Source organism: Carassius gibelio, chromosome A5 (genome assembly GCF_023724105.1).
Source record: "Carassius gibelio isolate Cgi1373 ecotype wild population from Czech Republic chromosome A5, carGib1.2-hapl.c, whole genome shotgun sequence".
Classification (NCBI taxonomy): domain Eukaryota; kingdom Metazoa; phylum Chordata; class Actinopteri; order Cypriniformes; family Cyprinidae; genus Carassius; species Carassius gibelio.
The window spans coordinates 24,185,506-24,257,594 of record NC_068375.1 but is presented as its reverse complement, the minus strand read 5'-3'; the positions used below and the strand labels follow the sequence as shown (position 1 = coordinate 24,257,594).

The 72,089-nt window shown below is 36.1% G+C and overlaps 4 protein-coding genes across 7 annotated transcripts; 3 read left to right on the top strand and 1 right to left on the bottom strand.

The window, feature by feature from the left end:
• Window positions 1-22,298: 22,298 nt before the first annotated feature.
• LOC128005543 (prostaglandin E2 receptor EP4 subtype-like) lies at window positions 22,299-27,292 on the top strand. Its single transcript, XM_052592682.1, has 2 exons — window positions 22,299-23,394; window positions 25,013-27,292. The coding sequence occupies exons 1-2, from the start codon at window positions 22,609-22,611 to the stop codon at window positions 25,592-25,594; spliced, it is 1,368 nt and encodes a 455-aa protein (XP_052448642.1). The 5' UTR covers window positions 22,299-22,608; the 3' UTR covers window positions 25,595-27,292.
• A 981-nt stretch (window positions 27,293-28,273) lies between these two features.
• On the bottom strand, window positions 28,274-47,461 carry LOC128005559 (tetratricopeptide repeat protein 33). 2 transcript variants are annotated; one of them, XM_052592683.1, is made up of 5 exons: window positions 47,423-47,461; window positions 46,377-46,610; window positions 38,693-38,774; window positions 35,187-35,318; window positions 28,274-31,787 (listed from the first exon to the last, which is right to left on the bottom strand). In XM_052592683.1, the coding sequence occupies exons 2-5, from the start codon at window positions 46,598-46,600 to the stop codon at window positions 31,476-31,478; spliced, it is 750 nt and encodes a 249-aa protein (XP_052448643.1). In that variant the 5' UTR covers window positions 46,601-46,610; window positions 47,423-47,461; the 3' UTR covers window positions 28,274-31,475. The 2 variants fall into 2 exon arrangements, with proteins under 2 accessions (XP_052448643.1, XP_052448644.1); XM_052592684.1 differs by having other exon boundaries at window positions 46,377-46,601; window positions 47,423-47,447.
• Window positions 47,462-49,074: 1,613 nt separating this feature from the next.
• LOC128005527 (fructose-1,6-bisphosphatase 1-like) lies at window positions 49,075-52,218 on the top strand. The gene is made up of 7 exons (XM_052592681.1): window positions 49,075-49,316; window positions 49,812-49,974; window positions 50,288-50,380; window positions 50,489-50,629; window positions 50,728-50,865; window positions 51,358-51,477; window positions 51,621-52,218. Exons 1-7 carry the CDS (start codon window positions 49,147-49,149, stop codon window positions 51,807-51,809), a joined length of 1,014 nt encoding a protein of 337 aa, XP_052448641.1. The 5' UTR covers window positions 49,075-49,146; the 3' UTR covers window positions 51,810-52,218.
• A 1,185-nt stretch (window positions 52,219-53,403) lies between these two features.
• On the top strand, window positions 53,404-66,684 carry LOC128005475 (erlin-2). Of its 3 annotated transcripts, XM_052592678.1 has the most exons (13): window positions 53,731-54,134; window positions 54,792-54,896; window positions 54,994-55,075; window positions 55,159-55,205; window positions 56,027-56,088; window positions 56,334-56,459; window positions 56,863-56,936; window positions 57,698-57,756; window positions 58,427-58,518; window positions 58,648-58,737; window positions 61,380-61,459; window positions 61,544-61,763; window positions 65,213-66,684. In XM_052592678.1, the coding sequence occupies exons 1-12, from the start codon at window positions 54,097-54,099 to the stop codon at window positions 61,721-61,723; spliced, it is 1,035 nt and encodes a 344-aa protein (XP_052448638.1). In that variant the 5' UTR covers window positions 53,731-54,096; the 3' UTR covers window positions 61,724-61,763; window positions 65,213-66,684. The 3 variants fall into 3 exon arrangements, with proteins under 3 accessions (XP_052448639.1, XP_052448638.1, XP_052448637.1); XM_052592679.1 differs by lacking the exon at window positions 53,731-54,134 and adding an exon at window positions 53,404-53,680 and having other exon boundaries at window positions 61,544-66,684; XM_052592677.1 differs by lacking the exon at window positions 65,213-66,684 and having other exon boundaries at window positions 53,732-54,134; window positions 61,544-65,178.
• Window positions 66,685-72,089: the final 5,405 nt, after the last annotated feature.

Genomic DNA, 72,089 nt, shown 5'->3' with positions numbered 1-72,089 from the left:
AGTCAAAGCTTTCCTCCTCAGTAAAACCATCATCCGTAACCTGTAATCAATGTTAAACTCACTAACAACAATGAAAAGTCTCAGAACTGCACAAAATTATGCATAATGAAAAAGTTGATATGTAAAAAAGAAAAAAAAGAGAAAAAAACATAAGTGTAAGGTCAGCTTAAATTTTTTCCTCATGAAACATGAATGAAATAGAAACTTAAAAGACTTCCTTTCCTGTTATCTTCACTAAGAAATTGTTTCTTTATCTAAATCACACATTTAAGTTGACGTATGACAGCTTTGCGGCAGAAAACTTAACTCCACTCCATCATCTGTTTCCCTAAATATGCCTCTGACCAGTAGCCATGTATTTGGGTTTGGACATTTTGGACATGTCCTTAACAAATTTAAGAGACTATTTCATAAGCAAGGACCACACAACATTGGGAATGTAAGAATAATCTTTAATGTATAAATGTAGGGATGAACAGGGAAGGAAAGGAGTAGAAAAAGGGGAATGGATGATGACAGGTTGATCTCGGCGTCTGATGTCTGATTTTCTAAACAAGAACTGATTAGTTCTAAAAGGCAGTTTTACAGTGGAGTTGGTATATATGGTTTGATTGGTTTTTAATGGCCCTGCCAATGTTTAAACACAAGGAACACCTTTTCTCTAACCAATTCATCATTCTCTTTAGCTTAAATCTGCAGACACTAGCCAAATACCTTTAATCATCCCTCATTCCCTGCTTTCTCAAATTATTTATTACTGCATCTTTTTCAGTGAGTTTTGCTTAAAATTTGTTGTGTTTCAACTACTAATTATCACAAAAAATTATAAACTACAGAATGTTTATCCAAATGACTCTGCACCAAGCTTAAATGAGGTTTTAATAGCAACTACCATAGGAATACACAATGGACTGTTGCATTTCCACCCACTGAATTGATGTGTAATGATGAGAAATATCTCAAGGAATTCATGTTTGAAAACTGTGGAGGTTTTTCACAGAAAAGCATCATTTAGCACAGCAGGATCACATTATAACAAATTTGGCATCTTAAATACAACCATGATAAGATTGGATAACTCTAAGATTTTATTCATATTTATGAGCGCAAACATCCTGCCACTGTTAAAGCAACATTTGATAGTGTTTGTGTATTCAGATAATATTTATTGAGGATAAAGAGCAGATCAGGAAATGGAGGAGCTTTGTTATGCGCAATGATTTAAAAAAAATTGTTTTTTTGAGATATTAAGATAAGCACTTAGCGATTGTGTAAGCACATCAGTTTTGGCCGTTCATTGGACAACTTTTAAATGCAACGAACACCTATGTTCTTTGAGATGCATGCGTAAAATAAAAAAATAACTAAAAATAAAAAACCTGCCAACATAATAAAAGTACATGTACACATATAGATCACAGATACACATACAGTACATTTCAAATATCTGCAATTTTTAGAGTTGTTATTGTATAGCTGTAACCTATAGCCATTACCTAGAGTTCACAATCTAAAGTAACATTTACACATTATAATACAGTTAAGAGAAAACTATAAAAACCTATTCAAAAGCAGAAAATAATCTTAACTAATCAATAGCAGCAAGCATGATAACGAGGCCTCTCTAAAATATGGAGCCTAATAACATCCAGGAGAGAAATCTCTTTAAGGTAGAAAAGTGTGTGTGTGTGTGTGGGGGGGGGGGGGGGGGGGGGGGGTTGGGTGTGGTCTCACAGTTAAGAGGTTAAAATATTTCAAAAGGTCATTCCTTCCTGATGACTGATTGTTCTGAGGTCTGCAGTTCAGGTCATCAGTCAGTTGTTTTCCATGTTATCTGTTCCCTGGGCCAAATGTCAGTGGTTGATAAAGTGCTTTAGAAGAATAGCAGCATTCCCGGATGGCATGATATCTGGCAAAGGCCGGCAGGTCATCCCCAATGCACTGGACTGCTATCAAAGTTGCCATTTAATACAAACAAAGTTCTGAAATAGTTGAATGTTTGAGTGTGTAAATGCGCTACCTCTCCATTCCCATTACTTTTTTCCTTGAGTCTCTGAGTTTGTATTTTCCTGACTTAACACAGCTGTATTTCTAAAATAAGGGACTAAAATACATAATTCTCTCTCATGGCATTTTTGCCACAGAATAAAAGCATTTAACAGTGTCCCTTTATTCTTTCGTAGTGCACATTTTGAGTTAAGCTAGCCTGTTAGAAGACTTTTATATACCTGACGAGCCATCAACTACCTGTTTTTTTTTTTTTTTTTTTTTTTGAACACAGGAACTTTTAACCACTAATGGATAAGATGACCTGTGAATAAAAATTAACAAGTCAGAATTTAATGACATTTCTGTTTTTCTTTCTCTCTCACACACACTTGGTTAAAATGTAACTGATGGTCTGAAAGAATGTCATAATTTGTTTTGAGTATGTTTCCAATGGAAAATTATTTACAAACAATATTATGCAAAACACAATACAAAGAAATCTGTTATTCACCTCATATACAGAAAAACTGCATCAAAGAAAGTTCTGAATTAGATAAAGATCCATTTCAGCAGTAGCCTTCTGTTTTCTTTGTCTTTTCAGTCCATCATTATATTGTGTAAATTATTATTTAAATGTAATCATTGTCTAGCTGAGCCATTGTGTTCTCAAATAACAGCTATTGTTCTCTTTGTATTTAAAAAATATTTAAATAAAGAAATAATTAATCACAGAAAAAGTAGTAACATTTACTGTAACATATTGTACTCGCATGCGAGTGCTTAAAATGCAGTGCCAGTCAAGAACTTGAGTCATTGAGTAAAGTACTTGCCTGTTCCAAACAAATCATTATTTTAAGCTTATTTAAGGCTTTAAACAAGTACTAAGCTACACAAAGAAAGACCACACTCACAGAATGATGTAATCTGGGACCCATGGCATCTCCCACACTGTGGATCAAAGACCTCTAGGGTATCTGCAGTGTGAAACACAGCTTCCAGGCACATGATAAGTAAATTCTCAAAACCCCTTAGTCCGGGGCACATACCAACAAAGTCCCACAAGAACACAGGTACATACTGTATACATACACAGGCCATTCCATGCAGGGAATCTAACCTCCCAACATGCTGTTTGTTGTCCTACCAATTTTGTTAGGTTCATTGTTTGTTGTATTTTCCATGAACACACAACACACTTTATGCAGCGAGCGAAATTAATCTTACATGCCAATTAAATGGATTCCCAAGTCATTTTAATCAGGCACCTTTGCTTGCAAATATGTTCAGAACTAGACTGTACAGATATTTTGCCTAAGAGACAAAGAGGAAGAAAAATCTGAGATATTACTAATTTATCTGTCTAACAATAAATATATTCTTTAGTGCTGTTGTATAGTGATGACTATGGCGATGAAGGATATGGCTTCCACTGACCATGCGTTCATAATTTTATTTTTAGCACAGTTCAAATATAATTTTAAATCTTGAATGAATCCACATTGTTCTGTCAATTAGAAAAAACAACAACAATATTGTTGTGCATCTTGAGACAAATCGATGGCAATAACATTTTAAGATGTGTCAGTGTAAGTTTCTTTTAGTTAAAACAGCTCAGACATGGATTTTAGTCTAGGACTATGCTTAAGCCTCGTCTATGAAATGGGGGAAGGAGAGGATTTTTTTTTTAAGTATCTATTTGATATTTTATACATAGCATCAAGGAAACAGAATGTTAAATTAATGAATTTTATAATAATACATCAGGGGCAATTTATTATTTATTTAAGTTGTATATATATGAGTTCTCTCAGTGGATTGGACACATTGCAGGTTTAATATTTAACCAACAAGATATTTCCTGCATGTGCGCCCATTAATGGCCTGCACACCCTTGTTAATATTCATGCAGCTGAGAGAGGCTTTTAAGTGTGCATGTTTGTCCCCATGTGCTGTGCCTCAGAAAGAAACAGAAACTCACTAATAGACCATATCTTTGATTACCTCTCATTAAAAGGACATAAAAGCATATTTCATCTGTAGCTCTGAATGCATACAGATTTAGCCTGCTGCTGAAACATTTCCATTTCCGACATTTCCATGAAACATTACTACAAAGAATCACTGTCCTTATGTAAAACATTAGTTAATCAGTTCACCCTTAAAAACATGGTACGACTGACTCACACTGTAAGTCAGAGCCACTGTTGTACAGTGTGTTTTTATTATTCAGTAAACATGACTGGAAAATCATTTACTTTTACAGGAATTGAATATAGGGAAATGTACTAATCCCTACTTTACATATTCATAGTCTTAGGTGAATATTAGGTATTAAATGTGTATACTGTATATGAAACAAGACCCATCTCTGTTTAAATAAATCATAGAGGGAAAGGTTATTGGCACTTGCTACCAAATGTGTCATGTGATCGCTAAAAGAGATGTTAATGCTGAAAAGTAGATTTGAAAGATATGTCTGTCAAACACTGAGCTGAATGTGGTGTGGAGGCTGTTTTGTACATCAATTTCTTTGCATTGATCAGATATGGTCTTTGATATATGAATTCAGTCAACAGAAATAATTCAGGTAATGAATCATAGATGATATAAAATAGGTGGATAATATCAATACAATTCAAATCTTTTAAGTTTATTCTCAGTGAACTATACCTTTAACTACTGTAAATTTAGTTATAGTTCACTCAAAATGGAAAAAAGTGGCTCCAAAATGTAAAACAGTAAAAGTAGAGATGATGTGGCTGATGCATTTGTCTTCCAAGTGTTCTGGAGCTTTGTGTGTGTATTTTAAATGACATTTTAAATGGTATAAAAAAAAATTGAGAACCATGGCAGCTTACTTTTTTTTTTGTTCCTCATAAAGAACATGGCATCGCATGGCTTTAGAAGACCTGGGATTTATATAATCATATGCATCACTGTTACTGCACTTTTATGGATTTTTGGTTGCTTGACAGACAATAGCCATCATTCAGAAATCTTTGCAACAACATGAGGGTGTGAATTGTCAAGTTGGGCGAACTATACTTTTTAAATAAAAAAAAATAGGAATCAAGCTGACAATCAACTTTAAACAGATCTTTTGTGTGAGAGGATCTGTATGTCTTTGAGATAACAAAATGTGAATTGTTGTGTGTCGGTGAGTAATGTAATGGATAACAGACTAGCTAATTCTGACCTTTAACCTTGCTGTGAAAAACACAAGCTTTCTCAGGGGTGCAGGTACTGATCACACAAACTCAAACTCTGCAACAGTTGTTGGAATGAAGCGTGTAAACTGACATAAACACTATCTGGGTTTTTATTTGTCACTGTTGACTTCTTCCACTAGGCCATTCAAAATAGGATGTGTGTATTCTAAATGAGATATATTTGAGAACAAAAAAAGTAAAATTATGGATTCACTTTATGTGACACTCCGATTCACTGCAGGATTATGAGCTGAACAGGGAGAAAGCATAAAAATGCCAATCCCTGATGCAAAAACTTATTTATATCCTTTCTGGAGATAAAATAAATCCTTTTGCGTAAAAGTATAGTTAACATTTTGAATAGGCCTACATAATTAAGTATTAGATATCAAACTTAATTTAGCATAACTATAATGTTTCTGCCACAACGTACTTTGTTCCTTAACTTATTTACGCCATCTTTATGACTTTCGTTCTTTTCTCATGCCCTCAGACACTGAAATATAGCCTCAAGCTTGCTTGTTGATACACAAGTTTAGCAGCATTAATAGAGCCTTCATGAACTAGAATAGATGTTGTTTCTTTTTTCCAATTGGCTAAATATATTTTCCTGTCTTGCACATAGGAAGTGGGCTGTGTTAGCAGGAAGTGCTTTGTCTCATTCAGCAAAAAGCTGACTCCTATGCAGGCGAGACAAATCCTTTTAAATAAAAGCTTATTAAATGAACAAATAGAAAACATTTAGCATTTTTTAGAAAAAAATACCCTCTAGGGAGAATTATATTATATTATATTAATTCCCAAACATTTTTCGAGTTTTAAGAGGTCAAAAGTTAAGAAAAACAAACTGAATCACTGCACTATGTGACTGAGTCCTGAAAGTGACAGATGTGAGTTTACATGTGAACTATGTAACCGCATTATTAAGCAGATGCTGTGTGCATGTGGACAGACAGACCTTTGAAGCTTCATAGTAAGAACCTCTCCTTGATGTAATGGTTTTCATCAAGTGTGCTGCACACATACTGAAAAGTGACACAAAAGCATTTTGATTGCCTCATGGTGGCTCATAAACTCCACCCTCTCCATATAAACCGATGGTACGTTAGGCAAAAAAAAAAAGATATATATATAAAATATAAAAGATATTTAAAAATTAAATAAATCAATCAAATTTCACGAAAAAGAAAGCAAAATTATCTAATCACTTATTCAAACTCATGCCATAACAGAGTTTTTATTTTTTATTTTTTAGATTAATAAACCATGTCTGAGTCCACATAATGTCAGTGTAAAGTAACCCAAAAGTTATGCTTCAAAAACTACACAAAGCAATCACAACAGTAACCAATGTGAGCCCAGATCAATCAATAGGTGCATCCCAGTATGCATATGCCCTCTTCTAAGTCATTTTGTATGAGTTTTGTATGTGCACATGGTTTAAATAAGTTCACGGGTATTCAAAGTGTACTGTTTCTTGTGGGAACTTTCTGATTTAGTTTTTCTGCATGTCATGTGAACGTTACCCAACATCAGAGAGCATGCACAAATGTTGTTACATTTTTGAAATATTAACTTCAAATCTCAGGGGGTAATTAAAGAAAATATGTGAGGGATTCGGCTGATAAAAAGTTTGGAAATCCCATGCCTCAAACCCTTATACAATATATTGATGGAACAAGACTTGACCAATTCACTTTTCAGAAGAAAACTGCTTCAAATGTCCTAACAAAGTCAAAAAAAAATTTTGCCCATCACAAGTAAGCCTATGTCTTATTAGAAAAACCTAAACAGAAATATCAACTGATATCTCTCTACAGTAACATAGTTGGCATGGCAACAGTGAAAATGTTAGGTAATTATCACCCTGTGAGTAATATTCTTGCTGTCCAAAGTAAATTTGGCATTATCTTTGTGACAGTTAACTGAAGATAGCGAAAAACAAATGTCTGGTCTCCGAGGAGCCCAATTGTTCTCTTTCTCTAACTCTTCTTGAATAAACAATTACTGTCTCAGAACAAGGCTGATAACTGAGTTGGAAGCCTTTTTCTAACAGAAGGAAGCAATACAATTTGGACCGTTTGGTTGGACTGTCACTTCAGATGTACTGAATTATTATTTTCATTTTTTCACTGTTAATGGTTATTGAAGAGCGCTTCGGTTTTTCTCTTGTTTACTCTTCAGACAAGTTTCCTTATTGAATTGGGAATAGTGACGCAGGTATTCTGAAGAAAATTACAAGTCCAAGCAGGAAACGGGCTTTAGCTCACATAAGGGTAGCGGGAAGCTCACCTGTGCTGGACAGGATGTGAGGTCGTGTTCAGACAGATGGAGGAGAACACAATTTACCTCAGATTCAGTGGTGCTCATTTACCTTTTTTTCCAGACACTTACACACACATATTTCCATGTGCTCACCACCAGGGCCGGATTAAGACAAAATTGGGCCTGATGCTGCAGTGCAAAAAGGGCTTATTTTTTCTTGACATTGGTGCATGTGCATTCGATACTCAACGCACATGCACACTCGGAACAAGAAGTGACGCAAACAGCCAGCCTTTATTGAACATGATAATAATAATGACATATCATCGTAACAACTCGAGATTAACATCAAGCTATGTAACATCAACATTCAATAGCAATTTTCTGAAAAATAAAACTAAATCTAAACCAGATCAACTTAACCTATGCATATTGTCACTCTTACTAGGCTGCTTGCTTATATTGCTGTTTTTCGAACCTTAGCAAGTGCAAATTCTTCGATCGTTTTAGTGAAGTCAAGGCTGTGCAGCAGCTCATGCTCAATGCTCATAAGCACCAGCATGCTTAGCCTTTCCTGCCCCATTGAGGACCCCAGCTCTCCTTTGACTATTCCCAACTTTGAGAAACTCCGCTCACTGGAGGCATTGGACATCATCATGCACAGATAGATATGTCTGAGAAAGATTCAACAATGACAAAAGCTTGTACAAGCTCTGCTGATTCGTTCACAGTCACCAGCTTCTGAGTGCGCATAAATGCAGCAAACTGTATCAGCTAAATTTGACAGATTAATAATCAGTTATACGTTTAAATCAAATGTCAAACAAATAGACATAAATATCATACAGTCAAATAGACATTTTGCTTAGAATAATTGTGTAAAAAAATTTGGAAAGAAAGACTTGGAGAGGGTTTAAGAAACTGATTAGGAAAGAAAAGATGGAGAGTAGAGAGAAGCTGGTGGTATGTAGGATGCTTCTTGCGGTTTGCATTCATCAGCAAAGTTTATGTCTTTGTCATTCACTCCTTTTTCTTCAGTATATTTAAACAAGTGGAGAGCGTGTTGCCACCGGGTGAAGTGCTAACAAGTCCACACGTGCTGTACCGCAAACACATGAAGCACAGCATTCAATTACTTTCAGAAGATTGCACACAGTACATGCAGATTATATAAAGCTTAAAACAAATCGCATTGAATGGATATGAATCTTAATGAGTAAGCTTATAACTTGGAGAGACAGTGTTTATAATGTACAATACTCTTCTGATTTCATCCAGTGAGCATATCATAGCAATATAGACAGTAGCTAGAGAGCAGTTCCTACATACTTTCCTGTTAAAGTCTGTCTCGACTGTTTCGTGTCACTCCTATACTGTATATGACATTCTAATGGAAGAATATTTGAGATAACAGAAAGAGTTTTCAAAAAGTTAGAGAGGGTTCACTGAATGACTATAATCAGCAGTGGAGATGGTAAACAGATCAATAGCAGCTACAAATTGTCACACCTTTTGCGCAGTAGGGAAAGCTGAATTGGTTTTTACATATTTGTTTTTTAGTCACATGGTCAAGGAAGGGCTAAAAGAAGTAGTAATTGTTGCTCTGTTTCTTTTCTTGGCTGGCAATCTCTCTTTCTTTGTTGGGGCCCTTTTCTTGGGTCCCTGCTCTCTCTTCCTCTATCATTCTCTCTGTCTCAAGTAACACTTTGCATACTGTACATGCTGGGTACAGTTGACTGTTTGTTTTATGCATCCTTCATCTATTTTGTAACCACTTCACAAAACTAGTCTAAATTCAACAAACATTAAAGTTCTACCTATTGCAATACAATGTAGTCACATAATAGCAATGCTTGGCTATTTCGGCTATTTTAACTGCACTTATTTCCATGGATGGTATTAAGTAGCATTGGGTGGTTATAGACAAGAAATGTGCAGTTTTATACCATCATGCTGATGATGTTTCTTTAGTCATTCAGTAATCCTACATCCTGAACCACTGTAAGGAACCCACCTTTAAATAAGTATGTGTTAAATGTGCATATATGTTCAACAATGTCTACATGAATGTTAATACTAAACGTTGCTAATGTGCTAATGCAGAATTATTGTGAAGCCTGTGAATTTAACGTTCAAAGACCACTAACGGCTTTTTCTCAACAAAATATTCAGGTATCTCTGGAAAACCCGGAGGCATCGACTTGACATCTTGACAAGCAGCTTCTTTGGAGAGTTACTCATGTATCTTTAAGCTAAATTTAGCCAGCTTTAGAAGACAGTTTGACAGCCTCGTTGTTGTTGATGTCCTGTAAGTCTTTTTCAGTCCCTCAATGACCACCTTTGCTTTGTACTTTCCTCACACATACTTACAGTATGCAGTATAAACATACACAGAATCACAAGCACAGTACACATACATACACACATTCTCTCCTGGGGTTGAGTTGGTGATTACTGTGTTGTTTTTGGTTTGCCCTGGGGAGAATACTTTGCAACTGTCAAGACTTGTTCTACTAAAGCTTGTGTTAAAAACACACACGAAAGTCAGAGATGACAGGAATAATTTAAGACATAATTTATTTTATGAGTGTTTTCTCTGGAAAGCACAAACAATGGAAGCCTGTGATCTTACCAATCTACAAAAATAATGCATTAAACAAAAACAATAGATTTATTTATTATTATTATTATTTTTTTTTTTTTTTTTTGACGGTCTGTTACTATTTGCACCCTACCTTTTTCACTGTTTTTCTCCCACACACATTGGCTAAAAGGAGCAATGAACAGACAGTTAAAGACAGAGGTACTCCTGGGAAATTCCTGAAATGTGACTTAAGATTTAACTAACAGCAACCAACACACACATACACATACACACTAATCATATTTGCACTAACAATACGAGAGAGCTCTGTGTGTCATTTGTTTTGTGTTATCTCTCTCAAACACTATTCTTTATCTGTAAAGTGTCACAGAAGCCCATTCAGTACTTCATATTTATACTTCACTGGCCATTGCGTTAAATTGTATAAAACATTACACATCTCACCACATCAGATATGGTCATGTTTGATTTCCCTCACATTAATTAATTTCCTCTAATTTTTCCAACTGCCATTTAACATACTATTCCTTTCTCCTCCATCTTGCCAACTGATATATTGAACATTGCTGGAAAGCAAATGAAATTACATTGGAATTACAATGGAATAACATTGAAACCAATATTCATTTCTTGCATGTCAAAATGTCTTTTTGTAAACTTTCACAGCAATTCCTTTTTATTCTGCTGTCTGCAATCTGTACCTCCAGATAAACATACTCTTTGTGAGCTCTTGCATAACACACATTCAAACAGACCTGTGTGACGATATGTGAGAAGCCCAGGGTTTTGGTTCAAGAGGTCAAACTAAAAATTCTCCCTATAGAATATTTGCTTTAGCCAACCGCACAAATGCTCTGCAGTCTGCTATATTTTTTAAGCATGTCTGAAATAAATGTGTCCTGCTCACCTGTCAAAATTAGCTATTATGTTGTCAGTAATTGTTTATTGTAAAGAAACATAGCTGTCATGCCAATGACATACTGTAACAATGGTTGCCATAGTGTTGTTTGATATTGGAGTAATTTTGTACATTCTTGTGTGTACCCTGTTGTCTGTTGCTGTCTGTTATGTACTGTATTAAGTGACCTGTTGCAGAATACTGTTTGTTTGCCGTGTTAGACTGCAGATTGGTTCTCTACCTCTTTCTTTAGCCCTGGGGTTACAAATTGCTGACCTAGAGGATTTTTATGGATGACCTATGTACCCTCCTATCCATCTGCCTCCTGCCTCAGATATATATAGATATATGCAGGATGCGATTTGCTTGGGGTGGGGTGGTCCCACATTCTGGTCTATCCTGGGCTCTACAGAATTATTAGTTGGGGATAATATCAAAAAAAAAAAAACATAGAGATGTTTTATCATTAACAGTGGTTACATTTCAAAGATATGTAATCTTATGATATAAAGTTTCTTAATTAAAAAACAAACAAACTCATAATTACTTTATGAATGTTACTTTCACAGCTGCCAGAAATACCATTTATAGGTCCACTGTGGTTTGTGACTTATTTTAATAATAATAATAGTAATATCAATTATAATTAATCACAAATCGAATGGATACGTATGATCTTCATAACCAGGGTCTAGAATCCACATTTTGCCACCAATAAATATTTCTTGACAGACATCAAATTGTAATTTAATTTTTTTAAACAAATATTTCATACATGTAGAGGTACATTTTATGATATTCATCTTACAACTATAACATGCACTGGATTTCAAAACAGTCGTGGTCTTTTGGATAAAATTGATAAATGCCCTCATTCTGAATTCAAATCAGATGAACCAACGAAACAAAGTGAACTGCAATCATTGACAACACCTGTCTCAGATCCTTATCATTTTCATAAAGACGTCACAGTTATGGGAACTTCAACCTCTTGAACCGTAATTGTAGAGACCTGTCAGCTTTTGTGCAACTGAATGTATCGACATAGCAGAAAATGTCCAGCATTAAAGGAATCATATGATGTTATTTTAGAGATCATTCTTTTGTGTATTCGGTGTAGAATATGCTGGCATGCTTTAATGTTCAAAAACACATTATTTTTAAAATACTGTACATTATTGTAGGTCCTCTATGTCCAACCTCTCTGAAACATATTTTTCAACAAAGCCCCTCCTCCAGACAAGCGCAGTCTGCTCTGATTGGCCAGCTGACCCAGTGCATTGTGACTGGCCAAACACCACAAGCATGCATCAAAAATGTAACTCCCCTTACTATAGACGAGAGCTTCAGCTTTCAAAGGAAATATTAAGACGATTAATAATGTCATTAGTTTTATCATCAGTTCAAGCTCAAAAGGGGAACAAAGTCATGTGACAGACACAGTGATGATGCAATACACAAGCCGCGGTTAAGACAACTGACGTTTTATGATTTCTGACAGGCTGTTCATCTGCTGTTATATTACCCTGTTCCCCTCACACACACACACAAGACACGTTACTCTATGCTGTGCAAAACTCTGCATTTGAACAGTCAATAGCAAATACTTACAAACTAATAACAAAATATACTTACAATAGCTGATTAAGAAGCACCAGATTGTCATCACAAATTTGGAACTGACCCATTTTTTTTTTTTTTTTTTTTTTTTTTTAGAAATAGCCTTTGTGCACAGCCAGCCTTGTACTCTCCTAGGTTCACAAAAGTGTCGTCCATAAAATGCGTTGCACAAATTCAAACATTGGGGCTGTGCTGTTCTGTTGTAAACAAATCTAAACAATGATTCCTAATTGTAGCTACTTTGCGAAGGCCAAATAAAGTGCTTTTACTCTTGCACAGAAACACACAGCGTCTCCCTGACATGGCTGCTTCAACACTACTGGGATCCTGAAACCAGGCCTTCTTTCTTTTCATGCACATTAAGCATTAAGCAAATATTTCCACATTGTGACGTAGACATGTGGGTGCGTGTTTGAACGAGGCATTTGTCATGGACAGTTACTGAATAGGAATGAAGTAAATAATCATTAATGGTGTCTAGTTTTTTTATTTTTTATCATCTTTATTAATTATTTAATTCAGTGAAAGAATTAAGCCACAACTTTAACAAAAGTTACTGACTGTTACTGCCTGCAACTGCTGCTTTTTCTAAGTAAATTATTGCTTATTTATAATGATTAAGCTCACAGAGGTAAAATTATCTAAAGAATTCACAATTCCAGTAGTAAACTCAAACAGTTCTGTTCACTTACATTAGCATTATCACTTATCAGTCATAACTTTCTACTGCTGATATTACTGTTTATTTAATATTTTATAATACCTAGAATATCAAAATCAACTGCGGGTGGCAGATCCTTTTCCTATTTACTACCTAAACTCTGGAACAATCTACCTAGTGTTGTTCGGGAGGGAGACACACTCTTTAACCTGGCATACACATAACACACAAACACATTTCTATAATTAAAATGTGTTAAAGAATGGCATCTGCACTAATATAAGTCTATTTCATTCTTATTCCAAGGTCCCTGTAGCCACGATCCAATCTGTATCCAGACCAGATGGTGGATCATCTCCTAGAGACGACCTTTACAGCCCTGAATTTCAGTGGAGACCATGTCAACTAGATGAGCGCCAGAGACGAATCCCTAGCTAAGACCTCCTCACCTCGGCGACCTTCGGCACTAGACCACAGGAACCAGATTCATCCCGTGCACCTGTGCTGCAGCCTGGAATAAAACCATGGCATGCTGGTTTCATCTGGCCAGAGGAGAACTGACCCAGACTGAGCCTGGTTTCTCCCAAGGTTTTTTTTCTCCATTTCTGTCACCGATGGAGTTTTGGTTCCTTGCCACTGTCGGCTCTGGCTGGCTTAGTTGGGGACGGTTGACTGATGGAAGCACGGACACTGTTGGAAGAGAGCTGAACTGGATGATGACATCACTGAATCATCAATGAACCGACTTTAGCTCAAAAAGACTGTTATTGTCTTCTTGCATCATTGACAAACTTTTTTCCTGTTTGACACTGTAAAGCTGCTTTGACCCAGTATAACTGCATAAAGTGTTATACAAATAAAGGTGACTTGACTTGATTATTTGAATAATATCTAAAGAAAGTCTTTGCAATGTTGCACCTTATTCCAGTTATGGAAGGAAGAAAAATATTCCTTCATAAGCACGTTTTACTGAAACATGCGTTACTGATGGAAATCCCCAAGTCATCCCTATGGGACTTTCTTTAAAGCTTGTCTGAGTGAGTAATAACAAACCAGAAGAGCATTGAAGGCTTGATAGCATCAGGTGTTTATTCTATAAACAATATATGCAAGTTCAGAGAATAAAATGCATTTAGGGTTGTTCATATCTTGGTTTCGGTAGATTCCATGCTGAGAACAACAAGAAAAATCTCTTCTCATGCCCCAACAATTACGTACATTTCTGTTCTCTCTTCCTAGGAATTGCTGTCATTTGGTGTCTTTGATCTGGATTTCACAACCCGAGCACAGTATGTAATGCATGTCAGTGAGTCAAGTGTGGGCTCAGTACCACAGTTCCAGCATCCTTCAGCTCTAAATCAGTTCCCTGGTGACTTCCTCCCTCTCCCAAAAGCATGGGAAGCATGTGAAGCAACAAGCTGCACCAAAAGAGAGGTGGAACACTGATAAGAGATAAAAGAAACTCACAGGTGAATTTGATCATATGCGCACTGAGCTGCACACAACATGAGACAGATGAGAAGTGTGTAGTATGCACACATGAACACTCCCTCACACACAAATATGATTAGGTTGCTCTCAGACATGCCTTGATCACAGTATGGCCAATTTGGCTGTGAGTCTAAATGCACCTTTAACCACAAGCCAGGCTGTTGTTTTTCATTAGCAATGGACAATGTGCCAGTACAATGTGTCTCACTGCAGATCTTCTAATCTAAAAGTGAGAGACAAACAATTACTACCAATTTTTTTCTTTTATCAGTTGATTTTATGTACGGTTCTAAGCAGCTGGCTCAGATAAATTTAGAGGCCTAGTGAAACCTGTTGACATGATATTTCTAATAATTTACAATGGTGAGTAAAAAAAAGAAAGAAAACATTTTACAAACAAAATATATAAAGCTGTATTTTTATTGATCAGTAATACAGTAAATAATGTGACATATTACTCACCTAAATCACTTTTTACTCATATTTCGCATATGGTATGTGTTCATTTTGGACCAGGTGTTTAATGTTCAACTGTTCACCATTTTAGCTCTCTCTCTCTCTCTCTCTCTTTCTCTAACAGATACAGTCATGGGATTTTTTTGTGATTTTATTTGGACAATAGAATGATGAGAGACTGATGGCAGATTGAGGCTTGCCCTGTAAACACCTAACCCCAATTTCACAGAGGAAGAACAAAGAGAGCTTTTGTCAGGTCTCACCACAGCAGCAAACTCACCCTGTCAAAGGGAACAACACAACTAAATATGTCACAATAAACCATGACTTTCTAAAAACACAAGCTTGATGGGATGCACCCACATGAAGGCACACTGTCTGCCCACAGCACATGTTTAATGAAAGAAACAAATAAGTCACAATTGTTATGTACGTTATTGTTATGCACAATTATTTATGCCGAATTAGCTTTTTCTTATGAAAATACTAGTCTAGATGGAAATAGGGGTCAATATATAAATAAATTAATAAATAAAAAGAGAGAGCAGTGGGAGATGGTGATCTGCAGGTACCAACCGATGACCACCAACTGCCAACTGCAAAGCCCCAAAAATCTAAAACTTGCAGTTTATGCTCAGTCAACTTTTTGGACCTTTTTGGATTTTTTCTGTAGTTTTTTATTTATTTATTTTATTTATTTATTTAAGCTAATTTGCTTTGTTTTGTTAACTTCAAAAGTACAACTATTTTAAGTATGTTCAGGTTCAGGATAGGTGAAGTAAAAGGTTCAAATAAACCCTATTTCAGGCTGTTAAGTATAATAAAAACGCTGTCAAGTGAACTTTTTTTGCTCTTTTTGACCACAGATGGTCAAGATGTTATAAAACATGACAAATAAAAATTTCTGGGGTCAGAATTGTATTGAAAAATGTGGCCATTTGTCTCTGTGAGTTGTTTACATCAAAAGTTATGCCACTTTAAATCATATTTAGATTTTTCGGGTTTGGTGCAAAGGGTTTAAAAAGAACCCTTTGGGACATTATTTCAGCTATATACCCAATTTAATCTTAAAATAGACACTTGAATGATAAAGAAATAATATGTTGTGGAAAAAAAATCACCCTATGCGCTTGAGAAAACGAACAAATAGTTGATCCTCTACGCATCTTTGGCCATTTTTTTTGCAATTTTTGTCCAGAAATAAGGTCAATATGTTGTCAAATGTCAAAAATAACCATTCCGTTAAATTCCTGGGGTCAGAATTGTATGGGAAAATGTGTTCATTTGTCTCAGTATGTTGTTTACTTCTAATGTTATACCACTTTCTTTTTCACTTTTAGATTTTCCGGGTTCCTGTCGGGTGCAGCAAAGGGTTAAAAAAGAACCCTTTGGGACATTATTTCAGCTTGGCACCTGGATTCTGAAAATAGACACTTAAAAAATCAGGTGGCATAAAAAAAGCCGGGGCGTGCGCGTGGACCCCTATTTCCATCTAGACTATACAACTAGTCTATTAGATAAGGGCGACCATACGTCCTGTTTTTTTTTTTTTTTTTGTCTGGATATGTCCTCCTGATCGGGGAATTCTGAATTGCCTACAATGTCTAGGTTTTGTTTTTGTTTTGCTGAAGGTAATGACTGAACAGTAGTTTGACCAATAGTGTGCAGGCATTACATAAACAGTCAGTGCAGTGACAATATGCATGCATATAATATAAGTGGACTCATGTCGACATTTAAGACCATTTTACTTAAAAAGGAGGACATATCGTCACTCTATTAGATAAAGCTCATTTCATTGCTCATGCAAACTACATCAGATGATTTATGAGATATGTATTCTCACTCTTGTGTCTCTATGGTCTCAATCATAACTCTGTCCATTTCCTCCCTTTTAAACACCATAATTAGATTTTAATAAGTCATATACACTGGCTCTATATCCCATGACACCAAAAAAGTAACCTTTTCCAAACCAAGACGACAATTCCAGTAATCGGATGTTTTATCTGAGCAGTTACTTAGTACACATGCACCCAAGGGTGAATAAGCCATTTGTCTTGGCTTCCTTTCAAAATGTTTTTGACTCTTTCATGAATGCTGGGTGGTCATGTTTCATAAATATCACTTCAGTTTCACTCACTCTCAGTGAGTTGAGAAACATTATTATTCTCTTCACTTCTTTCATTTATTTTATTTTTTTTATTAAGAGAATCCATATTAAAGAAATATTGTGTAATTTACTATATATATATATATATATATATTAATTACAAAAATGACAAGCCATTATGACATAATCCCTTAAAATACATTAAAACAAACAGAACACTCAAGGCAGTACGGCACTGTAATCTGTGACACATCTTGAGAAGGATCATGTCTCACTCTATGGAGGTGATTCCAGTTAAAGCAACATGATAGCAGACTGGGGTTTTTCTTCTGAAGAGGGGTCGGGAGGGGGTGTCCAGAGGGACATCAAACATTTGCTTGCACACAGATATGAACTGAGATGCACACTCAGATCTGCTTTTACTACAAATTCCACTCGTCAGAGTCGTCACTTGACTAGAGCAAAGGTTTCATTCTTATACATGCGCATTCTAGATTTCAATGGATGTTTCTGTGTGTGTGTGTGTGTGTGTGTGCGTGTGTGTGCGTGTGTTTGTGTGTGTGTGTGTGTGTGTTTGTGTGTCAGTTAACGGTTTCTCAGTTCCTTTTTTACCTTTTCACTGCACTGCATCTTTAAAGCAGTGTTTACAAAGATCACTTTTCACATACATGAATACAGACTGTAACTTGTGGAGGAAGTGGTCACATCAGGTCTCACCAGGACGAGAGCAAAACAGGATGTGATCTAAACTGTTCCAGTGATGCGCTTCACAGTGCTTCTATATTTTATCTTTGCATCTAAGGCCATTCTTGTTTTTCTTAGTTGCATCATAGTTACGTCAGATGATTCACACTACATTTTCAAAAATGTGTATTTAATTGGCATTTATTGTATTTATTCAAGACTGAATTAAAGCCATAACCATATATGCACATAATCATGCATAATCCAGTCCAGCAGCATAAAAAGTGCTCTAAAATTTCACTACATATACTTCACTACATACACACACACACACAGTATTACGTACATGTTTCCCCAGTTGCTTCCTTCCTCTTCAGTTCCATGCAAAAAATGTTCTTTCTTCTGAATTTCATCACACACCCAACCCTTTTGTCAAAAATCAACAAGCATACCACATTTCACATGAAAACATTCACATTAGAGAAAATAAGCATTTATTTACTATATTTGAATAGAGATGTGGTTTGGATGAGTAGTTTTGTGGGCTAAGTATAATACTATTGTAAGAAAACAGTAAATCAAAACATGTATCATATTTGATAGTATAATAACGATTACAGTACGTTATTTTCTGTCAATGTGCAAGACTTCATAACATGAAATGTGTAAGAATAAAAATTAAAGTGCAATAAACAGTAAAACTATTTGTGCTCCAAACCAAGCAGCCTAATGGACTGTTAATGACACAAGGGAATGACACTGGAAGCCACACATTCAAGTTACAAATCATGGCACGTGCTCTAAAAAAATAAGTTGGATATTACCATAAGAGATGATCTCAAATATGTGGACCTATTATTATAAACACGTTAAACTAATGCTAGCAGAAAGAGATCTTTCTCTGTCAAAAGTTACTCCTACAGTGACTTTCACTACCTTATTTTAGATGTCTCAGAAATCGGACACACCCAGATTAGGGGCTCTTTTGTAAGAGAGACATGGAAAATGTGCAGTTCTTAGAGATGGACGGAGAAACCCCAGCCCTTCATAAATGGAGACTCATTGAATTACTGAGTGCAAATGACGGAAATCCTTTAATGACTGTTAATGTGACATGGTCATTAAGTCATAAACATTGATGACATCCATGATTTTTAAGACAAAACCCGGGGCCAAGATATCATCACTGATAAGAAAATATACAAAATTTGCTCATATAGAGGCCATTAAATAGGTGATAACCTTGATATATTTTTTTAGAGACTCATGTCTGCTCATTATCTGGGAAAGTAATAAAATACGATCTAAGTGGAGCTTCCCTAGAATAAAGTAAATACCCATCATGCACTCCGCTCTCATTGAATGACTTTTAATTACTGCATATTGACTTTAGTCACAGAAGCACTGTAGTCAACTGCATCACCCTTCCAAACACAGACAGCTCAATCAACAAATGATGTTGTTTAAGAGGTTTTACGTTTCATTAATGGCAGATTAAATATCTATCGTAACAGTGGACTTAGCGGGAATTTACTCTCAGAAAGTTGAAAACATGATGTGTGATGAAGGGTCATCGATCGTCTCAGACAATAATTAATTACAGAATCAATGTTTTTAAAATACTGCTCCATGATTCTGTAAGAATGACGCTTGTGTACCATTTGACGTCATCCATTTGCACTTTCTCAGTTGTGGGGCCGAGGCTGTGCATGGAATAACCTCCCTTTAGAGATTAGACTTGCCCCTTCTCTGTCCACTTTTCAAGTCAAGTCAAGTCACTTTTATTGTCACATCACCACAGCACATGTGCCTTGGTGAGTGAAATTCTTGGGAGCGTGCTCCAGAAATTGCAGAAACAATTAACATATAACCATACAGATTTCAACAGGTGAAGATGTGCAATATGCATAAAGTCAGTACACACAGTGTACTATCAGACATACTTACAGTTAGCACTACAGATGATACACTATACACTATACACAGAATGTACACATTCAAAAATTTTTAAGCATAGATTTGCATAAAAATATGCTAAGGTGCAACAGAGTGTGTGAGAACTGGATACAGAAATGTCATGGATGTGCATCAGATGGTATCCAGTGGTAACAGGTAGGTTATTAAAGGGAACTTTGAAATCATATCTGTTTTCTTTGACTTACAAATAGTTTTATATTATGGTATTTGCTTAGTCTGTTATGGGTTTATATTTCATTTCTCTTGTGCTATTACTTTATTTACTTATTTTATTATAAGGAAGAGACCCTGTTCAATTGTCTAGTCAGCACTTTGGTCAGCCATGTGGCTGTTTTATATCTGCTACTGTATATAAATAAATTGAAACTTGAAACGAAACTAGCACTGTTTTTCCAGTGATATCTAAGGAAAGTGAGAGTACACACACATTTATTATGTAAATACAAACTTTTATTTTGAATGCGATTAATCACGATTATAAATTACTCAGCCCTAGACTCAGAATATAGCTGTCATATATAGCCTAATAAATATGATGCAATAATTTAGTTTAGGCTATGCACTGCCTAGACCTGCCAACAAATGCTTATTGTTAGAAGATAACAAAACAATCCTTTCAGTCTGTATCACGACATTTACCAAACTTCCTTTCACCACTGGCATGTGTATCGGTGTTGCCGACTTCTTTCAATGGAAAGTAGCTAAAGCCCGCCTGAAAAGTCGCTGTCGCTGAATGCCACTAGATGACGTCACGTGCTTATTAGCATATTCATAACGTAAGTGCATCGCATTGTCTTGCCTCCCTATGCTCACATACTGCATTTTAATGCAGCCGAATTCTCAATAAAACTGTTTTTATTACTATGTTTTAATGTTTCTGGTGTCGACGGAATGAATATTACAATGACTGCTCCTAAAAAGAGCGGATGCAGAAAGAGGTGCGCGCGCGCGCGAGAGAGAGCGCTCGTGCAGCAGTACCTCCAGTTACTTCCAGCGCTCTGAAAGCTGCCAGTTCACACAAATGCAACGTGACGGTGAGGTGCATCATCTTAATAACACAACACTTTGTACTTCTGTCCAACTTCCGACTTTTCGGCTATTTTGTGGCTAATCTCACAAATGTGACTTTATTTCTGACAATTGTAACTTTATTTCTCTCAAATGAGACTTTATCCCACAAGTGTGACTGCATATTTCACATTTGTGATTATTTATTTTAATAATGTATATTTCTTATAAATGTAAATTTATATCTCAATTGTGACTTGTCTTATAATTGTAGTTTTACCTTGCAATAATTGCTTAATTCCTCATAATTGCAATTTAACTGTCACAATCGCAACTTTATTTCTTTTAATTGCAACTTAATTTTATCGCAGTTGTTACTTCAGATCTTAATGCACTGTTATATATGTTCATATTGCAAGTGCAGTTTTAAAACGTACAATTGCAGAACTGAAGAGAGATGCTCTTAAAACATTAACCAGTGTGTGTTATTCTGTGTCAGCTTTAGCTCTGTTTACAGAGCTAAAATCTTTAACACTTTACGTTGAGACATTTTGATCTAGGTTTGTAATTGGTAATCACTAATTTCTTGTGCATTTCTACAAGCTAACTGGTATGTGACATTCCTGTCAACTTTGTTAAACACCTTGTGGCCTCACACTTCCTTTGTATTGGTACATAGCAATGACTACAAAAATAAAAATAAAAATTTCCACAGATGCAAACCTCACAGAAAACCACACTGTTTTCAGTTCTCATACATGCGTGTGGCTTTGAATAACATTGTGTCTGGCGTAGCTTGAGCAGACATCAGACGTCAATAAGCACAAAGTACACCACAAGACGGAAACAAACGAATCCAGAAACAGCTAGTTTAATGACATTTCAAAGGCTGTGCACTGACTGGGTTATTGTCTTCAGAAAACATTGACCTGTCCAGGTCAAAAATAAAATAAAATAAATAAATAAATAAAAAAGGGTGCAAGTGTTTAAAAAAACTAATACAGTAAAATATATTTAGTCTAGGGCCCATATATTTGTATAATAATTAAAAAGCTATTTTAAATTGTCCAAAGGAGATCTAAATGTAATACTAACTCCTTCCAGTCATACTTGATTTGTTAATTTGAGTTTTTGCTCGTTTTTGCAGGTGAATAAATCGCATTGTCAATGCATAATTTTGGAGAGAGAGCAATGAGTGCGAATCAGGTAGATAAATATTAGCCTAGATATTTTATGCAGAGACATGTACGTGTCAACTTGCGGTGACAGGAGCGTGCTAGGCTGCGCGCTGGGGGCGGAGCTGATAGAAAGCTCTCAAGGAAAAACTCGAATCAGTTTAGTAAGACTGAGGGCAACCGTGGACTACACACCTCTCTCGAGCAAAAACACAGGACTGAACTTTTGTACTTTTGAAAGACTGCAAGAGTATCCGACTCCGGCGAGTCAAAATGTGTCCTAATCCGAGACGCGCTTTTGAGATTTTGGAGACGCGTAACAGCGCGTGAAATGTAGATGTAGAAAGTGTGACCGTGGAATCTTTTCTGACAGCGATTAAGGAAGTCATAATTTCACGCAATGCGTCGTAAGTAACCTGCATGTGAAATTAAAAAAAAAAAAAAACGAGTTGTGAAGATGAACGAAACGAGCACAAGTCATGGCAAGGAAGGCTGGGACCCTACAATCCCAGTCATTATGTTCATATTTGGAGTGGTCGGGAACGTGATTGCTATCGTAGTGCTTCAAAAGTCGCGGAAAGAGCAAAAAGAGACCACTTTTTACACTCTGGTGTGTGGACTTGCCGTGACTGACCTCTTGGGAACACTGCTTGCGAGTCCAGTCACCATTGCCACCTACGTGAAGGGAGAGTGGCCCGGTGGGGTCCCGCTGTGTCAGTATTCCGGCTTCATTTTACTCTTCTTCTCCTTGGCAGGTCTCAGTATTATCTGTGCCATGTCTGTCGAGAGGTACCTCGCCATCAATCACGCGTATTTCTACAACCACTACGTGGACCAACGGGTGGCAGGTTTGACGCTCGTGGTGATCTATGTGTCCAATGCACTCTTCTGCGCCCTTCCAAGCATGGGACTGGGGTCCGTGGTGCGACAGCGTCCAGGAACCTGGTGTTTTATTGACTGGCATAGCAACGACAGCACCAACGCCACTTTCTCCTACATGTACGCCGGCTTCAGCTCCGTCCTCATCCTCGCCACAGTCCTCTGTAACGTGCTGGTGTGCGCGGCTCTCATCATGATGCACAAGCGCTTCGTCCGGAGGACCTCGCTGGGGACGGACCAGGCGCGAGTCGCGGAGTTCAGGCGCAGGCGGAGTTTCGCGCGTCTGGCGGGCGCGGAGATCCAGATGGTCATTGTTCTCACAGCCACGTCCATTGTCGTTCTCATCTGCTCCATCCCTTTAGTGGTAAGTGGGATGTGGTGGTCTTTGGGAAATGACTGACCGAGTTACTTTGATTAAGCACAAAATGTATTAATGTTGGAACTCGGCTGAAAACAACACAGCAAAACTTAAACCAAGATGGTTTGGCAGATGATTTGCTGGTTTTAGCTAGTTAATTAAAGTAAATGATTAATTTAAAGTTTAGATGGCACAGAAGAGTGTTTTTTTGTCACAAAATTTTGTGAAGTATCATAGCCTACCTATAGTTTACAGTAGCTACTGTACGTTGGAATTGAAAATTATGAAATTCATCATACTTTAGGATACTGGGCAATACGGATACAGTTAATAAAATAAAATTTTGTTTTATAAATTAAAAATATGGGATATTTTGCCTGTGCAAACCATCACGTCTTACATTTTATTTAGACAAACTAATTTTATTCTGTGACCAGTTTATTACATCACTTAACTTTAGTAGCTACACTGGTGGTGTTTTGTTTAGGTAACACTGAGATGCGTGGCTCATACCTGTCAACCCTCCCGTTTTTCACGGGATTCTCCCGTATTTTAACATTTTATCCCGCTATCATCCCGTTAAGACATTTTCCGTATTTCTCCAGTAAAATAAATAAATAAATAAATAAATTTTAAAAAATCCCACTGGGCGTGTTTTATATGTTTGTTACATTCGCCTTCGGTAAAACTCCCGTAATTTCTATGGCCGTAATAAAGAAATTCTACTGACTTCTATAAACCAAAACTCATTATGAATAATCACGTCAACAAATTTCAAGGTTGTCCAGTTGCCAGATCTTGTTTTAAAGGCACCCCTCTCACACAATCGTCCCCTTCTAATTTCAACCCATTTGTCCCCTAAACTTTGGCAATCTGGATTCACTGGTAGAAATGGGATGGGAGAGAAGATTCAGCTGGTGCTCCTGTGAAAAAAAAAAAAACTCAAAAAACCCCAACAAAAACAAATATAAATGCGAAATTTGATATAGCTTACACCTTAAAATGCTATTCTATATTAATAAAATATGAGCAATGCAAGTTGTAAAATCAGGTGCTGCGCTGCTTTGTTTAGTGCAGTTACCGGGGAAATGGCTATATTCCTGGTGAAAAGCGAAAAAATGAAGAGAGAATGATTTTTTTCAATAAGCTCATCTGCTTTTTGTTTTAGTCCAAAGCCAAAAACGACCCTTATTTTTACACAGAAAACACGCAGATTGGTATAGGCCTACAGGCAGTTTAGATAATAGTTTGTTATTAGCCTAATTGTTTAATTTAATTAATATAATAATAATACAATAATTGATACTTTTATTCTTATTTACTTTGTTGTAATTAGATGATTCGTGCTGAACACAACACATGACTTAAACAGCTCTGTTTGGCTGTTGTGTACAAGAAATCAACTGTCTGTGATTGGCTACAACATTTGCTCAACACTGCAAAAGATGTTGAAATAGAAACCGATCTCCAAACGTCAAAGTCAAACCATAAAGAACAGTTTATGGTTTGCCAAATCTGCAATGAAATGCCATTATTACAGCATTAACTGGGGGTGCTATTGTTTTTTTGTTCACTGTAAAAGTGGGCATGCAAGTAAACAGATAATGTTTTGTTTTCTGTCTAGGTGCGGGTGTTTGTGAACCAGCTGTATCATTCTCCAGTAGAGATGACAACTGAGCTGAACCTAGACCTTGAGGCCATCCGAACTGCCTCTATCAACCCCATTCTGGACCCCTGGATCTACATCCTGCTGAGAAAGACAGTCGTGCAGAAGATTCTAGAAAAGATCAAGTGCTTCTTCTGCCGTATCTGTGGAAGGAGACACGGGAGGAGCTCTACAGATTTTCACTGTGGGAATGGCATCCACAACTCATCGGTCATGTCTCGTGATTTGCTTTCGCTAGTGCATGTGGTTAACACGTCGCAAACGTGCCTGTATCCCCTGGAGGCGGGACAGGATATGGGCTGCTGCAGTGACTCTATGCAGAGCAGGACGTGTTCAACTTCAACCGAGCAAAGCCTTCTGCGGGACTCTCAGGTGGTAGAGCGCAGCAGTGGAGAAAACAGAACAGAAACAGACACAAACTTTGTGAAATCACATTCATGCACGCACTCCAACACAAATGAGGCACAGTGTTCCAAGCACCAGCCGCTGCAAGTGACCTTTACAGATGAGACTTTGAGCTTGCAAGAAAGAAGCATATGATATATACTGAAAAACTCACTTAATTCAACATTTCATGGGGTGAAATACATTTCAAGAGCTGAGTGTTGAGAATGGAATCAGAACTTCTCAGAGCGAAGAATTCCTAAAAACTCATGAGACTAAAGAGGAAAGTTTTTAAGAGAAAGACCAATCAAAGAACTAAACTTGGTCCACTAAAGTGAAAAAAAAAAGCTTACTAAAGTATGAAAAAGTTATAAAGTATATATATAAAAAAAGTATGCATTTCAAAAGAATGTTTTGTTAAGCAACAGGTTATGCCGACTGCATTTTCTAAACAGTGAGGCACATGACAAAGCTCTTAGAAATGTGTCTTTAATTTATTTTTCATTCTTGTGAATATCTGAAAAAAAAAAAAAAAGGCCTTTATATTAGACAAATAAAATTCCACTGGGCCCTAATTCATTAATTTGTTTGACCTGGGATGTATTTTTGAAACTCCAAATATTGTACTTGCGAGCAATTATCTACTGCCCTGCTTTTAAGCTCCCTTTTTGCAGACATTCTGGTGAGATCGCCATTTGGTCACAAGTTCAAGAAACCAGAGTGCCTTGTTGGCTTTTCTTAAGCTGGAACTCATGGTTTATAATTTCCTTTTCGTTATGTTAAGATTACCAAAACACTTTTCATTTCCATTGGTGCATTAACAACTGTCCACTATTTCAGACTTATGTAAGATGTAGCTGAGTGTACATTCTATGGATTTTCCATAATATGTACAACATTCTGTGAATTAACCAAGCAATTGCATATCCATGTTAACTAACAGTAACACCATCACAAAATATATTGGTACTGAAAACACATTGTACAAATTTAAGAGCACATGATACACAGCACATTGTTAATGGAGTTTTTGTTTCTTTTAAACTATATGTTGATATGAGGTGGAATTGTAAAAGCTATTAAGATGTTGAATGTCTTTTAAGGTCATATGTTTTGCACTTTTAAATCCTTGTAACCACTGCAGAAAAACGTAACTGTCACTAAGGTGTTGATCGGTCAGTGGTTGTCAAGGAAGAGCTATTGAGTTCGTCTGTACATACTTGTGATGTAAAAATGTGAACACTGTCTTGTTATATTTTTATTTATTGTAGTCTTTTTTAGACATCTGTGGACTGTAGTTATCTCTTCTCTGTGAGATAGAGTTTGACATAGTTCTACTCATGTTGAAGCAAGTTATATGGTTTTTGTTTCATTTCACATTTATGTGTAGCAAAACAGTACGAGGCATAATTCAAGCTATTTAGCATCATCATCTGCTGCATGTATCTAAATGATCCAACATTACTGTGTACATTTTCACACTTTCAAACACAAAGACAACCTTGTCTTGCTCTCACCCTCGATGTGACCCTCCAGAATGTGCAATGGTCAGCTATTAAATGCTAAAATAAACTCTTGAATTGATGACAAACAGAAAAACTGAAGAAGAAAAAAACTTATGGTATTTGTTTTCACACTCAAATATTAATAAAAGCATAGCAGCTAGAACATAATTCAAATATAATTTAAATAATTGGGATGAACTGAAAATTCACAGTCCTAACAACATGTATTACAAATCAATTTATTATACAAAATATATAATGCTCACATACAGCATCGGTCATTGAATCTGTATGTGGAAATAGACAGATGACCTATAATGACCAAAAATAAAACTACAAATGTAATGTTTCCAATGTGTCAGCAATCATTGTGTCTACTTTTTTAAAAAGTCAGAGCTCATTATATTTTAAGAAGAATAAATGACTTGTCAGGTCAGGTCATATTCCTGGATAGTCATCCCATTCATCATGTTGTATCCACATCCTAAAAATATATTACTCTGACTGTGTTATATGATCATTGCACAATGACCAATGCACAGCGACAGATCTGGAAACCTTCACCAACTATAGACATCCATTTATTTCATTACTTCATGATGAACAAACTGCTACCTGTCTCGGTACCATACGGATACATAAATAAAAACTGATGAAAATGATCTTTCACTGCAGTCCTACAGCATCACAGTCCATCTGTTTCAGGCTCCTCCCTAAATCATCATTAGTGAAAACGTTAGTGTACTCATTTATTTGAATAAAGCAACAATTAGCAGAGGATTAGCGGGAGGCAGAAGGATGCTGGAAGCCAAATAAAAAACATTAGAGAGGTAAACCTTCCAGTTTGCAGCCCACGCACACAGTTGAACAGTATCAGCACTGATATGAATGCCCATAAATAATGGGGTTGTGGCAGTGACAGCCAAGAACACATATACATACATGTAAGGCTTGTAACAAAGAAACTGAATTTGTGGGATGCTTACTGGGGAAGTCGTGGCCTAATGGTTAGAGGGTTGGACTCCCAATCGAAGGGTTGTGGGTTCTAGTCTCGGGCCGGACGGAATTGTGGGTGGGGGGAGTGCATGTACAGTTCTCTCTCCACCTTCAATACCACGACTTAGGTGCCCTTGAGCAAGGCATCAAACCCCCAACTGCTCCCCGGGCGCCGCAGCATAAATGGCTGCCCACTGCTCCGGGTGTGTGCTCACAGTGTGTGTGTTTGTGTTCACTGCTCTGTGTGTGTGCATTTCGGATGGGTTAAATGCAGAGCACAAATTCTGAGTATGGGTCACCATACTTGGCTGAATGTCACTTCACTTCACACTACAGAATTATAGAGGACAGCACATTTCATTTTGAAAATAATTCAATTTAGGGCAACAAAGTAGTTTTAGGCATTATATTATATTTGGTTTGGGTAAGGAATACTGTGTTTTTATGAAGCTGTAAAGATCATGTATTCTTTTGTGAGAAACCTGCAGCAACCTGTAGCACGTTATTCTACAAAAACTGCCTAGAGGCCATTCACAACAAACTCTTTTTGAGGCAGGGCAGTGAATGAAAAAAAACCTTCCAAGTATAGAAGTACATAAAATAAATAAATACATTGAAAAGCCGTGTTTGCACCGTGGAACACAAAATGTGTTTTGTGGGAATGGTCCCTCCATAGGACACAATTTTGCCAGATACATGGCAGTAAAGTCTAGAGATGTGTTTTTAGAACGCAGCGTCATGTGTGAGTTACTGGAACCATTAAACATGTCCAACTAGCTTGTTTACGCCTTGGTTACTAATGTAACCTTGATTCCATTTGATAACAAGAATGAGCATTGCATGATTTGCTAACGTTTGTGAAGCTGCACAAACAAATGGCATTTCAGCCTGCCAAAACGGGCAGTCAACTGCCTATATAAGATCGATGCCATTTCATCATAATTTTTCTACCCGTGGGTGAGCATAGATGTGCCGCGACAGCCTCTTTGAGAGGGGAGCTTCTCACTTACATTTATCCAAAGGGACTTACAATGCATTCAGGATATTCATTTTTCTAACTAGTATGTGTGTTCCCTGGGAATTGAACCCACAACCTTTTGTGCTGCTAATGCAATGCTCTACCACTGAGCCTTTTTGCTCAATGCCATCAATGGAGGTGAAGGCAGAGGAAGCAGGAGTAGGGCCGAGTAGGAAAATATGTGAGTGGAGCAAGACTCATGCTCTCACAATGAGGGCACTCCATATCTGTGAGCACTCCCTCTGTGCTGGTCAGAGGCATGAAGGGGTGGCCCTGCATGTGCCGCACTCATGCCACGACATGATGAGTCAAATGCCAATGGAAGTTTCTCAATTAGCAGAGAATTTGAAAGTCACCGGACGACCGCAGTAGAGAGGTGCTGAGAAAGAGTAGCAGGCTTCTTTGTTCTTCATTCTTTGGAGTCCAGCGAGAAGATGAACATTGCGCTGAAGGAGAAAGATTGTAATGATTCTCTTATCTTTGAAATATTCAGTTGAACTCAACAGATTTTGCCAAATCCAGAGACTAGTTCACCCTTGTTAACACTTAATGCAGCAGCCTGGTACTGACTAATGAAAACCTGAGAACCCAGAAGTTTTGACTTTCTGAAGTTTTGTAGTACCCAGCCAGTCAGAAAGGAACTGGTGATACCAACTTCACAAAATTCTGGAGCTAAATCTTTTCCAGCGATTTCTCACCAAGGAACCGAGCTGATTAAATGTTGAGAAGTGTAATTTCACCCAAAGAAAATCACATAAAAATCCTTATATACAGTAATCCTATAATAAAGCATAATAACTAAAATATTGCTCCCTGCATCACCTTCTCTTCTGCGTGACATTTTAACCCATGACTGCATTACTACTAGGCCTACTTTATTTCTTTGTATCACTAACTAAACTCAAAAAAATCTGTAGATAGATAATGGAGCAAGTGTGTGTGTATGTGTGTTTTTGTCATGTCCTTCCCACTCAGTCCTGGTACATCATAGGGGTGAGTGTTACTGCAAATTTTGGTATCGATCCGATACCAAGTACATACAAGACCAGTATCGCCAATACAGATACTTTTCTTTTAAAAGCATGTATTTAAATGAACTGATTACACTTTGAAAATGTACAATAACTAACGCTTCTATGACTAAAATGGTCACACTTTATTTTAAGGTCCAATTCACACCATTTAAAAACCATTAACTATGATGTTTGCCTCAATAAACTACTAATTTGCTTCTTATTAACAGTAAAGTAGTTGTTATGTTAAGGTATTGGGTAGGATTAGAGATATAGAATATGGTCATGACGAATAAGTGCTTTATAAGTACTAATACACCGCAAGTATGTTAATAATGGGCATGCTAAGAAGTAAAATAATAGTGAGAATTGGTCTATATACTAAAATGTTACCACTACAATATTACATTCACCATCGCTACATGGATATTCTTTGCCTTTCTGAAAGGACTCTGCCAGTGACTTCTGACTCAGTGGGACATTTAAAAATGCTTAATGTGAAAATACTATTTACAGACAAGCAGAAAAGCCCCAAATATGAGGGCAGTTCGCAAAGTTTCACATTAAGCGTTTTGCTCCCATATAAGGAGGAGCAACATGTGTATACGAGATGGGAAAGGAGCTGCATACTGTATGTACACACAAAGACATGTCTAGTCTTTAATGAAACAGAAACAATGTACTAAGCACAGACCAGAGAAAATTAACCTGAACTATCGATCTCATCAGGATGGGATTGATCTGATACCAATACAAACATTGGTTTCGATACTATTGATATTATGATTGATTCAGCCAGCCCTAGTACATCAGGGAGTCACACTGCTACAGAATAACAGCTCTAGGGTCCCAAGTGAGAGCTCACATCTCACATAAAACAGGACTGAATTAAAATCCAACTAGGAATGGTGAAATTGCTAATCAAGAGTGTACATTGAGAAGGGATTGCTCTGCTATTTTGGAAACTTATAAGGCAATGCTTAACCAGACTAAAACAATGAAATAACCACAGAATGCCTCAGTAAAAAAAAGAAGGAATTTATGCTCTTATTGGAGTGAAAATGCCAAAGCATTTCAAATTCTTCTGGGAATCTGATGCTCACTATATAGATTCACTGGGAATAGTAACATAGTTAAAGGGATAGTTGACCCAAAAATGTAAATTCTGTCATTAATTACTCACCCTCGTGTTGTTCCAAACCCGTAAGACCGTTCATCTTCAGTACACAAATTAAGCTATTTTTTTATATGAAATCCAAGAGCTTTCTGACTCTGCATAGACATCAATCCAACTGAAACGTTTAGTTGTGGCCCAGAAAGTAAGGAAGAACACTTTAAAATGTGACATTATTCGCTCAATTGTACTGTTATGAAGCTACAAGAATACTTTTTGTGCACAAAGAAAACAAAAATTTATTAAACTTTATTCACCAATATCCCCAGCCTCTACTCAGAGTCCTCGTGCCTTGACTAAACAACACTGTGAGGATGAAGTGGATTTGCTTTCATCTTTGACAATCACTTCTTTGGCGACCCCCGCGTGCATCCACAACCACTGTTTTCTTTAAGTCCTCATATTTTTTCTGTCTATCAGCCATGGTTGTGCAAGCCTCAATCACTTCATCGCTTTCAAAATCATAATCGCTCTTCAGCTCAGGAGCTTGCACAAGGAGCCTTTGGGCTTCATCTTCCTGTTTCGCTCTTTCACGGAGAGCATTTTGTTGCTCCCGGAGCTGTAAAGCCCAGCCTAGGTCTTCCTCCCAGAGGGAGCGCTCAGACGGATGCAGGTGCAGTGCCACTTTGAAAGATCGCACAGCCTGGAACGCACAGAAGAAACATAAAACATGTGAAAATGTACATCAAATAGGATTATTAAATGCTTTAAAAGTATTTTTGGTAACACTTTAGTATAGGGTTTGGTCAATAATACAGTAAACATTAATTTTGTGAAATATATAAATTATTATTATTATTTTTTTTTTATGTAATTCAACAGCCATTACTCCAGTCCTCAATCATATTAATATGCTAATTTGCTGCTCAAGAAACATTTATTATTATTCTCAATGTTGAAAACTGTTAATAATACCCTAATAATAGGGCATATAATAGGCTACCCTAATAATAATAAGTTTTAGGCTTCTTCGATAAATAGAAAGTTCAAAAGGACAGCATTTATTTGAGATATAACACTTTTGCAACATTATAAATGTCTTTACTTTCACTTCTGATAAAATGAATCCATCCATGCCGAAAAAAGTATCAATTTATTTCCATTTAAAAAAAGTTCATGCCATAGAGCTCAAAAATAAATAAATAAATCAGTCTCCCCTGACATATCCACCAACATTTTTCACACATGTACAGCTTGAGATGAGTCTTTAAATCTAACTCTTGCCTAACTGCAATCTCAAGTAGAACAATTCAGTTTAATTTAAATAAATATGTCTTTATTTTAATGAAAATGTTTGATATGACCAAAAGCAGTGGCTCACTGAATGCTAGTTCTGCCCTCTGTTGTTTTTTGCTGGAATATAAAATGCATGGACTTTTTAAGAGCACACTCCAAAATGAGCATGAACAGATGTTTAATGTACAGTCAAACCAAATGAGCAGTCATGACTCCTTGCTCTTTTCATGATAAAACAAACCTCTGCAGCTTTCTGGAACTAATGAAAATGTACTAAAACAACTTCACTTACACAAAAGTCAGTTCCCATTTCTTCCCAAAAACCCACTTTAAGAAAGAAGTTAAAAAGAAACAAGAATGTGGTTTCAGCTCAATAAAACTTAATAAGCCTTAACAAGTCACATCGTCCATGCTCACATACAAAAAAAAAAGAAAAGAAAGAAAAAACCACAGCTGCAAAGCACATAATTAAGATTGAAAGATCAACACATCTTTCAATGCACACACTGAACCGCTGCATATGTCAGATCTATTCTACACTCAATATTCAGTATCGACAGTATTAAAATGATTATGAGAAAGCTAAATAATTATTTGTTGAAGATGGCTTTTATGTGCACACAGTGTCACAGCTGCTTGAGTGCTGAAGAGGACATTCAGTCTATACATAACTAACATACATTCATTCTGTATGAAGACTAAAGCCTAGTTCCTGCTGTGAATCAGTCACCCTGCTCCTGTTACTCAGGGGACAAGAGAACGATAGAGAGACAAAGAATGACATTTGCTTTCTTTTCATCCCCTGGGAAAATAATGCATTCATAAATAGGATTTAGTGAGGCATTTTACCTTCATAATTGCCCTATTGACTCGACAATCTACAAAGGAATGGTCACTCCTTCAACAGAAACACTAGATCACATATCAGCCTGAGACAGGAAGAATATCAGAGCCAGTGTGAGCAGGAGCCAAGAATCCTCAGCACTTGTCATGAGGAAAACCTTTAATGAGGAATAAAACCAGCTGAAGGCTTTGGGAGACCTTTTCTCCTGCAGAGATCTGATCGATTTAACAGAGATGATTACAACAGCTGTGCTGAAGTCATGTCATAGACTCACTCAATCTTGCTCCTCCATTAGGAGTGACTAACACACCAAACTGGAAAGTGCTGAATCCTGTAAGATTACTTGTGTGTGTGTGTGTACTGTAGCGGTTGCATAAGTTACCTTATATTTGTTTATAACAATAGCAGTAGGTATAAAATGGAAATTAAAGTTTCCTAAATGCATATTATTGATCCTATTGTGAACAATTATGCATATATTTCTTTTTTTTTTACTTCATTACTTTAAATCAAAATGTCATAACCCCAGACAAAGAAAATTACTATCAGCGATTTCTAAGAAAAACTTGCATACTTTAGAACTGCACTACACCTTTTACGCAAGAATTTATGAAAATATACTAAAATGACAAAATTGTAATTAAAATAAAAAGCTTGACACTTCTTCTCCAGGGTCTTTATCTCAGACTCAAACATTATAGAAATTTCCACAGGGATGCACTGGAGATTTCCCGAAAAATCTGCTCATAATTGATTGGACATTCATTTTTTGTGAGCTGTTTTTCTTTAAAGAATGTTGTGAGAAGAATGGTGGATCAAAACGTTTCCAAATGTTTCAACAATGCATAAACATTGATACTATGAACTCCACTATGATATGTAAATGTTATTAAAAGTAATAATTTTCATTAGAGCAAATGTAGGTAGCTCTTATTGATGTAACACATTTTAGTTTGAGAGTGACACAGTTTGAATAAATCTTAAAAAGTATGTAATTAAAGATTTGTGCAGGAAAATAGTTAATGTCTTGTTTTAGTTAAACAAGAAGTCAATTATCACTGCAGCAGTTCGAAGAAAATGTGTTCTATAATCATGTAAAAAAAAAAAAAAAAAATCACAGAACGTAAACATTACTCCTAACATTTCATTCAAATCCTCCATCCTCAGGTTATTTTTCTTGACTTGACTTGAGTAAATGACTTGACAAGGCATGCTTAGCCCAAAATAGTAAAGTATTTATTCAATCTCTAGCCAAGACGTCAAACTCGCTGTGCGCGATGAGTGTTTGTATTACAATAGACACAGGCAAATACTTACTAGCTGGAGGACTACAGGATCTGCAAGGTTTTCTTTCATTGAGCATGTCTGTCTAATGTGCACAATCAATCACACACAGGTCGGGGCAGGTAAGGTGTGGCAGTGTTCCTCTTAAAGTACTCTTCCATGCTCCTGGGCTTGGACGTACTGAACTACACATTTCATCACAATAACACTCAGTCTGAGTGATTGATAAGTGACAAGAGGTCTCATTCACCTCATACTGACTGCCTCAAAATGATGAATTAACCGTTTGTGTTGACCTCTAAGCTTGGCTGTTCATTTGGGTTATTTAGGTGGTTGCCTAGGGCCCTGATGTTGTGGGATGAGATATAATTAAAGAGAACATTTACACTGTTAATTATAACAAACAAAAAGTCCACCTGTAATCAATGAACAGAACACTGCTTATTTAATCAACTGAAAAAAAAAGGAAAAAAAAAAATCTTTGGACTAAATATCACATTTATACACATACACATTATTATTTTAGTTTGTTTTCTTAAAAAGAAAGAAATTACTCTTTGTTCTGAAGTTCTATGAATGTTTTTATGGTAAGACCTGATGGGGCAGATTTAACTGTATAGTTTTGGCATAAACTGGAATGACTAGATAATTGAAGCTCATTACATAAAATGTACTTACTAGCTCTACTTCGCCAAGACTTAGTTGGGTGCGGCCCAGAGTTTGCCACGCCTCCCACCAGAGGGGGCGGAGTCTGGTGGCCATCTCTGCAGACTGCACAGCCAGGAACACCTCTTGAAGGGCGATCAACACCTAAGGGTTACACATCACAAGGTTAGAAGTTGACGGACTCAATTCCTGAAATATTTTCTCAACACTAATTTTAAAATCTAAACAGATTTTAGAAGACTTTGCAGACTTTGTAAATGGTTACAGAGAAAAACTAGAAATCATACATCAACTGAATGATGATCACACACTACCAGCATTAGTTGTTTCCAACACAAAGTCACAGAGAACGCGCCTCAGAAGCCGCATGACAAATGAAAACAGTATGAGCTCTAAAACTGACTCCCTCAACTGAATGGAATCACAGTCGGGAACTATGAAGATAAACAGAGTCTGTGCCCATCAGACACTACAGGAGTTTCTGTGAAATCAGTCTCCTCAACTGGACAAAATCTTCAGACTGGCTCTTTTGGCAACAGGCAATGACTCCTACAAAACTGCAAATGTTGTGTAGGGTTTTCCAACCAAAACATTTTCAAAAATTTGATTTATTCAACTTAAAACAGCTACACTAGCACGATGTGAGCAAATTATTATTATTATTATTTTTTGAATTTGATGTATGACTATAAGTATAAGTATAATTTATATGAGAAGAGTAATTTTAAAAGTAATTTTCACCTCAAACTTAATTTCAGTCTGATTTCCAAACATGATCAGTTTTCCTGAAGTAACAATTTAATTAGCCTTAAAGTTTGGTCTACAAGTTGTGAAGAATGAGCAACTCTATTCATATTTACAACAAATATCAAGCTGATATAAATTACAGTTTATGATTTTAAACATCAAAAAAGTGTTATCACGATGCAAAACCTTGCCATCCTGCCACTTCAATGCGATCAGATTACAAATGAGGTACACACTCATTCCCCACCTTCTCACTCTTTTCAGGTGACGCACCACTTATGAATATGATCATGTGATCAGTCAGGAAAAGGTCACTACAAGAAGGGAAAAATAAGGCTAGCCAGATCTTGTAATTGCAACCAGTGCTGAAAACGAATCCCTGACCTGTGCAGCGCTCAAGTGCTTCTGGGAAATTCCCACTTATGAGTTTAGAAGTCATAATGACATGATGTGAGTTCAAGTGATTTTGTTCAGAATAAAATGGACTGAAATGACTGGACAGTTTTATATAAGCAGGATATAAAAAATGCACATTGGGAGCAACAAATAAAAGAGTAAAGTCAACATTCACAGTAATGATCAATAGCGATTTGAAACAAAGCAGTTGTTCATGTGCACTCAGCTCAATAAATCATGATTATTCTGGCATACTCTTTACAGCATGTAGAAAAACAACTTAAGTTTTCCAGATGAAGTTATTTTTTTAGAAAGAAACATGTTTATATGCATGCATTTATTTTTATTGTAAAACCTGTTGTTTCATTGTTACATTCACAGTTTCACATAGACTATTCGATTTCAGCTTTATCTGGTTTCTGAAGTTTACACCCACATATGAGAATATGACAGTTGTTGGTTTGATAGAAAATTTAATCAGAAAATCAATCCGTTGAAAGGTGTTTTAAAGTCCAACTGTCATTACACCTACGCTCATCTGTGCAATGAAAAACAACTTTCCCAGACATCAAAGCCTAGACACGTATGCCAAAGATAAGATGAAGAGCGATGAAAGAAGAGTTTAAAAGGGAGCAATAATAGAGGATGGAAAATGTAGAAAAAGTGAAAGTGAAGGGATGAAAATGACAAAACAGGGTTACAAGTAGACAGAACAGACTAAGTGACTGGATGCAATGACTGCTGCTGGTTGTAATCTGTCCTATGTTAAGTAAAATGAGTGAGCAAACAAGTGTGTTTGTTTGTGTGTGTGTGTGTGTGTGTGTGTGTGTGTGTGTGTGCATTCACCTCAGTAAACAGCTCAGTCTCTGAACATGTATTTGTACATCTACAGCACATACATTTGTGTATGATTGAGTAAGCTATGTCAAGATTTAGGGCCAATCAGCAAATTCTGTAAAGACTAGTGGAGTAAAATAAAAGAGAAATCCAAATCATGCAATCCAAGACCATTTCCGAGAAGAGCTTTCATTGCAGATATGTTGAAATCATGAAAGTCTAAAGCTTAAATTGGTCTTGGTTCTATTTTGTCACAGAACTTTGTCATCATTTTGAACGTCTGTCAAAATAAGAAAACATATAGTAACTACGATCCTGATGAACAGGTTAAGGAGAGAAACTAAAACGAATTACATAACATTTAGATCTATCAATGCTCTCAGTTTAGTAGAAAATTGTATTTAATTAAGTTGTCAAAGAGATCAAAATGCTTAATAAAAACTGATATTTTCAGCCGATCTGTCTTTGCCAGATCCAAGATACTGTGATGTCCTGAAGCATACTCTCAGACTCTCAGAGCTAAAGCTGAGATCATAAGAGTGAAAACTGACAGGAGAGAGTGAAAGACAGGATATTAAAGGTAAGATGAGTGAATGAGTTGACAAATGAAGGAACAAATAAAAAGGCAGACCAGGTCATCAGTTGTTTTCTGTGAGCATTATGCAAATGTTTTACAAACATATCCTGTTACCATTTGATTTGTACAAAAGCAGGTGCTTGCAAACATTTTGAAGGAGCAGCCCGCCTGGAGGGTCGTCAGACTGCTTTTTTTTCCTTTATGTTGTCATTCATTACTGTAAAACAGGTTTACTATTAATTACGAGCTGCTAACATATAAATGTGACCTACTGTATAAACTTTTTTCATAAACAGCCCCCCATCAGCTGAAGCAAACTCCTCCATGATCCTGTTCATGACATTATTTCAACCGACATTCAGTGAATAACAAAAATACAATAAATAAAGTAGAGATCCATTTGGATAAACTTACATTTTAAATTTGGATAAACTTTCATTTAAAATAAAAATCACAAGTAAATGTGTCTAGTGAATTAATGACAGTGTCATAGTGACCACTGCATCTGATCACCACTGCGCTCTTGAGCAAGACACTCAAACCCAGCAGGGCTTTCCCTACATTAAGAAACAAGTGTGTGTATATATATATATTTATGATAATGTGTGTTGCATTTTCAGGACCACTATCTAAAATCGTCTGCATCCTCAAAGAATAATAATTCCATCCAGAGTGAAGGACAGGTACAGTATGTCCATCATGCTCTCTATCTAAGATACAGTTTGCCTGTGAGAGTAGAGAAGGGAAAATACGAGAAAAAACCCCTAGATGTCAAAACGTTTTGTCATAAAGCCACAGACAGGGAGTGGGTTTGGAGAATGAAACTTAGGGAGGAAGAAATGAAAACAACAGCCTACATAACAGCTGTACATTTACGGTAAATTCCACTATTGCAGACTCCCAATTCACATTTAAATCATATTTTGTAGTGTGTATGAACTGAACTGATTTTCTTTTTTACCTGTGATTTCATCTCATGGAGCACAGCATTGTCTGGTGTGAGCTGAATCGCCTCGTTCCACCTCTTCAATGCCTCCCAGTTTCTACAGCAAACACAAAAACAGAAAATACTCCGGTAAATTATTTGAAAAATTGTAACACTTTCTTTAGAGCTTTCTGGTTTGCAAAATATACAATATGATGTATGTATGCACACACACACACACACACACACACACAGACCTTCACAACAACTGAGGTAGACTGAGCAACGTAAGGTATGTATGGGGCAAATTAGGTTATCTGATGATGTTTAACAAATGCAAGTCTTCTCTTATTTTCCTTCTCTCCTGAAAAAGCTATCTCATGGTATGGTGTTTAAAATAAATCACCTTCTGACAATGACTATAATCATTACCCAAAAGAAAACGTCCTCCTACAACTGTAGTACAATTCAGAGCTATATTACAGATGCTTACATCATAAAATGTAACTTTTTAGGAAATTTTCTTGGGGAAAATAGAAAATGAGGAGTCAGATTTCACGACGAAAAACAACAACAACAACAATAACAAAACTTAAGGACTAAAAAGGAGCCAAACTGAATGTTATGAATGTAACCCTCATACTGGGCTGTGTTTAAATTTCTTGGCATACTACGAATCTTGTGTAGACAATTTGGCAGTAAATGATCAGGTCATATTGTTTGAGGAAGCAAACGCTTAATCACTATCGTCTACTTATCTTTCCCAAAAAGTATTGCTCACTCAATTAATTCACTGGGCACACTGGTTAGCAGTGTAAACAGTGTGCCAGTGGTGCCTGAACAGGCAAAACATCTACAACATCACTGTACAATGTGCTGGTACAGTAGGTGGGTCTTTATAGCCATGTTGAGGCAGAAGTCATGTGAAACTGCAATGTTATGCACTATTATGGTCATCCTTACTGTAAGTGACACTATAGTACTATAGTAAGTACTATTTGTCTTTCACCTCGTAAATGTGCCTTAGACATCAATGTTTCATGAGCCCCCTGCAAACTTAATCGTTATTTAATATAAAAAGACAAGTAAAAAAATATATAATAAAATTAGATTACTGGGGAATTTAATAATATTCAAGCATTAAGTCTTAATATCACAGATTATGCTAGTCAAAATAATAATAATAATAATAATAATAATAACTAATTTATCAGCAAGACATGGATGGAATATGCTGACTGAAGTCACCAGCTATTTCTGTTGTTTGGTAGCAAAATCTGTCTCTGTTGAACTGTTAGCACTTTCAAAACTTACATTACAGATATTTATAATCAGTCCTGCGATTGAAACTTACAAATGGTCTCATTTTATCCCACTTAATGAAGTGTGGAAGGACAGTTTAACTTTAAATGAATGTCAACCAGGAAATAGTTCCAGTAATAGAAGAAAATCTCCCACATGCCAACAATACTGACAGGAGACACATACCATCTGTCCGGTCACTTTTTTAATGTGACATACTGTAACTTACTGAACATCTATGAGACAAGGATTGTGGGGTGTTCACATGATTCACACACTGATCAAAACAGGCAACTCTGCCAAACTGAACTGCATATGGTAATATGACTAATGTCTTGTTTAATGTAAAATTAAATAATAATAAAAAAAAACAGATAGGTGCTGTATGTTGGATCTGTGCGCTCATCTTTCTTCAATGCAGCTAACGTCCAGCCGCTTCATGTCATCTAAAAAAAACTACTAGAAACACTTCCAGTCTGGCGAGACTTCCGTGTTCAGGAAAAAAGTGGATACAACAGTTCTTCAACAGTTCTTTCTGTTCCTCGATTCTGATTGGCTGAGAGGTCTTTCCAACATAGATATTTATAGGTAGGTAGATAAATTAGCAGCTTCTATTCTGACCTTTGGATGTTTATCCAATTTCTTCAGAATTTAAGTGCCAGTGGATGTTTAGAACAAGAGGCTGCGCTGTGTTGTGGCATCTTGAAACGGATTCATTTTTATTGTGAGTGACGACATATTGACCGTTTCACTGACATATCTGGAGAGATCGAAAGTGGCATTTACCTATACGTATCAATGTTTTCCACCCATGAGATATTCACCCAATAGGGGTTATGTGCAACAGACTTCTGTATTCTGTTAACCTGGTTTCGTTGCTTCTGGTTCAAGCATATGCTTCGTTAAATATGAAGCAGTTTTACTCAAGATGCCTTCAAAGTAGATAACAAAGATTATCATAACCAATGTCCATCAAATATGCAGAATGATATCTAAAAGTTTTTTTTATTATTATTATTATTATTTTCATTTACTATACATATACTAACATTTATATGTTTTATATATATAATGTCAACAATAAAAACAGATAGTTAGTGATTATTTTAAAAGTCCATAGATATCGCAGTTATTTATTACGGCTGTTAGCACATTCTCTGACAAGAGGAAGTGATGAGACCTATTTTCCAGATTTAGTCAGGTGACATTCGACATATACTCTATATCACCCATTAATCTTTTCTCCGCGCTGGCCTGTACTCACAATGTACTTAATGTTCCAGGGCTTGAGCATACTTGCGTCATTATGATGCAACTTTTTGATTTGAGAAAGCGCTTTCGCTAATAGACTGTTTAATAGATTTATCCCTTACGTAGTGCAGTGGTTTTCATTGTTTTAATGGTGCTGCAAGTATCAGAACATTATTACAGAAGACAAATGACACTGATGGAGGAACTTCCTGCTTTTCTCACAAATTAAAACTAAAGTTTATCAATAAGATGAGAACCACATCCGTTATAATCTATGTTTGTTGTCGTAATCATCACAGTAGCGCACACAAAAGTAGAAGCTGCTCAGCAAAACGTGCTCAGGCACATTATGGATTGAAGCAATCACAGTAGTCAAATGAGTACTCTCTCATAATACCCAACTCTACATGAAACAGTGAGCTTTCAATGAAGCAACTCAACGCTCCTTTGTTACTAGTTCTAAGTGAGGTTTCCAAATTAATAACAGAGGCTTGGGCTCAGCTGTTAAACCAGAGGACCTACACTCTGGCCCTCACGATCCTCACGAGTTTAGCTCTAACCTTGATCAAAATGATCTGCCTGTAACTTTGTAGCAGTCCTGAAGAACCTGATCAGCTTGTTCAGGTGTGTTTAGGGTTGGAGCTAAACTCTGCAGAAAAGTGAACCTCGAGGGCCAGAGTTGAGAAGCCCTGTGTTAAACGGTCAACTTTGAGATTTGAATCCGTGGCAGATGCCAACATAATGTTTTTTAAGACATTTAGTTACACTTTTATGTATTTACAGTGCCATTGAACTGTTGTATAAATGCAATATCACACTCGTACCCAAGTGATATCGATCTGTATTGTGAGAAACACATGATGAGGACATATTTATTCAACTGTGTGATACTTCATCTTGTGCATAAATTATGATTTAAAAAATTCACACTAAGAGAAAAACCAATTGGGTAACTAAAATACATTTTGAGCGACATAAAATTATTTTTTTCTTTCCCCCAATCTCACAGTTTTTTTTTTTTTCAATTTGATTGAAGTCACATGAGTCTTCAAGACGAATATGTTTCCAGATTTTTTTCACATATAAAAATGGTTAAAGTGTTAATAACCACGCAATAGTTTATATTCTGTAACTCTGGCTGTAAACCTTGAGCTAAATGAGTGGAAGTTTATTAAAAAGAAAAACCCCACCAAGTAAAAGAGTGATAGTCATGTAAATATGGGATAACTAATTGGTTTCAGGGAAAAATGGCAAAGTAAGTAAACTGCTAAGAAAATCCAGCTTTCTAAACTAGAACTAACTTGTTATATTGGGTTAGAAATAAATATACTGCATCTTGCATGGCACTACTGTTGGATAACTATACCACATTTATATGTAGTGGATTTAGTATGGGGGCACATTTATCTACCAATTATTTTATTTTTTAAAAATGTCAAGGATTATTCTAAGCAATTTTGCTAGGTCAAATTAATGTATTTGTTTGACAAGTAATCTTGATGACAACACACTTTCAACATCTAGGCACTTTGCTACTTGTGTGAACTTGACATGCTAAATAATACAAAACAACTAAAAATTGTAAAGAAAAAAAAATCTGCTGCATCATTTTACAAATAATATTTGTAACATTATACAAATAACATTATCATTCATAGTCAATTTACATCTCTGCAGAAAATGCCAAATGTTAATTTTAATAAAAGAGATAAGTTATTTAGTACTGCCCCGAATAAAAAAAAAAATCACATGACAGATGTTTATAGTCCACAAGAATAAATTATAGCTGAATTAAAAGATAAATTAAAAAGCTGCCTCAAAGGTTTACATATGCTTGAAACTTAGAGTAAAACTGCGTGTCATTACCTGGATGTTTTTTGTTTTTCAATAGTTCAATTTTTCAATTTCAAAAAATGTTTATCTTGAGCAGTTAACACACAAAGGAGCAAAGTGAGCTTCAAATGCAGCCTCCTATAAGTGCATTGTGTTGACCTGCCTGTTCCCACTGTTCTGCAGCTCCATGTAATTTCCTCATCACAATTCACTTATTCTCCAAAAAACTTGATTATAAGAGTCGCCAAGGGCAACACGCCTCTTCAGGGGCTGCATAAAGCATTAGCCAGCACCATTGTTTAAGGGAGTATCATCACTGACCCCAGCTATAATGGCTACCAAGCATGTGAAATTTAAAGGTGATTTAAAGTAATAAAGACGTTTGAGTCTTTTGTAAGATTGTGAATGAGACCGTCACCTCAAGTTACCTGCTGTTGGCTCTTATGATACATAGCTTGCATGGTTTCTCATTTAGGGAAATTGTACAGATTGTACAATATATAAATTGATTATGAGCAGTTCCACAAACTGGGTATTTTATGCATCCTTCAATCATTTCAATTCGTTCCAGATCTCCAATACATTCAAATATATTCAGATCTACTGAAGTCTAGATTCACTTCATATTTTTATTAGATGACAATGAATGGATGTACCGAGGTCTGATGAGCAGAAACCCTCTCTGGGACTCCTATTTAAGCCTTCCCTGGTAACACAGGGCTATTTTTGCCCTCCACATTTAAATAGGCCACTTAACGAAAATGGGTTTTTTTTCTTTCTTTTTTGAAGATCATCCTGTGCATGATAAAACAGTCGAAAGCTCCAGTAGCAATAAAAATGCATGAACAGTTTGTACAGAAAGCAGGAGGACATTTTCCAACAGTTATCTTTAATTGTGATGATTCAAAAGTAAAAAAAAATAGATTGCTCAGCAGTCGATAAATACAGTTGAACAGTTCTTATTCAAAACAAACTGTCCATTAGCAAGAGATTATACAGAAATCCTAAAACCTGTGGCCCTGTCATCTACTTGACTTGACCTTGCAATAAATAATAATCTGGGGAACGCTACCTGGCCTTCCTTAAATTTCTCTGAAAAAGCAGGTGCAACAAATATTGGCATAGTGCTACGGTAATCACATCACGAGCAGCAGTAGCTTACAGTCCACTAATTCGCGGTTAGAGCCAAAGTGCTGCTTAATTATACCATTAAAAACATTTCAGACTACAGCTTTTAAATGAATCAAGACATGGATGGAGACCGAGAGTTGTGGAGAAGAAAAGAAGATAAAAGGCTGTAAAATTGACGGGGGACACCTTACCCTGACCTCTCATGGACTTGTTAAGGCTTTACAGGATAAAGCCGCAATAACGACAGCTTCGGTTTAATCCGTACCTTTAAACCATCTTCCAGTAAGTTCAAGCTTTTTCTTTTATCCCCTTCAGGTGCTTGCTGGCTGTGACGTTTATTCCTTTTTTTTATTTGGATAGTGAGAATACAAGCAGCCTAATTTGACTTATTGTTCCGGTTAAGTGGTTAAAAGATGAGAAACTTGAGAAAGAAGACCTTTTTCCTCTCCATCTCACATTTCGTAACACCCTCTCAACTCAAAGAGATGAAGATCATCCTAAGTGTATGTGGACACACCTGCTTCAGAGATTCATATAAGAAATGCTGCCTCCAAGAGAAGAGAGTGCATATTAAACAATGACATAATTACTTATGATCATAGAAAATAAATAGTGAGAGAAAAACGCACCCATTAGTGTATTGCCTTTCAGCTCAGTCCTGCTTCATGACCGTTGGTTGAGCTTTTCACAGACATGCTAAAACTGAAAGTCTCATTTGAGTGCTAAAATGTTCAGCTTCTACATGCTGTACTGAACTCCTGCCTAGGCCTCTCCGACCGGTGTCGGGTTTATCCAGTCATTGAAGGAATAAATGTCAATAAAAGTAATAGATGTAATCCTTTTTCTACTTCATATAAACAAAGCACAAGGTTTGCTTTGAAAAGTGATATAATAAACAGTTTTGTCCTTGCTTATATGAGCTCAGTCAGTGTTTTTCATTCAGGGTGCATAATGTAAATAGTGGGTTGTAAGTCGATGTTCTTCAAAGAATAGTAAACCCAGAAATATAAAAAGAAAATGTCTACATAATTAATTTGCATGGGGGTCTGGGCAGTCAAGTTCCAAAACGACAAAAGGATAAAAACCATCATCATACTCCATACTTATTATAATTTAAGTCCTCCGTAGCTATATAATAGTTGTGTATGAGCCAGCATATTTTGTGAACCAGTTCAAACAAGTGGTCCACATCCACATGCAGAGAGTCTGTAGCAAACCCACAGCCCCATCTGCTGGATTAATGTGGCACTGTTATAATTGACAGGGTAAAAGACCCGCTGTTTATCATCTTTGTTGATGACTCCAAGAACCCTGTTTCTATCATTGACAACAACTGCTTTGTCATTTGCTGGCCAATGCACTGACCTGATTAAATAACAACTATCAGTTGAGTAACTGTAAAGACAAAACATCTGTCAGGTTTTCAAGGAAGGATTTTGGCTGCCACATGCCTTACTGAAAATCGGGTAAGGATGAGAGAGGTTTTCCATGGGTCAACAAGTATCTTATTTTGTGAATCACTTTTTCGAATCAAGCAGAAAGCTCACTGTCAAAACCAGGATATCTGTATCCTACCAACGTGTTTATGTGTGTGTGTGTGTGTGTGTGTGTGTGTATGTTTGTGTGTGTGTGTGTGTGTGTATGTTTGTGTGTGCCTATGCTACTGTTTAAATGTTTGGGGTTGGTAAGATATAAATTGCATGTTGTTCACCAAAGCTACATTTATTAAGTCAAAAATACAGTAAAAATAGTAATTGTGAATTGAAAAAAAAAAAAAAAAACGTAAAATATTTTGAAATATTATAACTGTTTTCTAATTTAACACATTTTTAAATAGTAATGTATTCCTATGATGGGAAAGCTGAATTTTCAGCATCATTACTCCAGTCTTCAGTGTCACGTGTCATTGCTGAATGAAAAATTTCATTCAAAAAATTAAAATCTTGATTTCAAGTATACATAAAGGAATTTTGGACCAGAACACAGAATAGATTACAATGGTGCACCCAACACAGCGCTGGGACTCATACCATACATCATGCTTCAGACTGTAACTAAGAAATTAAAACAGTGGAAGCAATGTTGTTTGAGACTCGGTTTTTTTCTGTACACACTTCTTGCTATTCCCATATTGGCTTTCTAATAGCTCATCCAAACTTACAATATTTATCACAAGACTGCTGGATTTAACAAGCACACAAACCTTCCCTGCTCGGCGAGCAGCATTCCTTCATCCTTTAGTCTCTTGCTCTTAGCAGCACAATCCTCCAGCAGCAGCTCTTGTCTCTGTTTGATGACATGCAGCCAATCAGCTCTTTCCTTCTCCACGTCCTCGTCATCCACCTGCTCGGAGTCCTTCTCAAACTGCTGCGCTGTCATCTTGGAAACTCTCTCCCCCACCTTACGTTTCCAGCCAAAATAGGCCATCCTGAAAAAACTAAAACAGCTCCTGTAAGACTAGCAATTGTGAATAATGCATTAAAATGTAACAATTAAAAGGACAGTTACACGCTTTCAAGAAAAAAAAAATTACAAGACAGACTGAAAAACAGTCTGAGGCTAAACTTTGAAGGCATTGGTATTTTCTACAATGCATGTATTGTATACAATGCATTCTAATAGATTTAGACCTATTTGTTTGTTAGACCACTACATATTCACCATTTAAATACTGCTCAATATTTATTTAATACTAAAAGGTTTTTTTTTTTTTTTTTTTTTTTTTGCAAAAGTACTGTCAAAACAATAGAAATTGTATTACTAAAATTGCACAACTCTATATTATATCACTATATTTGCCATTGGAATCTAAGAAGACAAAAGTTGTTTTTTTTTTCGTTTTTTTTTTATTTTTTTTTTATGTGGTTTGAATGACCAGGGTAACTGTCCAAGAAGAAGAAACGCTAAAACTTCTTGGTTCAGTCATCGCATATTGAACCTGCAACTGCAAGAAGGTCAAGTGCACTTGTAATCCAGCCAACTTTAGGTCAGTAACAGGTACTGAAGTCTGTTTTACAGTCCTATGTGATTTACTACACAGGTCACATTCATATTATTGGAAATAATATGAACTGAAGGCTGTAACGTTAGTTACGTTAGTTAAGTACTTTCTGCATTGGCATTTTCTAAAGAATCTTTACGTTTGCAAGCGCGGCTGAACACGTAAATACTAACAGAAAAAAACTGAATTATAAATAGAAATGCCCCAACATCAATGACATATAGCGTTTTCATCCATGAGTTACTCACAGATGTTTTGGACTTATCCACTCAGCCCTCTAACCCGGAAGTACTGTTAAAGTCTCTTAAAGGTACAGGGCCAGCTTTAAATGAGTCCTATTAAGCTCCTATACAAAGTTTGTTTTGGAGGTGTAATAGATCAGGCTCTTGTACTAGGTTGTGCGTAAAACCTTTACTTTTAACAAATTTTACAATATTTTAACACCTCTCTCCCCAGTCTGTCATGAACAGCTGGAATAGCTCCTATATCAAATGATTGAATAGCTGGGACAGTGTGATTGTGAGTGGCTCCACTTGGCGCCTGGTCTGAAAATGTCATGCCCCATACCATAGCCGCCTGCTAGCATAAGTTTAAATATTGAAAATCAAATCAATTTGAGACTGATTTAAACCGAAGAAGTTTGTCTGCTTTGGGAAAGATAGCTTGTCTCCGACATAGTGTTAACACTTGTTGCCTTATCTAGTGCAGCTCAATCAGGTCTCGTCCCATTCGTCAATATTTGTTATATCACAAATCCCCGAGAATATGTGTTGTAAAATGCATACAATTTTTTTTTATTTTTGGGTGAACTAACCTTTCAATGATTTTAACAGCTCTGCTTTTGCAGTGTTTGAGGTAGATCTCCAGCAGCGAGAGAAGAGTCGACACTGAGATGCGCTCAGCTAAGTGCACAACTCTCTGCATGGCTTTACAGTCTTGTGTGAAGTCCAGGTCAGGTCCTCGGTGATGTTTACATCAAGGTACTTGAAGCTGCTCACCCTCTCCACAGGGGTCCCACTGATCATAAGAGGAGTATAGGGCTGCTGCTGTCTCTTCCTGGCTCTTTAGTTTTACTCACATTCATAGAGAAACAATTGTCCTGGCACCATGATGTGAGTTTCTCTACCTCATCCAAGTATGTGGCTTCATTACTGCTGGAAATGAGGCCCAGAACCATCATCATTGTAATCAATATTGAGTGCATTATTGTATGGTATTACCATCATTTTAGCCCTGGGTTCAAACTGACATATATAACTGTGGAAACAAAACTGGCAAAAATCAACACTGAAACATTAAGAAACCGGAACAGTTATTTAGTGCATGGTTGTTATAATATTGTGTAAGAATCCCACTGCCAATGCATTCTTTTGCGGTCACTAACCTTTGAACTGCATGTTGATCACGGACATCCCGTGCACATGAACAGATTCTGTTGACAGTTCTGCAATGCCAATCAATCATTAGTCACTACAACTATGTGGATCTTTAGGTAAACAGATGATTTAATGAATGAATGAATGAATGAATGTTGTAATTCTGTAAAAAAGAAGCTATAGTCCGTTGTTTTTATCATCCATTCACTTTATTACTTTTTTTGTAAGCACAGATCTTAAAACTAGACACAAGTTGTTGCATAAAGTAGATTTACATTGCAAAATGTCAATCAATCCATCACAAATCAAATAAGCCAAAATGATACAATCAGCTCCATTGTTTTAAATCAACTGTCCCCCTATACTCAGTCTGAAATCTGTGATAAACTCTATGGACTTCAGCCAGGCCCTCACCTGCATTAACTACATGTGCAAGAAGCCACCCCTCCTTTCTAACTCTATCTGCAATTGGCTAAACTGCCATCACTCCCCCTTTAAACACAGTATTTTATCTACACTTAGTTCTAATAAATCTGTTCTGACAGGAATCCAAGCAGGAACTCCAAAGAGGTTTCACACTTTAGCAGTCAGTCATCATGTCAGACAGAGGTGCATTTGATACCAACGTGGTGACCCTCACCAGGTTTGTTTTGGAAGAGGGCAGAAAAGCCAAAGGAACGGGAGAGCTTACAACCCTTCTCAACTCCATGTGCACGGCCATCAAAGCCATTTCCACTGCTGTCAGAAAAGCCGGCATTGCCAATCTGTGAGTATCTGCCAATGCATTTACAGCACCAAACAATTCAATATTAACAATATTATGGTTTTCAGACTGTTTCTGTCATCTTTGCATCTTATAGTAAAAAAAAAAAAATTCTCTATATTTTGGTATTCAATATGCAGCCCCTATCACTTCACAGACTATACAATGTGCTTTAGTTTACTATTGATTAGAACCTTTTCAACAGTTAAAACTTTCATTTCCACTTGCAAAAAACTTTTCCCGATGCATAGTTTTTGCACATTTTGCACATTTGAATAGTTATACATTTACAGTATATCAGTGAACTGTCGCAGTGGCTGGTCAATTAAGCTATTTTGCAAAGAAACACTGCAGACTGAAGCAATGATTAGACCTCATCTCTTGCTGAAATAGGGGACAAATGTCGAAGTTATCGGCACTGTGAGGAAAGCATAAAGACTACGTACATAATTCTTCATGAATCAGTCTCTGTTAAAAATATTTTTTTCTTTTAATCAGCTATGGAATTGCTGGGAGCACAAATGTTACAGGTGACCAGGTTAAAAAGTTGGACGTCCTGTCCAATGATCTTGTTATAAACATGATTAAAGCCTCCTTCACATCCTGTGTTCTGGTGTCTGAAGAAAATGAACGTGCCATCATTGTAGAACCAGAGAAAAGGGTAAGTGTGTGCATCAGTATGTTTGTTGTTGTGGTGTAATCTGAAAAAAAAAAAAAAAAAAAAAAGTAAAGATAAAATGTCAAAGTAAAACCTTCAAACACTTTAATATTTTGGCCAATTTTAAAAAACTGATTTACATACGAAAATCTTGTGTTAATATAATTTAAGTTTAAATTTTTTAATAAATTGAAATGATCTGACTTGTTTGTTTTGGTCTGTAAAATAATTTTCTTTATGTATTAACTAACATCTTTGATGTATTTGTGTATAAGCCAATAAACTACCTGACTTTGTGTATATTTATTTTGCTCAGGGCAAATACGTGGTTTGCTTTGACCCTCTGGATGGCTCTTCAAACATTGACTGCTTAGCTTCTATTGGAACCATTTTTGCAATCTACAGAAATGTACAGTACAGGCTTTCAGATCTAAATTAATTACAAACAAATATTTCTTCATAGTCATTTAAAAATGAATGAAATGCTTTTGTTTGTTTGTGTGCACATGATCTCCAGGAAACTGATGATGAACCCTCAGAGAAGGATGCCTTGCGGAGCGGCAGAAACATTGTGGCAGCAGGGTATGCTCTTTATGGCAGTGCCACCATGCTGGTTCTCTCCACAGGCCAAGGAGTCAACTGCTTCATGCTTGATCCTGTAAGTCAGAATTATGTTACATTCTTCATATTCTGTTTAACTTTAAATAGTTGCTTTACTTCTTAATCTTTCTACACCTTTTCTTCATCCATCATTAGGCCATTGGTGAGTTTATACTTGTAGACCAGGATGTGAAGATTAAGAAGAAGGGGAAGATCTACAGTCTGAATGAAGGCTATGCAGCACATTTTTACCCAGATGTTACAGAATATCTGCAAAAGAAGAAATTCCCAGAGGTATGAGCCTCCAGATTTTGATTAGATTTCTCTGAAGGGTTCGTGTTAGACAAACATCCTTCTATTATCTGTTTAGCGACCATTATGGTTACTATCATGGCAGAGTCAGATCTTTACTTAAGACTTAAGATATTCCATTGTTCAAAGTTTGGGCTCATTAATGTTTTTGAAGTCTTAGGCCATTTTTTTTTTTAAAGAAAGAAAGAAAAGAAAACAGTAGAAACAATAACATTGTGACATACAGTAGTATTACAATGTTAAAATAGCTGTTTCTATTTTAATATAATTTAAATGTCAATTATTCCTGTGATAGCAAAGCTGTATTTCAAGCAACCATTGCTTTGGTCTTCAGTGTCACACGTTCCTGCAGAAATTCTTATAATAAGCTGATTTGCTGCTAAAGAAACATATTTATCATTATCAAATTTTGTAACCAACATATTAAGCTTCTTCCACTAACAGTAAAGATAACATTCCCACTCTGACCTGCAGGATGGAAGTTCACCCTATGGAGGGCGCTATGTGGGCTCCATGGTAGCTGATGTGCACAGGACTCTGGTCTATGGTGGAATTTTCCTGTATCCTGCTAATATCAAGAGCCCCAAGGGCAAGGTGAGGAGAAACAGGGTTTAAAAGTGAATGCATTGCATTGATAACAACACCATGAGCTATTTGAGTTTTAAAAGGATGCATTTTAAAGTGTATTTAAGGCAACAATCTCACATGGTTTTATTTTTTTTTTTTCTGGGCTCCAGCTGAGGCTGTTGTATGAGTGCAACCCCATGGCCTTCATAATGGAGCAGGCTGGCGGTATGGCAACAACAGGAGCCATGAATGTCCTAGACATCAAACCTGACTCAATCCACCAGAGGGTTCCTGTAGTGCTGGGCTCCCCTGATGATGTACAGGAGTATATCTCCATCTTTAAGAAACACTCTAAATGAGATGCAACCAGATGAGCATCTTAACCATCTACTATAACCACAAACCATCCCACTGAACCTCAAAAAAAAAAAAAAAAAATTAGCGATAAGGGCAAGGACGAGACAAGAAGCATCCATTATCTTTATAGGATAAAAGAAGTTTCCACGTTAAGTTTCATTTTTACAAATGTTTTTTGTACTCTTGTAACGCAATTCATAATATAAAGATATTATAAATATATAATCCACTGTCATAAACCTTACAGTTTCTAATATTAAGCCCCATAAACACGTCTGTTCACAATGAAAATAAAAACATTGCATGTAAGAATGGTGTTTTGGTTGTTTTGCTTTAATGCAAAGCACTGTGGGTAACCCTCAGGGTTCTTTTAGTAGTGCTATATAAATAAATAAACCATCCCAAACCATTTTTTTGTTTCCATTTTATTATATGATGATCAAGAAAAAATAAAGTACTCTGCACTCAACTTTAGTCTAGGGGGCGTACATCAATCAGCACATCATTTTCTAGTCACGGATCCACACTCGCTTAATATTCATCAATTTTATTTTTTTATTTTTTTTATTTTGCAGCATGGAACAATCAAACTTTTGGCAGTAAGCCTTCTTCATTGACATTCCCTACAAGAGTCCTTAAAGAAATGAAGTCCAAAGTTCACCCGGTGAAAAAAAATCACATAACAGGTTTTTACTGATCACAAATTCAATTGACCAATCAATCAAGCAATTTCAGGACAAACAACCAAAGATAATTCCAAAACATTCAACAAAGTATTTGCTGATCAGAAATTGTTGGAACACATGGGTATGGCAAGTTAACCAACTACAGATCCAATTCTGCTTCCCACCAAGATGATTCTTGGACCAGCAGCACTTTAAAAGGAAATAAATAAAAATTATATTATATATATATATATATATATGTATGTGTGTGTGTGTGTGTGTGTGTATTATTATTATTATTATTTGTTTTTGTTGCCCAAGGCCTGTTGTAGCCTTTTTTAGTGGCTTCATAGTATTGTAATTTCAAGTATAATGTACATGTTAGTTTCCAAAATTAATGTAAAAGCTTTAACAATTCAAGCAAATCAGCGTTTATTTATTTATTTTTAACTAAAACTATTAAATATATATTTTAGAATAACTAAAATATTAAAAAATGAAAAGGCATAAATAAATATAAAATGTAAATATTATATGAAACAATACATTTAAACATTTAAATAATATAAACATTTAAGCTGAAATAATACAATTAATACAACTAAAGTTTAAATAAAAATTATTGAAATTAACCCAAAATTAAAATGAAAACAGAAGCTTTTATTAGGACAATCTAATGTAATACTACTACAAATGTTTTTAATTTATTATAAAAACAATGAGGCAAATAAATCGGGAAATTAATGGGATAGTTCACCCAATAATGAAAATTCTGTCATCATTTACTCCCCCTCAACTCCTTAATCAAACAGTAGGTGTTTCGCATTGACTTCCATTGTATTTATTTTCCTACTATGGAAGTCAATGGGAACCACCAACTTTTTGATTACCAGCAATCTTCAAAATATCTTCTTTTAAGTTCCACATAAGAAAGCAACTCATAAAGGTTTGTGGGGTGAGTAAATGATGACAGAATTTTCATTTTCGGGTGAACTATCCCTTTAAAGAGTCTCTCATTCCCCTCAGCCCCAGTCCTGCTTTTATAGGAAGATATTTGTCCCCATCTACTGGTGTGGTGCTCGAACAACAGCGGAAATGTGCGTTAAACTGTGGTGACGTCAGACGCAAAGGAGCGTCGCTTGTAGGTTCCTCATCGATCGCAGGTGTCTCTTCCGGCCATTACGAAGGAGTTACAGTAACCTACTTAGGTAACATCTCTTTTAGTTCGCATTCATCCACAAAGTAATTTTCCGTGTTGTAGTCTCGCATTGTCTGGTATTTCGTCTGTGTATAAATATAGCTAGTCATGTTTTCTGTTGGTTATATTGCATCTTGTCAGCAGGAGTATGTTTAATTTATAGGACTCTATCTGTTAGTTTGTGTGATGCAAAGAGAAAAGCCACATCCGGCGGCAACTTCTGGACACTCATGCGTTTAACGAGCAATGGTGGCTGAATCCAGAGTTCCTGCTTCTTATCCTGTCTAAAACCCGGGCTTTGCACCCTTCAGTGCTGGCTTACTAAACTGATGTTTCGTTTGTGATGTTATAACACGGACAGCAGGTCTTTGTGCTAGGTTTTCTGATCCTCTTAGCCACAGAGTCACATCAGTGTCAGTGCTCCACATGCTCTCTCAATCTGTCAACAACTCTAACGACTGCTTGTGCGTGGGTTTCACACTAGTCATGTTTAGCTGTTAGCGATAGCATTTATATATACACACACACACAACACTAAAACTAGTCGTTCTTATCATTGTTACACAAGAGATTATTGACCAGGCTGGAGAAATCAGCTAAGACTAGCAAACCACTTTAGGTTGTTTGGATCAGTATAGTAGGCTACAATAAAACATTATCCCCCAGTTTCACAGACAAGGTTTAAACCTAATCCCAGACTAAAATCTAAATCTGAGCTGTTTCAACTGAAAGAAACTTGCTTTGACTGATTGGAAAATATAGCAGTGCCTTTATTTTGTCTCAGAATGCACACCAGTAATGTTTTTGTGTGTGTGTGTGTTTTTTTTTTTTTTTTCTAAGGCACATTTATAAAAATCATTAAATGTCATAATTGAACTATGGCCTAAACCTGGTTTAATTTAAGCCCTGTCTGTGAAACCAGGCCTATATGTATTAAGAATTTTTAATCATTGCTATTAAGTTGTTTTTTTTTTGGATGACGTCTGTTGTCTTACTGCTAAGATGAAAAAATTTTCATTGGGTTTCCCACGTGAAGATGATATAGGAAATAACCTAACAACAATAAATCAGTAACTTAATAGGCGAACATATTTTGGTTAACGTATATCTTTTGTGTTAAGAATGACATTGGCTGCTGTTGCCGCCATTATCCTCGCCATAGGAGGCGCTGGGATGTTTTCTGCTCTTCATAAGATTGAAGAAGGACATGTGGGTGTCTACTACAGGTCAGTTGCTCAAGATTTTGCATTAATCTTCTTGCAGAACATGCCACATTTTACTTTGTACTGTAGATTGTATAACTGTGTGCTTCTCTTCTCTCAGAGGTGGAGCTCTGCTGACCACCACCAGTGGCCCTGGATTTCATCTAATGCTGCCGTTCATTACTACATTTAAGTCTGTACAGGTAACAGACTGACATTATACAGTATGTATGGTTTAACTTAATAGATTTCTTTTTCTTATTGCATCCTCTCTCTTTTCATAAAGACAACCCTACAAACAGATGAAGTAAAGAATGTTCCATGTGGCACAAGGTGAGATACATTTTTAACATTCATCAGATCTTCTATGAGGTGCAGTCACCATAGAATTTGTGTTTTATTCATATGCATGCAAAATGAGAGTGAGAGCAGCATTACAGTAGGCATTTGGTTTCCCCTATTGCGTGATACCAAATTCAAATTTGGTAAACTCTTACCTGCAATTCTGTATAGCCAATATCATAATGGAGTCATTTTGCAGGTTTTAAAGCCTGTACACACAGCAGATCATTAGTTCAGGAGAATCCTAGACTGACGGTTGAAAGTTTAACTTTGTGGATGAACATCATTTGTGAGCATAACTTGTGAAATAACACTGGAAAAAGTACAGAAAAACTGGTTAAAATTAAATCAATCCCAGAGATTATATTGATTGTTGCTGTAACCCGTTGATAATAATGTAATCATCATTTGATGATTATGTGTACTTTTTGTGGGTAAATGTATCATTTATTATAAGTGTATATACTGTACACCGCTGTTTAAAAGTTTGGGTTCAGTAAGTTTTTTGTTTATTCAACCAAATAGTATTTTATTGTACAAATAGTAATATTGTGAAATATTACGATTTAAATAACTTTTTGTTGCTCAGGAATTTTTTTTTCTTATCCAAGCTGGAAATAGTGTGGAAACTACAAAACATTTATACATTCTGGTCATAAAACAGTCGGTCAGTGTTACAGTATTACAGATTATCACAGACACATGCTGCTTTTAGGGAGACCCCGTATGATATTTCCTTTATTGCTTGTGCTTTTTGGAATACATTTTCACACTCATTCATGTGTGTGTATATATGTTTTTTTGCTTTGCAGTGGAGGTGTAATGATCTACTTTGATCGCATTGAGGTGGTGAACTATCTTGCTCCCTCAGCAGGTATAATGACTTGTTTGCTGTTTATAATGTAGAACCACTAACAATTCTGTTGTTAAGGGTGGACAGCATTTCCCTTGGGCCCTGTAATGGGAGGGCCACTAAGAGCCTCTTTGGCACAGCCTACTCGCCAATAAATGATTTGTCCCACTCTCTATGAATTTAAGTGATAACCCAAACTTTGACTGTCATTCATTTTATGTGCCCTATTCATCTCTCTCTTAACATCATTGTCTGCTCTGCTGCAGTGTACGACATTGTGAGAAACTTCACTGCCGACTACGACAAAGCTCTGATTTTCAACAAAGTTCACCATGAGCTGAATCAGTTCTGTAGTGTGCACGCACTTCAGGAGGTCTACATAGGTCTATTCGGTAAGTGATGTGCTTTAATGTCCTAATCAGGTATTGAAGCTCGGTATGATTTTGGCGCTTTAAAATCTTTACTTCAATGCATCTGCTTTGCATAGACTCCCATTTGAAGTGCAATATATAATTTCTAGGAAGGTTTAGGAATCAAAAAATGACTCTTTCAGTTACAGTAACTCCTTACAGTAATTCATTTAAATTTGTAAAATATATATTAATAACATAATAGCATTAGATTTCATCCGTGTACGACCTTCTAGTGGTAATGTGGAGACGTTTGACATGTTGTTAATGCCATAAGCTTCTCAAGTGATTTTTATTTGCACTTGTGTGTGATGATAAAACAAAAAGTTAGGGGTATAAATTCTGTGTACACCTGTCTTTCTTTAAGTAGCCTGTTGTTTCTTAGATCAAATAGACGAGAATCTAAAGCTCACGCTGCAGCAGGATCTCACCAACATGGCACCTGGACTCATCATTCAGGTGGGATTCGACTTGGATTGGTTTGGCAGTTCAATCTTTTTTCTGTTCCATTCCACTGAGTCACGTTTTTGGCTGCATTCCATTTTCTGCACCAGTTATACACTAACAATTCTTTTGAAATCAGGAAAGATAAACATGGGCTTTCGTAACATTCAAGACTTATTTTTTGTGACGTTTTGTTAGACCTACTGAAAGACAAGATGCTACATATTAGCTTTGTGTATTTGCACATGGGTTTGTCTTTATTTATTTAGCTTTGGTTTGGCAAGATTCAGATTTCCTTCATCAAATCCCTTTGGTGCTGACCTTTCCATTGTGATTTCCATTGTTCTTGTTTCTCAGCTGGTAGCACTCAAAATATGCCAGTCATCAGCTCGTTAAGCTGATACTGAGATCAACAGTAAACTGATTCACAATTCCTTGTAATACTTCCAGAATTCTCTAATGGAGCTTTTGAAAGTAATGTGTCATTTACGATGCACACTGAGCTGTGATTCACTTGAGAAGTATTTGACCATATCCATTCAAGTTTGTTTTGTATATTTATGCGTCCTATTGTTACCCAAGGCCCTTCCAGTAAAAAAAAAAAAAAAAAAAAAAAAAGTATAAATTGTTGCATAACAAGGTCTCTTTGTGAGAACAGTGTTCTGTCAAATAATTAGTTTAATTTTATTAACAAAAAGCATGTCTGTCTGTCTTTTTTCTCTTACTCTCTCCTCGCTTTGCTTTCTCTTTCTTCGGTTCCTCTTCCTCCTAAGCAGGCGGTCCGTGTCACCAAACCAAACATTCCAGAAAGCATCCGCAGGAACTATGAACTGATGTGAGTTTATGAGATCTTCTTACATGTTGAGTGTAATAGCTGTTAATGATCTGATTGTGTTACAACGGCCCAACATTAACATCTCCAAACAGTACATGTACAGGTAATAAATGTTTCTTACTGGCCATTTATTTATACATTTTGTCTCTGAATCACATTTTTTTAAATATAATTACTGGACTTGCATATTAGTATACTACAGAATAAGTTACTAAAAGTATCTACAGAAAAAAATTAATTACTTACAATATTATACATAAATATACTGTAGAACGTGATTTTGGTTCCTTAATTTAGTTTTGGTGATTAAGTTTGAGGAATATTACACATATGTCCAAATAATTGGTTAACAATGAGGGTAAGATCAGTTAACATAATAATAGAATCATTTTCGTTTATAATTTTCATTAGTGAGACTAAATGTATTATGTTGCAGACAATTCCTAATAAAGTAACCAGCCGACTGGCAAATAGCATTGTTCTCACACATGGTGCACGGTGAGTCTTAAGCTGTGACCAGGGTCCAAAATTAACTTCGTCCTGTATCTGAACTGCAAAAATGTATTTTGATCTTATATAAGAAATCTCTGTCAATCCTTATCGGCTGAACTTTATTGAAACTGAATCTGTTCCCTGTTCCTCTCTTTGTGTGTGTGTGTGTGTCTCTTAGGGAGGGTGAGAGGACGAAGTTACTGATTGCGGCTCAGACTCAGAAGGTGGTAGAGAAGGAGGCAGAGACGGAGAGGAAAAAGGCTGTCATCGGTGAACAAAGATGTTTTTCCTAGTTTTCAGCCTGATGAGCAGGTTTGGTCATATGGGTTGGATTTAGATGAAGTTGTAGTTCATGTAAAGTGAAAATCTCGCTCTGTTTTTTTTTATGTGTGTGCGCAGAGGCAGAGAAGGTGGCTCAGGTGTCTGAAATAAAATTTGGACAGAAAGTTATGGAAAAAGAAATAGAGAAAAGGATCTCAGAAATTGAAGGTAGGTGAATGTGTTGTCATGTTCCCTCCGAGGTCTTAAACTTCAGTGTTTGAGAATGAAAATATCCCTCATTAATCATATGGGGTATTTGGGCCCTGGTCATATCAAAATATAAAGTTAATGTCAAAATTAACTGTCAGTTTTTGTAAGAAATTACCTCATAGGATTTCAGTATATACCTGGTTCATTAATAAAACATAACATCATACAAAAGAAAAACATATAAACTGCCATTCAAAAGTTTGGGGCAAGTATATTTTTTAAAGAAATAAATATTGTTTTTCAGCAAATTAAATTGATTATTATGCATTACATTGATCAAAAGTAACAGCAAAGACATTCATGAAGTAACAAAAAGATTCTATTCAAATAAATGCTGCTCTTTTAAAGCGGTCATATGATGCGATTTCAAGTTTTCCTTTCTCTTTGAAGAGTTACAAGCTGTTCATGAATGTATGAGATCCCTATAGTTGCAAAGACTAAAGTCTCAAACTCAAAGAGATATTCTTTATGAAAGTGAAGACACATCTACTGAAACAGGTGGTTTAAACATGCCCCCACGTCTAAAGCCCAATTTATACTTCTGCGTCGAACCTACGCCGTAGTCTATGTGTAGTACGCCTTAGCCTCACGTGCGCTTCTCCAAAAATCTTAACAGCACGTCAATTCTTACGCACACTGCAAACGCTGTGATTGGTCTGCTGGAACCCCTCCCTCCATGTACTTGAGTTTTGTGTGTTCATGTGCGCTGTAATATATTTTAATGTTGATATTTATCTGCCGCTGTCACGGCAATAATGGGAATTGGTCCTAAGTCAAGGTGTGGGAAGATTTGCATAATGCCGCCCGAATGTTTTCACAAAGAAAGAAGGCGTAACTTTTATTCTTGCTGTTACTGCTTGCTGTGTGGTGGAGACGCTGTTTCATGATAGCAAAACTACTTTGTTTTGTCTTACAAAAGAGGACACAACTAGAAAAATGTGGTTAAGTTGTTTTTACCACTCTGTTCCGAAAACAGTTCAACCCAAATATTTAGATGTGTGCAGCGCAATTTACTTAGGATGAGGACTGTTTCCTGAACCAGTAGCCTACAAATGCCAGTGTTCTGACAAAAAATGCTGACGCGCAGTCTTTAAGTACGTTTACATATTTAAAGGATTTGCCTCTGATGATTCAATTTCAAGTTTTGAGCAGTGTAGAGTAGAGCTTGTTGTTTGTCTCTTTTTCCAATCACAAATGCAGACATGGTATTACGTTTACACGGCACATTGCAATACAATGCGTAAAAAGACAGTATAAATCAGTATGTCCCTACTCTATGCTACAAAAACTGAATTGTGTGTACTAAATGCCACAGTGTAATAGTTTAATGCGAACATTAGTTTAGAAATTATGGACATTCCATGAGTATTTCTGAACTACTGTGATTATAATCAACACAGAGTAGAATGACAAATAGCATCTTTTCTCAGTCTGTGTGTGCAAGATGATTTTGAAGAGGCAGATGCTAGGACTTTTTCCTTCTGATCACGCTTTGGAAGTTTTGTGTAAAGGTTTATTGTACTGTCTCATACTGTATCTGCTCTTTTCTGTACAATGGATGCTGAAGCTGATTTTTTTATTTATTTTATTATTCTTTTTATATTATTCTTTCTCAGTTTTTGCTGCTTGTAAAAGTAATGACAAATCTACATTAACATGATCACTGTCATTTCAGTAACCTGAGAAAATCAATTTTATTTTACATGGAAGCTGGTTGCCTCATGAGGGCCGACATGTTGAGATACTAAGGTGTTCACACGGTCATCATTTTTCAGAGTCAAAATTCAAACCAGTGGTGTTTGCATTCACGTCTTTCTAGAACAATTAAAGCAGCTCTGTCAGCTCTGAATTTTCTGATTACTTTTGTAACTGTTTGGTGCAACATAGCATTGAAACACTCAAAATGGCAGCAGACAAATGTAGTTAGGCAGTTATTTGTAACTTTCTGTCTAATAATTCCTATAAACAACTATTGTTGATATTTTAATAATAACATGATAAAAATAAATGAAAGACCTGCAGTATATATTGTAGCTAGAAAAAAGTCACTGACAGAAAAATCAGTGTCCAGTGCTAAATGTTTATTAATAATGCATTTCCATAACAACTGGTTTGTGTTATGGTTTTAATTAATTAATTAGATTAATTTTGGCAGTGAAAGTGTTGGCATAGACACTCGTAATTCCAAATTTGAGGATGTGAACAATTTCAACTATAAAGGGCCAGGTTGTCATTGCAGTAATTATGACGGTGTAAATGCAGCACTACTCCATTTATCAGATCACATGACTAGCTGAATACTACTGCCCTAAATCTGCACCATTATTGGAAACTTTCACTTGTGGAATAAATTCATTATAAATTGAAATATAAATAAAAAAACATTTCAGAATGATAATATCATTAGAATGACAGATTGTTGAGGGGAGACACTGAGGTTTTGGTGAGCTGTCGGAACATATTCATAATCATAAGTGTGAAATGGGATGCTTAGGATGAATTTCAATGCTGTTGACAATCCCTCACCACACAGCTCTGAATATTTCTGTGGTTTCTGTTGTCTTGATTTTGATTTCTCATATGTCTCGCTGATTTTATAGACGGCGCTCTCATTGCTCGGATGAAAGCAAAAGCAGATGCAGACTTTTACACTGCACAGAGAGCAGCTGAGGCCAATAAGGTAAACTCCTAAAACTGCCCCCCGTCATTATTGTGCTCATTGTTTTATGAAAGTTTTTGATTTACTTCTCTCCTCTCCTCTTAGCTGAAGCTGACTCCTGAATATCTTCAGCTGATGAAATTTAAGGCAATTGCAGCTAATAGTAAGATTTACTTTGGAAGTGAGATCCCTCGCATGTTCATTGATTCAGGACCAAGAAGCTCCTCCTCAGCTGCCTCCAAAGCTATAGATGCTCTCTCAGAGGGCATACTGGACTTGGAATGACGAGAGAAGTTCTGTTTTAGCACTGAGGATAAATGAACAGGTAATGAAAGCGAATAATGGCAAGTCATTAGACTGCACTGTTGCAACCAGTGCAGCTGGAACCACTTTAGTGAAATAACACAGCTGTATCAGTGGGACCAAAACACTACCTGCGTCTATACCCTGGTGAGTTGATCACAAACCAGTGGTGGTTAACCAGAATATTATACTTAAAACAGAGTGTGGGAATGTGAAGCTGAATGTGATATTAGAACCCAGCAGAATGCATGTATGAAATTTGTAAATGTTTAAAGATACAATAAGTTTATAAAATTAAAGAGACATATTTTTTTTTTTTATGCTGAGGGATTGGATTATGTACTTGATGGATATTTTAGTGTCTTGAAGGCTTTTATAGCTCAGGGATTATTTTAGTGTGTTTACAGAAATAAACACAGATTATGCTCTAGATTAGGATAGTGTTCTACATTTTGTTGTCGGTTGAATTTTCACTGATCATATGACTGCCCTTGTTTTTCCCCCCAATGATGAAGTTAAAATATAATTATTTAATTTGTATTAATTTATAGTGTCATGAACGGGGGAAAACAAGGACAGTCTGCTGAGTCTGTAAAGGTTCAAATCAAATGGTAACCAAATTTAGAACAATATCTAAATCTAGCACTCCAAGTACTGAGAAAATCTTTCAAGAGGTTACTATATATAGTGAGAAGATGGTTGTGTAAACCTGCAAAATAGTAATGTCATCTGAAAACAATGTAGCATAAAGCTGTTATTGTTAAATATAAAAGTACAGCATCATAAATTACATATAGCAGTTGTGTGCGGAGTTTTATTTTGAATATAGCAAGAAACTTTTCATCCTAAGCAGTGTACAGTGCACTTAAAAATCATTTCCCCCTTTAAATCGCCAGGTGTTTTGTGCCTTTTCCAGCATAGCACTCATAAACCAAGAGTAGGACTGTAATTGCATAAACTGTCCAGTCATTGGCACATTTCTGTGGATTTGAGTGTTGAAATGTGTTGCAGTCTCAACACTGACCTTTAGAAATCAGCACGTCTGTGGGATGTTTCTCACCCATGGAATGCTGATTCAACTTGACGTTGTTAGCAAGTCATGTTTGAAATATGTTCTGTAAATGATTTCAATTTCCCTTAAACTGAGGTTCTATTACAAAATATACAGCTTTTTTTCATTGTTAAATGTTGTTATAATATGCTTTTTTGCAGATGGCAGCATGAATATCATGTACAGTAGCTCATTCTTGTACTTCCAGAATAACTCATGTTGATCAATAACTCACTTTCATGTGCATTTAAACGGTCTTTGGAAATTTTGGTTTGGCTTTAATTTAGAAAGACGTTTTACAAGGGAATTTTTATTTGAACAGTGAAAACTGACAGCATTGTAGCAGATTGTGTAATACACTGCGTTTATGGACTCTTCACATCAGTGCACGAACCCATAAGCTGCACGATTGGGCAGTTTCCGTGTATGTGCTCTGGCGTTTCTTGGTTTCTTGACAAAGACAGAAACAGACCTCTTTTGAGCACAACAGTTTTTCAGGCCACTCAATAACGCAATAAACCCCCAGACACAGATTAAAAAATTTACTCAATTACCGGCTAATGAAAAGTCTCTACAAAATCCAGGGTGCAAGCAGTTAAATCTCCGTAAATGGCCAATCATCATGCTATGGGCCTTCTACACACAAATTCATTTTATGCGCTTATTAAAACCGTCAACAAAGCATCAACAAAACTCAGTTTTATTTATCAGCAAATGCAGGACAGCCTTTTACAGGACTGCAATTGTTATTTAACAAACATTTAACTAATCATTTTCACTAAGAAAAGAATCCCCCAAGTCCCGCAAATTCTTTGGTAACCCAGCATCTTCTGCATATTTTTTTTTTTAGATCCATCTTTTCATCCTGAGGAAAACTGAAGGACTCACAAATATGATAAAGGAGAAAACAAGATGCTCCAGAAGGAAACAAAATGCATTAAGAGCTCAGGGCGTAAACCTTTGAACAGGACAATGATGAAGAGTACATTATTCTTGTTTCAGATTTGTTTTAGTACTTCCCTTCAGAAGCTACATAATTTTGTTTCACAGAAGCCAATATAAGTACAGCTTTCTCTGATTTTCCAATTCAAATCGTTTACACCCTGCTGCTCTTAATGGATTGTGTGGCTTTATTGGGTATCAGGAAATGTGTTTACCTTTTGTAATAGTTGCGTATGAGTCCCTCAGTTGTCCTCCATGTGAAAAGATGGATAACAGCCTGCAGTTAAACTGCACGTGACAAAGGAATCATTAAACACTATCACAAAACAAACTTGAACCACTACTGCATCCTTATTATTTTAATAAGCTATAATTTTGACTTGCAGCCTAAACGTAATTTTTTTTTTTGTTCAGTAACCATAAAACACATTCTGTAACACAACCGTATGTATGTCTGAAACAGTGAATACTGCATGCTAACTTCAGTGAAATATCAATACCTCTATCATCCTCTGATATGTCCTTTCTATTTATCTTGTGGAAACGGTCACTAGTGGTTCAAAATGGTCACATTTTCACAGTCCTTCAGTTGAGGATCCTGTGAAAAAAAAAAGTGTGTGTGTGTGTATATTCTCTACATTGCAGTTTTCATTGTTTAAGCAAAAGTTAGAATAATGATGTTACATGATTAAACAAATGTAATGATAACAGGTAGCTCTTTTTTTAGCTGAATTGTACAGCAATTCACAAGTTCACATTTGTACAGTATATAGAAAAGTATTCCTTTCCTTTTAAAATAACCACATTTTATTGCTTTGCAGCCTGAAATAAAGATGGATACAGTTTTTGTTCTATGCTGCTGCATTTACTCTGTGTAAGTTATAACATCCAAGTGAAAGATATAACACCAACATGTCAGAAAAAATGAATATGACTCAATCAGGTGTAGCTAATCACCTTCTCAATGTCATCTGACTTTCAACTGTGAACCGCTGTGGTCATTTTGATTAGCTCAGCATGAAAATAACTTTTCTGGAGAATTCAGTCCTTGGTAGTGCAACTCAAGCACTACCAAGTGCACTTTTTTTTCTTTTTTTCTTTTTTTGTGACATGTTGGTGTTATATCTTTCACTTGGATTTAATATGTTGCACAGAGTTAATAAAGCTGGATAAAACAAAAAACGTCTAAATTTCAGGCAGCAAAACAAAATGTGATTATTTTTAAGGGGATGATTGTTTTCTATACCCACTGTATACATAACAGTGAGAATAAGTATGTTTGGCCTGCCGTCCTCTGAGAATGGAGGTGAGAAAAGCGAAATCTGAAAATGTTTCTCCCAAACTTTAATAAATGCATTTCTAAAAGAACAGAAAAAATCTAAGCTTGTCAAAGGGCTGTCTTGCAAATTTTGTAACTGATTAAAGTATTTGATAACTTGGGTAACTGAATTGTATTCCGAAACTCTTTCTGTGTTCAGGTTACCTGATTGATGGCTGGTCTTTGAAGATCAGCAGTTTTCAGAAGAATGGCAGCATTTGCTATGTGACCTAAAACAATGTGTATATATATTAGATTATTATATATACAATAAATCACATCATAATACACACAGATTTCTACCCTTAAACTAGAACATAGCATGAACAAAAGGAGTGAACCATAAACTGCACTGAAAATTATGATATTAATAAATTGTCACTTAGACAATATTTTTTCTCCTGAATCAGAAGTCAGCTGATCAGTAACATTACAAAACGTATATTTTACTTACAGCTAGCTTTTTTATTAATCGCGCAGAATCACACAATCGCAAATTGTGTGATTCTTTTAATCAAAAGACTCATTTAAATTAAATTTGGAGCTAGTCTACAAATTTAAAAGGACTGGTTGATTCATTTTTAACCGATAAACACCCCCAAAAACATGGCCCATGCTCTCTTATAACACTTAAAGGGATAGTTCACCCAAAAATGAAAATTCTGTCATTTATTCACCCTCATGCTGTTCCAAAACTGTATGAGTTGGTTTCTTATGTTAAACATATTGAAGATTGCTGGTAATCAAAAAAAAGTTGGTGGTTGCCATTGACCATGATAGAAGGAAAAATCAATACTATGGAAGTCAATGGCAAACACCAATTGTTTGATTGCCAGCAATTTTCAAAATATCTTCTTTTATGTTCAACATAAGAGAGGAACTCATACAGGTTTGGAACAACTTGAGGGTGAGTAAATAATGACAGCATTTTCATTGGGTGAACTATCCCTGTAATCATGGTACATAACAAAAAATACATGGTTATTGTAGTTAAACTATGATAACCATAAATCAACCATGGTATGTGTAGTAAAACTGTCGTTATACATTTGGCAATCAGTCTGGCAAAAAAACATGGTAACTACACTTTTAGTAAAGTATAAAACCATGGGCTTGTATACTGGAGACTTTTAAACACATCTTCAAAAAGACCCTGTATCCAAACTCTGTGCATCTCAATTGTATGGACGTGTACAAGACCATAGTCTCTTTTCATATTTGCAGTGCCTCCGGGCAGCTCAACCATGACAAAGTCCTATATAAATGAATGGGGGAATCCTGAAATTGCAAAACTGTTTCAATCAAATTATATATTTTAAATCCGAAACAAAATCTGAAGTGACCGGTCTCATTACTTTGTTGCTTAAGCTCTAAAAACATGTTTTTTCCCAGTATATTTCAGCAGTTGTGCAATAGAAAAGTCAATTATTTCATGACATCAGTCTCCATTATGGCTGTTTCAATGAGGATGTGGTTACAAACACTGGAAGAACAGAGACAGAACTGGATCAAAGACCAGAGGACGACACTGAAAGGACTCGAGATGTGATGTGATGTGGATGTTCTTTGCATTATGATTGATAATAAACAGGTCATGTCATGCACAATATTCAATAAAACTGCTGAACTTTTTTTTCTGTTTATTTTGTTCCTCAATAAAAATGTAAATACATTTATTATTACAAGTCATTTTTACAAATACTAAGCAAAGACCAACTTTGTTTTTAACTCACCATGGACCTTACATGCAGTTAAACCAGGGGTGTCAAGCTCAACTCCGGAGCCCTACAGAGTTTAGATTCAACCCTGATCAAACACACCTGATCCAACTATTCAAGTCTTTCAGGCTTATTTGAAAGCTACATGGTATGTGTGTTGAGGCAGGGTTGGAACAAAACTCTAAGAATTAGAGTAGTAAGAATTGAGTTAAACACACCAAAACAATGCAACATTTTGTGCATACCTTTAAATTAATGTTGTTGTGGTATTTCTCCTTTCAAAAGCAGCACAGGCACACAGACGTCATCAAACGACAGGGACTGGCGTAAACAACAACCAAATCTGTAGATGGCCCCTCTCCCAAAGAACTGCCAGTCTGTAAAGATTGACGATTGGCTTTTTTTTACTAGAAGGTGGGACTTTTTCGTTGGACTTTTCCTCATTCATGTGATTATTCCCAGAAATCATGGCTTTTTAATGAATGTAATGATTTTGATAAACTCTTAATGAGCGCTGAGCAGTCCCTCTAAACCAGAGTGAACCACGGGTGGGAGGTCTGATAGAGTAGAATAATACAAGCATGATTGTTTGTGGTTGGGAGGTTCTAATTAGGGATGTTAATTACGCTTATTTTTACAACCGAGGCTCGTTAACCAATTATTAACCATTAACCGACAAGATTATTTTAAATAAGAATTTAATTAAATTTGAAAGGATAAGTGTCTGTGACCCATTAAAAATACAAAAATGTGTTTCCCGGAAATTAACTGCATGCACAAAAAGCTGCAAACAACAGAACATGAGGATTCACATGGTCTTCATATAACATCACACACATGCAGCATTTCTGCAAGCAGAGAAAAACATAATTAAGCTAGACTATAAATAAATACGCCTATATGAAAAACATGTTTTTACTTAAATAATAAGTTAAGTAAATTAAAGAAAATCTAAAACAAGTATAGCCTAGTATGCAGAGTTTTGGTTAATTTTTGTACTGCACATAGGAATCCAGATGGCAGAAAGCGGCGTCTTATTTTTCTTTAGGATTACAGTATATTACAAAAGCATAAAGATTTGTTTTTATCGTGAATGTACACAAATAAAGGCAAACTTTTTGCAATTCTGATTATCTTCATGACTAAAAGGAGTAGGTCTAGTTGCTTCCATTGTAAGGAGGAAAGAATTCAAGTGATTGCGCTGGTGCTGCATGCGCACACACAGTTAATCTTTGCTACTTTGACAATGCAGCATGTTCATTATCATAAAAAACACACTGCTCAATTTAAATATGTAGTAAAATCTGTGCCATTAAGTGTTATCACCGCACCGCCATGATTGTATGCTAATTTTTAAATGTTGATATTGCAACACAAATTTAATACATAATAAATAATAATTTTTCATTCAACATATATCCTAAAATTTTTATATTAGTGCTACCAGCATTACAACATTAATTTTGTAACTTATTTATTTTATTAACATTTGAACTTTTCATTCAGTGCAATATTTTGTAATTGCAACATTGCAAATGGATTTATATTGCATACCTAAGTTGACGGTTATCCCACTCATCACTTTTGTGACCATAAAGATGTTCGTTCTATGACCACACTCAACAAAACTAAATATTTGTGAATTAATATATTAATACTATACACCTCAAAGATAATGTGTTCCAAAATTCTTTGTGATATCTTTATGCTTACATACTCGCAGCAATCATCTTCTCAAGGTGCAAATGGGGAAATACAGTATACTGCTTATGACAATTTGCGCTAATCATGTGAAACTGCACATATTTAGTTGAAACCCCCGTTTTTTCATATTTGGATGAAGTGCACAAAAACATCAGTCATTAAGGTTTTTAGAGCTTTATAAATTAAAAACTTTTTAGTGACCCATGGGTTAACATTCAATACACCTTAATTGTAATTTATTAGGTCATATTTTTGTTTATACATGGTTCAATTGTGGTTTTTGTTTACACATGATTCAAATCTACAAATGCTTGTATCGAATCAGCTCAAAGGGGAAATATGAATCATTAATCAAAACTAGTTATGATTAATTATAAATATTTAGATCTGCTGTAAATATTTGACCACTAAGTGTAAACTGTCTGTTAATTCTTAGAACGTTAATTTCCTGGTTAAGGAAAATAACTTTCTTACTGTTCATTTATTCCATATTGAAATTTCAGGCTTGTCACACACTGCACCATAACACTGTATGACAGATGGATAGCTTTTATTTAGTTTTTCCTTTTTGTTTAAAATATTCACAAACTTGCATACCATGCCATGAACAATCTGATATTCTGATTCACAAATATGTGTAAATGGGTGTGATTTGTTGTTTTAAAACCTTTCTAAATGATCTTGATCATGATCTGTAATGTGAGATGGGTGCTGCCATGTTCGTTTGCGCTGCAGTTCAGGGAGTCCTGACAGTCAGATTTACAGCATGTTAATTCATCAGTTTCTCCAGAAATACAAGTGATAAGTGACCATTGATCTGGGTGAAGAATAGAGTGAACTTTATAGTTACTTAATACTATGTGTATCTGATATGAATAAAACACATCTGCAAATTACATTTGAATGGATTGTTATTGTTGCTTCCAAAGACGTGTGTATTTTTTAAAACTCTAAATGTATTTTTTTACAAGTACTTTTGTGTATTTAAATGGCGCGGTGGATAAGACACGTCTTTGGTGTGACCCGGGTTCGAATCCACTGTGAGACACCAATGTGTCCCTGAGCAAGACACTTAACCCCTAGTTGCTCCAGAGGCTTGCTACCTCTGACATATATAGCAGTTGAATAATGTAATAAAATGTGCATGTCTCTCTCTGGCTAAAGCACAATTTGAATTTGACAGTTATGCGACATCACCGAACGCTCTAAATCTATGTGGGACTGTATTCCCAGGGGCATGGAAATAAAAATCCTATATGCGGAACTATACCGCTCAAAGGGTTAATCTAATGTTCAGACCTCAGAATGTTGTTCGACATCTATAATTTTTGAAAAGCAAATTATCACTGTTGGAAGCAGTTTTTATCTTAGGGGCTATCACTAAATTGAAATTGTTTTTGTCCTGGAATGACATGGAAATAATGATTCCATGCCCTTAGTAGATCAAGACTTGTCTACTGTAAAATGTCAGTTTACCACAATAGTCTCTCAGCCAGCCAGTGCAGAATGCTATTCCTAACAAGGATCTGCCTGTGGTCTGCCTCTTATCACTGGTTGCCTGTGAAGTTTTTAAGTTTCTGTTGTTTGTATTAAAGGTCTTGGTTGGGCTTGCTCCTCAATATTTTAGCAATCTTTGGACCTTTTACTCCCCATCAAGACAGCTGAGATCTTTCATCAAGCTTGGTTTTGGAACAGTATGTGAAACAGTCTCTCATTTCATGTTCAGGCTCCCCTTTCTTTGTCTAGTTTTAAATTCCCTCTCAAAATGGTATTATTCTCTAGCATTTAATATTGTCTGGGATTTAGAATTTTATCATTGATCGATGCTTTGTTGTTTATATATCTGTATTTTTAAACTCTACAGTACTTTAAAACAACATAGTTTGTATTTAAATGTGAAATGTACATTTAACTGAATTAAATAGTTAAAGAACCAACTTCATAATACATTCATTAAAATGTGCCTCTGAGATCCAAACTCCATAACAGATAAAACAGGAATAGAATATTAAAACATATCAAATATTATATATATATATATATATATATATATATATAAAGTAATCCATTCTTCCTGTTATTTTCACACGTATAATTAGATAAACAAATGACTGCTCAAGCGAACTTTGACTGCACTACCTGACCATATCCAAAACCAAGTCAAACTGAAGGGCCCTATTGTTTTTCTTAGGATTATAAGGGCCCAAGCGTGAAGGGGCGAAGGGCCCTATTGTTATTTTTAGGATTATTCTTATTAGGGACCAAGCCAGTAAGGTACAGGGCCCTATTGATCCCCTAAAGATTATTATTAGGGCCCAAGCCAGTAAGGCGCAGGGTCATATTGATTTCCTTAGGATTACTATTATTAGGGCCCAAGGCAGAACGGGCGAAGGACCCTATTGTTTTTCTTAGGATTATTCTTCTCATTTAGTGCCCAAGCCCATAGGGGTGAAGGTCCCTATTGTTTTATTTAGGATTATTTATTTATTTAGAGTATCTGGGTTTTTTGGGGGGCATTAACATGCTCAAAAACTCTAAAATTGGCACAAACATTGGAATCTGCAGCCTTTAGAATGCTGCAGAGGCTGGGACCTGGGCTTAGCACAGGGACTCTACAGCGCCCCCTGGAACACGGTCAGAAAACTTTATGTATATCTCACACATGCTTGCACATATTCATATGAAACTCGGTACACATTTAGATATGATTGAGCCGGACAACTTTCACCATGGAAGTGTGCTATTTAAGCTATTTAGTACAGTTTAAAAAGCGCATATTCTGGAATTTGAAGATTTTTGATATCTCAAATGATTCGCACGTGACAAGGTGATTAAATTATGGGGAGAAATGAGAAACAGGAGCTGTCTAATATCATCCACATTCATTGGCCGATTATGATCAAACTTCAGAGGTTTGTTCATCATATGATGCTGATCACATAGATGTGAATGTCATTTTCAAAATGCTTTGAATTCAGCATCTTATTTTTACTCGATTAGCTTCAAACTTCATCAGAAGAATGACAAAACACGGCCGATGTAAAACTATTGAGGGTACATTGATATTTAATATCAATTACACTCTATAGCACCATCTCTTGTAAAAATTTAGTTTTAGGTTAGTTTTAGCTACAGTCACCAAACTTGGTACATATATTGTAATCATCAAGCTGGACAACTTTCTAATTTACAGTCATTAGCTCCGACCAACAGAAAGTCAGCTATTTTGATTTGAATATGGATTTTTGGAAAAATATACCTGTGAATTAAAGGTGCAGTAGGGAACTTTTGTAAAAAAAAAAAATTTTTTTACATATTTATTAAACCTGTCATTATATCCTGACAGTAGAATATGAGACAGATAATCTGTGAAAAAAATCAAGCTCCTCTGGCTCCTCCCAGTGGTCCTATTGCCATTTGCAGTTAGCTCCCGGTAAGAAATCAACCAATCAGAGCTCCGTAACTTTGTTTGTGTTCAAAATGTAGAAAAATTTATATAATAAGCGAGTACACCATGAATCCATTTTCCAAACCGTGTTTTTGGCTTGTCCTGAATCACTATGGTGCACCTCAGTGGCGTAGCCACGGGTGTGCCAGGGTGTGCCTGTGCACCTA

Excerpts from the sequence above, each read along its gene's own strand:
- LOC128005543 (XM_052592682.1), top strand. The coding sequence starts at position 22,609 with ATGAACGAAACGAGCACAAGTCATGGCAAGGAAGGCTGGGACCCTACA. Across the intron at positions 23,395-25,012 it reads TCTGCTCCATCCCTTTAGTG|GTGCGGGTGTTTGTGAACCA; the intron begins GTAAGTGGGATG and ends TTTTCTGTCTAG.
- LOC128005559 (XM_052592683.1), bottom strand. The coding sequence starts at position 46,600 with ATGGCCTATTTTGGCTGGAAACGTAAGGTGGGGGAGAGAGTTTCCAAG. Across the intron at positions 38,775-46,376 it reads CTGCTCGCCGAGCAGGGAAG|AAACTGGGAGGCATTGAAGA; the intron begins GTTTGTGTGCTT and ends TGTTTGCTGTAG. Across the intron at positions 35,319-38,692 it reads TCCATGAGATGAAATCACAG|GTGTTGATCGCCCTTCAAGA; the intron begins GTAAAAAAGAAA and ends TGTAACCCTTAG.
- LOC128005527 (XM_052592681.1), top strand. The coding sequence starts at position 49,147 with ATGTCAGACAGAGGTGCATTTGATACCAACGTGGTGACCCTCACCAGG. Across the intron at positions 50,866-51,357 it reads AAAAGAAGAAATTCCCAGAG|GATGGAAGTTCACCCTATGG; the intron begins GTATGAGCCTCC and ends TCTGACCTGCAG. Across the intron at positions 51,478-51,620 it reads TCAAGAGCCCCAAGGGCAAG|CTGAGGCTGTTGTATGAGTG; the intron begins GTGAGGAGAAAC and ends TCTGGGCTCCAG.
- LOC128005475 (XM_052592678.1), top strand. The coding sequence starts at position 54,097 with ATGCTCTCTCAATCTGTCAACAACTCTAACGACTGCTT. Across the intron at positions 54,135-54,791 it reads AACAACTCTAACGACTGCTT|AATGACATTGGCTGCTGTTG; the intron begins GTGCGTGGGTTT and ends TTTTGTGTTAAG. Across the intron at positions 56,937-57,697 it reads CACCTGGACTCATCATTCAG|GCGGTCCGTGTCACCAAACC; the intron begins GTGGGATTCGAC and ends CCTCCTAAGCAG.